A 71,048-nucleotide genomic window follows, 5' to 3' on the forward strand; every position below is an offset into this window, starting at 1 on the left:
CTGCTCTGTGGGGGGACAGCAGCCTCCTTGGCTGCTCCTCCTTCTTCCCCGGTCTCCCTGATCTGTCCCTCCCTTTTCCCTTGCAGCTTCTCCTCACTTTGGGGGTCAGGGCAGCTCAGCTTTCAGGGTCTGCTGGAGACCTGACCCTTGCATGGGCAGTTTTTAATCCTTGGCCTGGAGGGAATGAGTTAAAGTGTGACTTGGTATCAGAAGGATTAACCCTCCAAGGATTCCTTGTGTCAGTGGAATTTCTCCAAGTGGTTATAAAGGGCAGGAGAGGGTGGACTGAAGTAGGAGCGGGGAGAGGGGTGTACTGGGGGGGCATCTGGGGGCGGGGGGGCCAGAGTGGGATCTGTTGGATCTATTTGTCTTCCTTTTAGGAAGGAGACTGGGCTCTGGGAAGTGTGGTGGCCTCTTGAGGAGTTTCTGCCCTTTTTAGTGGATGAGATCCAAATAGTCTGCCTTTGGGAAGGGTTGCCAGGGAAATTACAGGGTGCCCAGTCAAATTTGCATTTTAGGTCAATGAAGAGTTTTTAAAAGTATGAGTATGTCTCTAATATTGCATGGGACATACTTACACTAAGCAATTCTTAATTGATTTGGAGTGCAAATTTGACTGGGCACCCTGTATCCTTATTTGCTAAATGTGACAACCCTAGTCTTTGTTCTTCTGGGGACAGCTCACATCTTATAGAACCATGGGTTTGTTCATTTGGAAGAAACAACAGAAGTCAGAGGCTGCCCTTGGAGTGGGACCTAAGACCGACATCATACACAATGTCGGGTGATTCTTCCAGTGATTCTTCTGACCCTTCCAAGGGTCAGATTTTTCCCTTAGTCATATTGTCTTCTGTCCATAGTGTCTTTTTTCTTTTCTTTTCTTCTTTTCTTGTTTTCTTCTCTTCTCCCCTTCCCTCCCCTCCTTCACCTCCCCTTCTTTCTTTTTTTTCTTTTCTTTTCTTCTTTTCTGCTTTTCTCCCCTCTCCTCCCCTCCCCTCCTTTGTCACCTCCCCTCCCATCCCCTCCCCTCCCCTCCGCTCTTCTCTTCTCTTTTCTTTCTTTTTGAGACACAGTCTCACTCTGTTGCCCAGGCTGGAGTGCAATGGTGCAATCTCAGCTCACTGCAACCTCTGCCTCCCAGGTTCAAGTGATTCTCATGCCTCAGCCTCCCGAGTAGCTGGGATTATGGGCATGTGCTACCACGCCTGGCTAATTTTTGTTATTTTTAGTAGAGATGGGGTTTCACCATGTTGGCCAGGCTGGTCTCGAACTCCTGACTTCAGGTGATCTGCCCGCCTCAGCCTCCCAAAGTGCTGGGATTATAGGCGTGAGGCACCATGCCTGGCCCCTTTAATTTATTTTTGAGATAGGGTCTCACTGTGTCATCCAGCCTGGAGTGTAGTGGCACAATCTTGGCACACTGCAGCCTTGACCTCCCTGGGCTCAGATGATCTTCCCAGTTCAGCCTCCTGAGTAGCTAGAACTACATGTGTGCACCAGCACACATGTATTTATTTATTTATTTTTAAGAGATGTGGTTTTGCCATGTTGCCCAGGCTGGTCTTGAACTCCTGGGCTCAAGCAATCCACCTGCCTCAGCCTTCCAAATGACTGAGATTACAGGAGTGACCCACCGCGCCCAGCCATAGTGTTATTTTTTAAAACAATGAGCACGAACTCACTGTTTTTTTAGCCACAACTCTAAGACAATCACGTGAATTCCTCCAACAGAGTTTTGGCTCCTGAGTTACATGTGATCAGGGAAGTGGAGCTCTGATTGGATGGGTTTCCATGGGATCCAGTTGGTTGGATCCCAGATTGAGGACACTGAGAGAAAGAGTAGATGGCAGCTTCTTGTTATTAACTTATGCAAGTCATATTATATAAAACATGGACTCTGGAGTCAGTCTACTTGGACCCCACGCCCTCACTCCACACTTACTGGCTGTGGAACCAGGGGCAAGTGACTAAACTCCTCTGTACCTCAGTGTCCTCATTTGCAAGATGGGGATAATAGCTATGTTGGCTGCCTTGAATTTTTGGAGCATTAAATGAACTAATATAGGTAAGAAGCTTAAAGTAGCTCAGATGCCCTGTAATTCAGTGGTTACTGGCTCTTCTTATTTGTTTCTGGTGAAAAGGTGAGACTATCACATTGATTTTAGAATGAAAATGTGCCTAAGTACATCTTATCCTAAGAACAGTGATTTTTGACTGGCAGTGATTTTGCCCCCCAGAGGACACTTGGCAATGTCTGGAGATATTTTTGGTTGTCATGACTCGGGATGGTGGTGGTGCTACTGGCTTTTAGAGGGTAGAGGTTAGGGATGCTGCTGAATATCCTGCAATGCACAAGACAGGCCCCCACAGTGAAGAATTATCTAGACCCCCAAATGTCAGTGGTGCTGAGATTGAGAAATACTACCTTAAAAGATGTTGCAGGCTGGGTGAGGTGGCTCATGCCTGTAATCCCAGCACTTTGGGAGGCTGAGACAGGCAGATCACAAGGTCAGGAGTTCGAGACCATCCTGACTACTATGGTGAAATCCCGTCTCTACTAAAAATACAAAAATTAGGTGGTGCGTGCCTGTAATCCCAGCTGCTCCAAGAGGCTGAGGCAGGAGAATTGCTCGAACCTGGGAGGTGGAGGTTGCAGTGAGCCACGATCATGCCACTACACTCCAGCCTGGGCGACAGAGCGAGACTTCATTAAAAAAGAAAAAAAAAAGATGTTGCAGAGTTTGTGTGTATAGTAATCAATCCTATACCTGCTTGGCCAAGGAAAGATGACTCTTATCAAAATATTTCAAAGAACCCCCAGGATCTCATTTGAATGAAGAAAATGTTTTGGAAGGCAAGGAAGAGACATTCTCCTCCTCCTTGTTCTGCTGGAGGACAGCTGGATAGCCTGGCCTCCAAGGACCTGCAGCTCTTTCCCAGCCTGGGCCCACCCAGCCACTTCCACCACTGGGGTGGCTGAATCAGGAAACTGATCTTCCTGTGTCTGCTCTAACACCCTTCTCCACTATGTCCTAACTTGACTGTTGAGCTTGGCTTACCATGCTGGACTCTTCCTTGCCCTTTATGGTATGTTTCCATTTTGGGTCTCTAACTATCCCTCTAGGTAACCTGGCTCCTGCTGACTGCCCCTCCACCTAGCTTCATCATTCTCTTGGCATGTGTCTAAACACGATGGATGATTAGGGTTCCATCATTTTACAGAAAGCACTCCAGGCCCTATACAAATGAGCTGATGCCAAGGGTCATGAGAAGAAAGGATGTTTCTCAATTCTTCTGGGCAGAAATCTCCAAGTCTTGCTGTTGAAGGGATGTAGTTTGATGTCCAACTTCTCTTGTTAGAAGTCGAGATGCCCTGTTAATGTTGTGCAGTTTATGCAAACTACAGCCTTGTGCATGAAGCTGGGAGGGTATTTATCATTCATCAGGACTCTGAGATCCATGAAATCTTTGATCGGTTCAAACCCATTCTGTCTAACTTCAAAGCTGTCTTCTGAACTGCTGCTGTTGAGGTGTAGACTGCCCAGCCCAAAGGGTTTTGGAAATTATCTGGGCTCATATGTACAAAAGAGAAAAGGGGAGGCCCAGAAAGGTATGTAACTCAGCCCAGCCTTCCCCCTCCCACCCGTTGTTGGTTCTGGGCTGGGACCCAGTGGGTGTCCAGATGCCTGACAACATTCTCCAGGCCAAGATACATAAGAGTCCTGTGGTCTGGGGATGCGAGGACAGCTGGACAAACAGCTTGGGGACTGCGGGGCCAGTCTCCTGCCAGGACCTGGTGCCCTCATGGGGGAGTGGGTGGAGTGCTGAGGGCAGCGGGGGATGGTGGGCCCCTACAAGCACCCTCTTCTCTAAGCCTGTGCCAACCTCACATTGGAGAAGAGCTCCCTCCTGACTGCCTGATGAGCTCCGAGCCTGGCTGAGTCTAGAAAAGACTCCATTGGAGACACTGGGCCTTGAATTGTGTTTGGGTCCTGGGATCATCTGAGTGGCAAGGGATTCCCCAGCAGCCTCCTGGCTCATGGAGAGTTCCTGGATGGGCAAACTCTCATAGCAAGTGATTTTCAGAGCCAGGAACTGTCCCTTAGGGGAACCTTCTGGGCCACTAAAACCTCACAATGGGACTTCCTTGTGCTGACTGGAATGTAGACTTAAATTCTGGTCATGCTCACTGAGAAAGGGTCAAATATGGGAATCTCTGATTGGCCCAGAGCCATAGAACCACATGCCATCTAAGTTGAATGCCATCACTCAGATAAAAACGTCTCATTGTACACATAAGGAGACCAAGGCCCAGAGCAGGCAAAGGATTTGTCCATGATCACACAGCAAACAATTCTGGAACTTAACTCTTTGGACTCCATTATTCTTCCTACCATGCCAGCAGCCATCACATATCCCAGATTTTCTGGGATAAGTCCTGATTTTGTATAACTTTATTCCATTTTATAATTGGGATTTAAAGTGTGGGACTACCTGTGATTTTTGTTTTTATTCTTTTGTGAGATTTTTCAACTACATAATTTACAGATCATATAAAACACTCTTACTTAGATCACATGTCCTAAGCATGGGTTTGAAATGATTGACTTGGGGAGGAGTCTAGCAGGTTCCAAGTGTCTGCCAGGCCCCTCGCAACATTCTGAGTAAGGAATTCTGAGATACACTGTGAGCTTTATGCCTTGTGGCCTGACTACCCTGGCTGATGGATGGTACAGAAATTAGAAATTCATCCAAAGACTTCCATATAAAGGCTGGACATGAGGCCAGTGACCTATGAGTTGATGCAGCATGAGGACTCTGCCCAAAAGTGGTGCTCCATGTTGGATCTCCATGCACCGAGACAGGTGGAGTCCCTGCTTAGAGACAGAAGGGAGGGAGTAGAAAAAGCAAGCGGAGCTGAGGTTGTAGAGGAATAAGCAGCAATGGAGAGAAGGAGGAATCCAGAATGGGGATTTGGGGATTGCAAGAAGAATGGGTCTTGTGAGCGGCCAGTTTGTCCTGACCAACATCTCAGTTCACCATGAGTCCTGACCACGTACCTGGAAAGCATTTTCCTAGGTGTCTTCCCTTCCCTTCATGCGTGTCCTTGCAATAAGCACCCTGAAGCAGCACAGGAATAATCATGGCCAGGACATCCTGGCAGCCATTCAGAATTCCAGACAACTGAAAGATGGGGGCATGGTGGGGTCAGTATTCCTCCCTGGAGGGAGAAGGACTTCTGGAGGACTTCTCCCTCCAGGTTGAGACCCAGTCAAACCAAGGGGAGGCATTGCTGGCTCTGTTGTCAGCTGATCCTAGGCTCCACAGTAGAAACCCTATAGGTAGAAACCAGGTTACAAGATAGAAACTAGGTGGCTTCTCCCCATCCAACCCCATAGCACTCTCAGCATAAGGGCCAGATCTCAGGGGGCAGTGTAGCACAAGGCTGGTCCTAGGCGCCAGCCCCAGGTTATCTACAGGTTGGCAAGGGGGGAGTCCTGTATCCAACATGATCATAAATGGCCAGTCCCAGCAGCTTCCCACATGGCTGGGTGACAGATGGGTTGGGATGGGAGACCCTTCTTCCCTTCTCATTGTCTTTCCTCTTGCCTCTTGATTCTGTTTCCTGACTTACCCCCTAACTCCCCTACTTAGGCTTTCTAGGATATCCTGCCAAATAATCTATGGTACTTGGACTCAAATTCTTGTCTTGGAGTCTGCTTCCAGGGAAACACCCACTAAGACACAACTGTGATCACAGTTCATTGTCTGATAAGCAGGGTGCCCAACCCAGGCTCTGGGGCAGTGGGGGAGCGGGTCACAGAAGGCTTTTCAGAGGAATCCATCCAAGCTAGGCCTTAAGGATGAGTTGGCGTGAGCCAAGTGCTGTTGAGTTGGATGGGGAGAAGCCAAGTGCTGGGCATGGTGAAGAGCAGGGGCAGTCTAGGATCTGAAAAAATCAGTTGAGGCTGGATTTCTGGGTACAAGGTAGAGAGTGTTAAAAACCAAATCCGTTGAGGGAGGTTGGGCCTGGTCATGGCAGGCCTTGTGAAAGACTTTAGATTTTATCCCAGTGGGAAGTCACCAGAAGGTTGACGCAGGGGTACAGTACCATCCCTTTCATATTTATTAAGCTGTCTCTCAAATATCCAAATACAGATTTGAGAGTAATTAGCTCTGTGGCTGATAATTAAAGCCCTGCAGTATGTCTGAGTTGTCCAAGGTGGTAGCCAGTAGCCACTACTGAGTGCTTGAATTGAGCTAGTCCAAACTGAAATATGCTGCTAGTGGAACATACACACCAGAATTTGAAGACTTAGTCTGAATTTAAGGTTTTAAAATATCTAATTAATAATGTTAATATTAATCCTGAAATGTAATATTTGAATATACTGGGTCAAATATTATTATATTATGTATATAATATATTCAAAATTAATTTCGCCTGTTTTCTTTTAGCTTTTTAAAAATGGCTACTAGACAATTTGGAATTACATACGTGGCTTACATTGTGTTTCCACTGGACAGTGCTGGGGAAGAATGTTACAGGAAGAGGTCCTAGGAAAGATTCCTGGGGCACATCAGTGTTTAAGAGATGATAGACCAAGAGGAGCTGCTTTTGGAGCAGTTTGGTTACAAGGAGCAGCCCATCAAGTTAGCTTAAACAGAAAGGGGAATTTATTTGGAGAATTCAGGGATATTTAATAGAACCCCAGGGTAAAAAGCGCATCCAGGGCTGATGAGGAACCGAGACCTGGAATTCATTAAGAACCAATGGAAGTCGCCTCACCAACTCTTTTTATCTGGGCCCATGTGGTCTCTTGTTCTCTTTTTCTCTGTACATCTGCCTTATTCTCTTGCTGCAACTGGCTTTCTCTGCTCTATCTGCATCTGGGCCAGCCTAGCCTCATGCTAACTTGCCTTCCCAGGGCAAGGACGAAGAGATGGATAAGAACCTCTAAGATCTCAAATCCTAGCCCAGGAGAGAGTATGTGATGAACGAGATTTGGATCTGGAGTGCCCTTGTGATAAATGAGATTTGGATCTGGAGTGCCCTCTGGTCTAGCTGGTCACCACCAGAGATGGCAGGTCATGGAACTGTTCAGTTGGCAGATTCTGGGGATGCAGATCTTTAGAAAAGGGGTGGGGGCAGGATAGGCAAAGTGAACACTGCAGCATTTATAGGATACCCCAGAGGGGCCTGAGAAGGAGTAGCCAGTGTGTGGGAGGGAGCTGCAAACACGTGGCCTCTCAGAAACTAAGGAAGAAGAGAGTGACCAGTAGGACCAAATCTGCCGAAAGGCCAGTAAGAGGAGAGCTGAAGAGTGACTTATGGATTCAGCACAGGGAGGGGATGAGTGTCCTTGGTGAAAGCAGTTCCAGGGAGGGAAGGGGTAGGAGCCGGAGTGCAGTGGAGGAGGTGTATGAGGCTAGAAGGTGAATACAGGGGAGGCAGCCAGCTCCTTTATGAAGTCTGGCTTCAAAGGGGAGAAAGAGCCAGTGTGGCCCTTGGAAAGAGATACAACATCCTGGCATGTGTTTGTTTTGATTTTTGTTAAGTTGGGAGAAGCCTAAGCTTGTTTAACTGGTGATGGGCAGCAGCCAAGACAGAGGGAATGGGCAGAGACCCCAGAGGGAAAGGGATGGCTGCTGGTGGAGGGATTGGCTGTTCTGCTGCGGCTGGAGGGAACCGGGAACATGGCAGCAGATATTGACAGCGGTCAGCTACCAATGCAGTTTTCTCAGTTAACACGAGAAAAACTATCTGCTGGGCATGGGGCTGAGACATAGATCAGAGATTTGGGGTGATCAGGGGAAGGGAATCAGGATTGGAGGGGCTCTGGCTTCTGTCTGCAGCCACCGGGCTGCAAGATGGGCTTGGTCAGTCATCTGCTCACATGCATGCTGGGACATGTAGACACACACATGTATTTTCATGCACAGGTGTGGTGTACACACCTCAGAGCACTCACATGTGCTTGCTCATGTTCACATCAGTCCAGCTTGCATGTACCTGTGGTGCCTGTACACAGGCCTGTCGTACATGAAGTGTGGATGGACAGATGTGCATGCTCATGTGTCCACACAGTGGCCAGCTCCCATCCCCACCCCCACCCCCATTCCTGAACATCATGGCTTGAGTTCTTATGGCTGTTTATTGAAACCTCCCATCAAAGAAAAGTGTGGGAGTCAAGAGGGGAGGACTTCTCATCTTGTTAAGACTCAGTCTTGTTAGGACTGAGCCAGGGGATATCAGGGGACCTCAGGGGAAGAGGACCAGGGCAGTGGCGGAAGGTGGCCAGTGGGGAAGGGCTACACAGAAGAATGGCAGGGCCTGGGTTGCAGGGAGAACAAGGGCAGGGATGGGTATGGAAAGGTCGATGGCTGAACCTTTGAACTGGCCAGGGCTGGGCAGGAGGCTCTGGTGGTGGTGATGGAGACACCTTCACCAAGCTCTCAGAAGGCTTCATCCTAGGAGGATGGACCTATCTGGGGCCTCCCTGTACTCCTAAGGTGCCTGGCTAGGATCACTCTCTGGAGGGCAGGGAAACGGGGTTCCGTTGTCCTCAGCTGGAGCCCAGGCCTGGTCCGTGAGGCTGCAGAGGGATCCTCTGGGAGGACTTTTCCACCTCTGGCTCCTGCTTTGGCTTCTTTGTCCGCAGGGACCTAGGGACAGAGAGCTCAGGAAAAGCCCTGGGCCCAGACCTGCTTCCCCAGGGAGGAGCACTGATGGGGCCAGAGGCAGTGACTGACCAGTTTTCCAGGTCTTCGATAGTCTCTGGCAAGGGCTGATTCAGGGTCTCAGGCAGGAAGAGGGCAGCACTGCCCCCGAGGAGGGCGGTGATCCCGTAGATGATATTGGGGATGAAGGGCTGTACCTCACCCGTGATTTTCACCAGCGGGGACACCATGCTTCCCACGCGGGTCCACAGGTTACTTACGCCCATACCTGTTTGCCTGCGAGGGTTCAGAGTAGGGATTGGCAGCCTGTGTGTGGGGTACATAAAGGATGGCTCCCCTGGGCAGAGGACAGGACAATGCCACAGTCCCACCTGACCTGTGTCCTCTGGCTGGGCCTGGCCCCAGGTCCAGCACCTACCTGATGACTGTGGGGTATAATTCACTTGTGTAGAGGAAGAGGCAGCTGAAGGAGCTGGATAGGCATCCCTTCCCAAACACAGCCAATACTGTCCTCACGGTCTGCAAGTCTGCAGAGGGAAGAAAATGTGGGCCTTGGAGTTCAGGAGCACCTAAGTGTTCTCACTCCTTAGCTGATCTTGTCTCCCTTTTTGCTTTGGCTTCCAGGAAGCTCAGATCCAAACTTAAAGCTGAGTAATGCTTTGCATGCCTGTGTCCTGCTATGTTTGTGTTTTCCCCTGCCTCTGATCCTCTATTTCCATTTATATTTTGTTGTATATGTTCTTGTTCTTGCCTCAAAATACCTCAAGTTCTTTTGGAAGGGTATAGGTGTATCAACCAACACCCATATAAAATAAACGTAGCTTTTCCAAGGTCATGATGGAGTAGGTTGTGGGGTCTTTCTTGAGCATGAGCTCTGTCATTTTACCATCTCAGCTTATCCTCTACAGTGATGTCACTCAGGACACTCTCAATACCTCAAAAATTTTCACACTATCCAGATACCACCATACTTTGCCCAGTTCAAGTCAGATCTGGAAAGGAGCTTTGATGTCATCTAGCCCAATTGCGTTATTTTCTAGATGAGAGACCCTGAGCCCCAGCGAGTGCAGGGACCCGCTCAAGGTAATACAGTGACTTAGAGGCAGAGCCAGCAGTGAAGTCCCTGGCACCCAACCTGGCAGCCTCTTCCAGAGGGTTCTGGGGTAGCCCCAGTCTCTCACCCAAAGGCACAAAGGTGAGAGCCAAGATGGCCCCTCCTGCCAGAAGCAGGGCAGCGGCCTGAGTGGTATGCCGGCCCAGATAGCTTAAGGAGAGGATGGTGATGAACTTGGCTGGGACATCGACCCCACCAAAGATGATCTGGAGGATATAGAGGTTGACTCCAAATTCTTCCACACCCATAGCCAAACTATAGTAGGCAAAACCGGTAGCAAACCTGAGAGGCAGAGAAGGATTGGTTAGCATCTGCAGCCAGGCAGAGGCCACTCCCCATGCTGGTCATGGGGTCACCAGAATGATGAATAGCTTCACTTCTTGTGCCAACTGTAACTGATGATAGGGGCTGCTTGAGTGTCCTTTTGAGGTTTCTGAGATCGTGTCTGGGCTCAGGGAGAAAGCGCTGTGATTGATTGGTCATGTCTGATGTGGGCATGGTCCAGGGTGTGGTGGCAAAGGCACCAATAACTGACTCTAGAGAAGATCAGGACTGGAGGGAATCTCGGAGACCAAAGGAGGCAGTAAATGATCTCTCCTGGTTGGGCAGAAGTTTAACATCCAGACTGGTGAGGTGAGCATTGAGCTGTATGCTTGGGTCAGATGTTTCCCTTCCTCTCTCTGAACTGTGGGATCCCTTTGAGGGGTTCCTGGACAAATTGAATCCTATTCACAAAGAAATGGCCAGGATGGGAAGCAGAAACCAGGTCACAGAAAGGGCCTTCAGGGAGCAGGAGAAAGTCAGACAGAGGAGAAAACTTGAGAGAAATATAATTTTTGTCTTCGAGTCTGAAACCCATTGGTCTAGCCTTGCTCTGTGGGGTTCCAGAGGGCAGAGCTGACCCAGAGGCAGGCAGTGACAGAGAGGGAGAGCATGGGGACACTGAGTGACAGGGATGTGAGCTGGGGAAGGGGTCTGGAGCATTTGTCCTGGGGGTGAGGGGTAGGGCATTGTGACCCCAGCGGGAAGCAGACCCTGATGGCTGGACCTGGGTGTGGGGCAGGAATGCAGCAGATTTCTGGGGTTGGGGCTGGGCTGTGGTGGCCCAGGAGAGGGGATTCCCTGACTTCTCTTTCAGATGCCCTAGGCCTTGCTGTTAGGTGAGCCTACTGGAGGCCTTGTCTATCACCCCTTCCTTGGCAGGGTGTGGGCAGGGAGAGGGTGGGTTACCAGGCCAGGGAAAGACAGAAGGTCATGCGGCGCAGCATGGGTATCCGGAACAGGTCACTTGCGGTGTACTTGGCCTTGGCCAAGGAGATCTCCTTCTGCAGGTTGAGTTTGAGCTCCTTGGGGCAGAGGAGGGGGAGGGGTGCCATTAATGACCAGCTGGTGGGCAGGAGGAAGAGAGGGAGATGCAGGCCTGGTGCCTCTAGAGGAGCTCAGGGAATCAGATGTGGTATAGGCTGTGAGCCGGGGAAACAGAGGCAAGGGGAGGGGCCAGCCCCGGAGTGGAGCACAGGGGTTCTGCTCCCAGACTGTAGTCCTCAGCCCCTACCTCCAAGCTGAGCCTGTCTCCCTCTTCCTTCTTGCCATTGAAGGCAGCCACCCGCCGGAGTATCTTCAGGGCCTTCGAGGACTTTCCAGACAAGACCAACCAGCGTATGGACTCTGGTGTCCACCTAGGGGCCAGAGACCAGTCACAGTGGCTCCTCCCACTCCAGAGCCCCTTTTGAGAGGCTGGAAGAACAATAGCCAGGGCCAAGGGGTAGGAGGACCAGAAACCTGAGCTATCTCACTGCAGATTTCATGGAATTTAAACTTGGCCAAACTCTGCACCTGGGCTGCCTGCAGCCAGCACAAATTCCAGTGTTCTCTTCTTCCCCTTCCAGAAGAGCCTTTCCTTTGCCCCCCACCTGGGCCACTTGTTATTGTTGGGTGTCTTCCCTAACTAGGAGCCCCAGGCTGTAGGCCAAGGCAGGTGGGGCCTGGGGAGGGGACGGCATGTTCAAGGCTGGACTGCTGGAGGGTCCTGCACATCCACCTCCCCAGCCTTCTTTGGGCTGCATTCCCAGTCTCTCTGGAGAAGAGAGGGCAGGGCCACAGCCACAGGGCAGCTTGGGAGGGGGATGGAGGCTAAGGTGAGGTCAGGGACTAGCCTTTGGGACCTTCAAATTCTCCCTGCAAAGGACTAACTCTGCTGGGGGAGTTGTGGGGAAGGAGTGAGCACAGCATGGCGTCTTGGGATTGGCAAATGGGCAGTCACCCCCACTCTCTCTTGCCCCCAGGCTATGCTTTTGAGGTTGGCTCATTCTGAGCGGTTCCTGAGGGTCACCAGGATAAGAGGAAAGGAAGAGGATGAGATGTGGGGAGAAAGGAGTGGTGTTTGGAGAAGTCTGGTCCAATGTGGGGTCAGCTTTAGCTGTAGCCCCTGTGGGTGACCTGGATTCAGTGAGGCCCTCAGGGAGTGGACATTGGTTGCCTGGCCTCAGGCCACTGCCCCAGTTGATGGTGGCAGCTTCCTGGGCCCATCACTCCTCCTGCCCTGACGGTCTTCTGAGCCTGCTGTTACCACGATTACCAGTGACTTCCTCCCAAAACCATGGCAAGGGCCTGCACTCTGTCCTCCTCTTCCCGAGAATTATGGCAGGAATGGCTTACAGTTAGTGAGCCTTCCTGTGTACCAGGCCCATGAAACTCTGGGTGACAGGCAACATTATCTTCATTTTACCTAGAAAAATATTTTTCTTTTTTTGAAATGGAGCCTCACACTATCGCCCGGGCTGGAGGGCAGTGGCGCGATCTCTGCTCACTGCAACCTCCACCTCCCAGGTTCAAGTGATTCTCCTGCCTCAGCCTCCCGAGTAGCTGGGATTACAGGCATGCGTCACCACACCTGGCTAATTTTTTGTGTTTTTAGTAGAGACGGGGTGTCACTGTGTTGGCCAGGCTGGTCTGAAACTCCTGACCCCGTGATCCACCTGCCTCAGCCTCCCAAAGTGCTGGGATTACAGCCGTGAGCCACTGCACCCAGCCACCTAGAAAAATCTTGATGCTCAGAGGGCATGAGACTTGCCCCAAGTCACACAGTGAACTGGCCCAAGCTCTGAACTGTGCTCTGCTGATCGCCCACCCTTATTTTGCCTCCTGACTCTGAATGCTGTCACCCCCAGGTTATCCATCCGCTCTGGGAGCTGCTCTTCTCATTTCTGAGCTAAGGTTCCATCCCAGCTTTGCATCTTTTTGTGTAACTTTGAGGAACTGCTTCACATCTCTGAGCCTCAGTTTCCTCATCTGTAAAATGGGGACAATAATGTCTCCCTCACACAGAGAAGCCATGAGGATCAGAGATGACGTAGGTCGATGCCCAAAATGGGCCGTGCACGTAGCAGATGCTCAATAAAAGGTCGCTCCAAGACTTCATTTCTTTTCCTGAGCTCCTGTGGGATTTCCTGCTCTTTGGCTCTGACTACCTTTTTTTTTTGAGATGAAGTTTTGCTTTTGTTGCCCAGGCTGGAGTGCAGTGGCGTGACCTTGGCTCCCTGCAACCTTCACCTCTCAGGTTCAAGCGATTCTCCTGCCTCGGCCTCCTGAGTAGCTGGGATTACAGGCATGCGCCACCATGCACGGCTAATTTTTGTATTTTTAATAGAGATGGGGTTTCACCATGTTGGCCAGGCTGGTCTCAAACTCCTGACCTCAAGTGATCTCCCTGCGTTGGCCTCCCAAAGTGCTAGGATTACAGGTGAGAGCCACTGTGCCTGGCCAGCTCTGACTACCTTCTAAAGACCCATTTCCTGTCTTTCTGTGTGGCCTCGGGTTCAACATGTTGGTAATGAGCTCTCTGCCCACTCTGGGTCTCTGACCCAGGCACCTCCATTTTCCCAGGTTCCCAGGCTTAGGCTCCTCTCTGAACTTTCCTTTTATTTCAACTCCAGCAGTCCTCAGTTCTCCAGATTCTTCCTTCAAGATATATCCCAGATTAGTCTCCCAGAATCCTCCTCCCAGCACCGTCTCCTCCCATCTGTCTGTTGTCCCCACTCAGTTGGGTCTGTCTGTCCTTCTGGACTATTATTTCACAAACAGAAACTTGATCAGGCCTGTAGCACCACAGACTCTTTCCATGGCTTTCTACCTCCCTCCACATGAAGTCCAGGCCCCCCTAGCTTTCCATGCTCTCCCAGCTGGTCTCCATCCCGTCCACCTCCACTTACCCTCTTCTTCAGCTGCAGGCAGGCCCTGCTTCCCCACGTGCCCCCATCCCTGCTCTCTCCTGCAGCATGCATTTGTTTATGTAGTTCCTCCTCCCTGGAGTGCCCTTCCCTGACTCTGGGACTGGGTGCCTGGGGACACAGAGTTGGCCAGCCTGGGCAGGTATGGGCTCCCCTGTTTGGCCCTGGGGCACCTAAGGAAACAGATGAAGAGGAGAGGGCCACATACCAGGATGATAGGAAGAAGACGAAGAAGGGAATGGACACAGTTAACTGCAGCCAACGCCACTGGGGGATGGCATAGGCCAGGCCGGGCAGAATGAACTGGCCAAAGGTGTAGCAGTACCCGAGTGCCGTCGACATGATGGCCCGCATCCGGGTAGGCACCCATTCCACATCTGTGGGAGGAGTTCAAGCACCAGATTAGTGTTCTGCTAGGTCCCAGGCACCTCCCTGTGAAGGGGCACCAGCTTCTGCATCCCCATGGCCACCGACATCCTCCCCACATACGCTGTTGATACCGCCCTCTGTTGGGGCTTCCTGCTGTTCAGATGCTGACCCTAAGTTCATCATCCCCATTTTACAGATGCCACAGCTGAGGCTCATGGGGATAGGACTCAAACCTAGGTGTGTCTGTTTCCATACTCATTCTCTTAACCACTGCTTCTCCAGTGGCAAGTGACTTTCCTTGTTCTGCCTCAGTTTCCTGATCTGTAAAATGGGGATAATAGTGTCACTTACTTGCAAGTGTTATTGAATGAGATTGTGCACCTAGCAGAGTCTCAGGCCCAGGGTAAGTCCTCAGTATTGACAGCTGCTACTACTATGCTTGTTGTCATTGTTAAGTTTAAGTGAGGCCTCTGAGGTCCTGAGAGGGGGTGGCACCTTGACCAAGGTCACTGGGAGCCTGTGGTTGAGCCAGACCCAGATCCCATTCTCTTTTGGCTTTTGGATGGTGCTCCCCAAAGCCCAGCTGCCTGCCCCACTGCAGCTCACTCAAGATGACGGTGCTCAGGGTAATGCCTGAGATGCCAAAGCCACACAGGAAGCGGAAGACCACGTAGATGGGGAAGGTGGGGCTGAAGGCTGCACCGGAGCCACTGGCTGCCAGCAGCAGGTAGCTGCAGGTCAGGATGGGCCTGCGGCCAAACCTGTAGCTCAAAGGAGAGGAGGGTCCAGGTTAGCCACAGTGTGCCTGCCAAGAGGAGTGACTCTGCATGCTGTGGGGCAAAGGGCTGAACCCGACCCCCAACCTTTCCCTGTGGGGCACATAAAGCTCCCTCCCCAGATACAGCTTTCTCGGTAATTGCTATTTTTGACAAGTTTGCAATTAGAGGTTTGAGTTAATGAGTGATCTCCTCTACATCCACCTCAGATTAGCTGACTGAGCAGGGGTCAAAGGACCGCCCATCTTTAAGCAGTCCATCTCCTCTGCCTCCACTGCTACACAGCCACTATGCTGTGTCCCAAAACGTGGAAGCCTTTTCCCCTGGAAGAAAGGAAGGCTGGAGGCCAGACACGGTGGCTCATGCCTGTAATCCCGGCACTTTGGGAGGCCGAGACAGGAGGATCACTTGAGGTCAGGAGTTTGAGACCAGCCTGACCAACATGGTGAAAACTTGTCTCTAATAAAAATACAACAATTAGCCAGGCGTGGTGACACACGCCTGTAATCCCAGCTACTTGGGAGGCTGAGGCAGGAGAATCATTTGAATCCAGGAGGTGGAGGTTGCAGTGAGCTGAGATTTTGCCATTGCATTCCAGCCTGGACAACAAGAGTGAGACTCCGTCTTAAGAAAAAAAAAAAAAAAAAAGAAAGGAAGGCTGGAAGATTCCACTTGTAAGGGCTTTGGGGTGGAGAGAAGGCTGTGGTCCAGAAAGGTAGTGAGGTTTGCCCAAGGCCACACAGCAAGAGCCATCCCACCCTCCCCAGCTCTTTGCCTCTTTGGGGGTGCATGGGTGGAGCAGAGTAGGGAAGGGTTGTCTCCATGGGTCATGCCTCCATGGGCTGTGCCCCCATGTCTCACCTGTCAGACAGGTCTCCAAGCACGATCCCTCCAATCAGTATGCCTGCCATGAAGATAGACTGGGCCATCTCCTTCAGTTTGTTGGAGTTGCACACCAAGTCCCACTGCACAAGAGAAAGGTAGGGCTAGCCCAGCTCAGTGTAGACAGCCTGCTCAGCCATGCTCAGCCTGTGCCCTCATACATGTGGGCTTCCTCTCCCAGTGCCCTGACTTGGCCCCTACCTCCCAAGGACCATTTCCTTTTTCAGCCCAGCTCAGAGCTCCTTGGGTTTGTCTGTGACTCTTCGGCCCCTTACCTGCATCCCTCAGGCATGTGTGGCCTGTCCTATGGCTCTCAAAGTCTACTCAGCTACCACATCCAGGTCTGGCCTCAACTTCTTCCTCCTCTCCAAGTTGCCTGCTTCCCTGTTTGCCTCCTCCCTGCCCCTCACATAGCCCAGGCCAGTCCCTCTGCCTAACCCCTTGACCTTGCCTTCTGTCCTCTACAGGGACGTTCCTCTATCCTTGCCACCTCTCTTCATCCTGCAGATCCAGTCTCTCTCTCTCTCTGCTCCTCCTCATCAGTATTTAGGTGTGTCCAAATCTCTCCATCTTAAAACCTCTTTCCTTTCCTCATTCACTCGATTTCTCTCTTCCCTTCAAAGCCAAATCCTTTGAACGAGGAGCTGTACTTGCTATCACTCCATCCTCATCTCCTTTTCATGTCTCGATTCTGCCCCCAACCCATCCACTGAATCTGTGCTTATCAAGGTCACCGAAGTTTCATTTTTATGGCACACAACGGAACGTCCCGAATCCTGGCCTGGCTTGCCCTCTGGCAGATGTGGATGCTGCTGATCTCGCCCTCCGTCAGGCTTCCTGCTGTTCTGCACTCCTCTTCTCCTTCACGGCTCCTTTCTCTCTGCCTAGCCCTTGAAGCTTCCCCAGGGCTCTTCCTGAATCCTCCTCTCTCTCCACTTTCCCCAGGCGATGCCATCTGTTCCTATGGCTTCAATTCCTATTTTATGCTGAAGATTCCAAATCTACACCTCCAGCCCAACCTCTCTTCTGACCCCCAGAGTAGATTCGGTGGTCCTACTTGAGAACTCCACCTGCATAAAGTCACAGGCACATCCCAGATTCAATGGGACTTATCACCCCACTTCTCATTAAAGTCCCAATCTCAGGGACTGGTACCCTTCTTTTTTAATTAATTAATTAATTTAATTAATGTTTTTTTGAGACAGGGCCTCACTCTGTCACCCAGGCTGAGTACAGTGGCATGATCATGGCTCACTGAAGCCTCAATCTCCTGGGCTAAATAAAGCCTTCCTCCTAAGTAGCTGGGACTACAGGTGTGCATGACCACACCTGGCTAATTTTGGATTTTTTGTATAGACAGGAGCTCACTATGTTGGCCAGGCTGGTCTCTAACTCCTGGCCTCAAGTGATCTGCCTGCCTTGGCCTCCCAAAGTACTGGGATTACAGATGTGAGTCACCACATCCAGCCTCTTTTTTATTTTTATTTAAAAAATTTTATATTATTTTTAATTGGCAAATCATAATTATATTACATGTATGAAAACAGTGTGATGTTTTGATATATGTATGCAATGTGAAGTGATTAAATCAAGCTAATTAACATCACTTCATTTACTTGACATTTTTTGTGGTGATACTTTTGAAAGTCACCCTTCTAGTTATGGTGAAATAAACAATGCATCATTATTCTTGACTGCAGCCATCATGCTGTGCAACAGATCTCAAAACGTATTCCACCCATCTAGCTGAAACTTTGTACCCTTTGATCAGTAACTCCCCATTCCTTTGCTCCAGCCCCTTCCCTCCGAGCTTTTGGTAACCATCATTCTACTCTCTACTTCTGCGAATTGGACATTTTTTTAAAAGATACCATATATAAATGAGATCATGCTGATAACCCTCTTGATTCCTTCCTCCCTCTCCTACTCCACAATCACTTGATCTTCAAGATTCTAGCTTTTTGATATTTCTTGAATCTGGATTCCTCTATTTCCACTACTATTGCCTTAGTGTAGGCCTCATCATCTTGCAGTTAGATTAATAATGACAACCAATATTTATTGAGGGCATTCTAGGTACTGGGCGCTGTTCTAAGCTCTTCCCATGTTTTAACTTTAGTCTTCACAATAACCTTATTATGTAGGTGCTAGTATCACCCTATTTTACAGATAAAGAAACTGAGGCCCAGATGAGGCTGCTGCAGCAACCTCTTGACAGGTCTACCGGCCTTCGGCCTCATCCCTTCCTAGCCATTCTTTCCCTGATAACCTGAAGGGCTAAAACGCCACTCAAATCAGGTGCCTGTCTTGCCTAATGTGCTCACTGGCTTCTCCTTGCCCTTTGGGTAAAGATAATGCCCCATTAACAAGGGTTTATGAGGCCCTCCATGCTCTGGCCCCTGCCTACCTGTCTGGTCTAATCTGCTAATCCCCAACATGCACCCTTTGCTCTAGCCATCTGAATTACTTGTGCAATGAAGTGGAGAATTTAATTCAATAGAAATGCCTCACAAGAATGTTTTGGAAGCAAAACATTCCAAAAGGTGAGGAACCACACATTCCAGGGAGCTCTTTCTCACTTTCCTCAGTTGGAAGTGAGGAAGAATGGTGGTGGATGGAGTCTCCAGGTCCTGCAGCTGTCTCAGAGTGGCCCAGCATGGCCAGCAAGCCTGGTGGTCCCTTTTAGTTGGGAAGGGGGCCTGCATGGTATGTGTGTTGGGAGGAGATGGAGGAGGGAAAAAGGTAAAGGAAGAAGCAAGGGGGTGTGAGGTGGAATATGCAAGGGGGCATCTAGAGAGACTTCTGGTACTTTGTGGCATGCTGTGTAACGTCCCTTTAGGAAAATCTAAAGGAGAGACCTACTGTTCACCTAAATTCATTCACCCCTTCTTCTGTACTAAATAGCACATTTCCCTGATGACCTTGTACTGGGTGGGGCCATGTAGTTCTTGACAATGGAATGTGAGTAGAAGAGATGTATGTTACTTCCACCTCATTTGCTTAAGAGGGATTCCCTAGTCTGGACTTGCATGCTTTCTCCCCTCCTGTTGGTGGGAATGGTGACAACTAGAACAACTCTGGAGAGTTGCTGTCAGTCTGGGTCCCTGAATGACCCTGTGGAGCAGAACCACCCATTGGCCTAAAATGCTACTCACCTTGGAACTGTCACATGAGAAAGAGAAACACTTCAATATTCTTCAAGCCATGAATTATTGTTGTTATAATAACCTAGCCTATCCTGATACATCCCATAAGAAGCTGCAAATGGAAATTAGATTTTTATCCCAACCTCCAGGATAATTAATGCCTTAAGAAATCAGTAATCTGTTTGGATCATGACAAGGTCAGTTGTCAGAACTGCTTGGAATAGTTTCAGGCTGCTGTCCTGCTCTACCATCTGAGACCAGATCTGCTGGATCTTGGTTTCTACCACGATGCTTGTGATCATGTAGGCTTTAGAATAACTGTCATGAGCTAGTTTCTACCAGAAAATTGAGCAATTTGCAGAAAATATCATTCCTGGAATAAACTTTCGAGTCCTGTTTAGAACATGCCTGAATCCTTACGATGGCTTACGAGGCCCTGGAAAATCGGCTAACATCTTTATCCCTGTCACCTGTCTGCTCTCACCTGCTACTGCCCTCTCCCTCACTTACTCCACTCTCGTTGAATTGTTCACCTGGCTGCTCCATAAACATTTCAAGCATGCTCCTACTTCAGAGTCTTGGCGTATGTTGGTCTCTTTTTCTAGAATGTTCTCCCAGATAGCTACTTGACTTGCATCTCCTGCAGATCTTTGCTCAAATGTTATCTTCTCAGTGAGACCTCCCTATTTACAATTATAACTTCCAGCAGCCTATACCTACTCTACTTAATTTTCTCAGTAGTACTTCTACCATCAGAATGCTGAATGACTTTCCATCTTTTTGGTTTATTGCATGTTTCTCTCCCAATAATATCAGCCTGATGAAGATAAGGCTTTTAGTCTGTTTTGTTTACCACTGTACTTTCATTATCAAGAACAGTATCCAACACATACTAGGCACTCAATACTTGTGGAATTGAATGTGTGAACATTCCACAGAAAGAACAGAGGGATTGAGAGCCTTAGAAGTTAGAGATCTGCCAATGTCTACATGAGAGGTCATAGGGCCCACACTCCAAATGCTATGTGGAGAACTGCCTCATTTCACCAGAATGAGTGCATGTCAAGATGGATAGTGTCTAGGCTGTATGTGCTGAGGATATAACCACACACCAGTGAGCAGGAGAGAAGTGTTTTTTCTTCACAGTCAGATTGGAAAACCTACTATGGAAAAATTGTCTACTGGAGGATTATCATCCTTCAATGACGTTTTGAAGCTTGGAAGGAAGAGCAATTTGTGGTTAAATATTTTTTAAAAATTGAACTTCAATTGCACTCTAAATTGCTCCTAGAGATTTCATGGTTAATGAAGCACATCAGAACTGGTGAGAAAAATATGGCCATAGCTTCCCTAAAGATCAACACAAATCTATTTTCTCTGAAGACCAACACAAATCTTCCCTGAAGATCAGGAGAAAGCTTTGCAAATAATGCCATAATAACCTTATAAAGTAGGTACTCGTGTTATTTCTTTTTATAGACAAAGAACCTGATCTCACAGGGCAAGTGGCTTGCCCAAGCATGGCTTAGTTCATTTCAAGACAGAGACTGAAACTCAGATCTGAGATCTGCAACTGTTATGGGTTGACTTGTGTCCCTCCAAAAAATACATTGAAGTTTTAACTCTTTGTGGATCAGCATATGACCTCATTTGGAAATAGAGTTGTAGATGTAATTAGCTACATTATAATATGATGAGATTATACTGAGGTAGAGTGGGTTCTTAATTCACTATGACTCGTGTTCTTATAAGAAGAGAAGAGAGAGACACATGGGGATGTTATGATCCACAGAGGCAGAGGTTGGAGTGATGCGTCTACAAGCTGGGGAATGCCAAGGGTTGCCAGCAACCACCAGAAGCTGGCAGAGGCAAGGAAGGATTCTTCCCTAGAGTCTTTGGAGAGGACACACCGACACCTTGAGTTTGGACTTCTAGCCTCTTATTGTCTGTGAGACAATAAAATCTGTTGTTCTGAGCCACCCAATTTGTTGTGCTTTGTTATGGTAGCCCTAGGAAACCAATATACGGCATGATTCCTGAATATTTGAAGGACCTGCTGGATTTATAAGGGGTGATCGGAAGAAGATTGGGACTAGACAAGCATGGCAATGAGGGAACCAGATGTGGAGCAAATGGGTGAGATTTTTAAAGGCATCCTGGAATTTCTGGGAGAGAGGAAGGTATTTAGAGAGAATTTTGGCATGCTTTCTGTGCAAAGACCCTAAGAAGGCCCTGTTAAGAAAACTTAGGCCAGATGTCTTGATTATTACTGAAGGTGTCAAGAGTGTGACTTGTGTTTCCCTTGACTGTGTCTCCATGATAGTCTGAGCCATGCAAGTCCTTGGATTCAATCAGGTTACACTACAGAAGCTCCATGCTGTTACATTTCTCTTTGCTTTGGTGCTGGTTATGATCCCCTTATTCTAGTAGTGTTGACGGTCCTTTGAAACTCATGTCAATATCATCTTTTTGGAGAGCCAGGAACTTCTTTTATGGTCGTCTGGCACAAACAGGTGGTCAATAAGTGTTTGTCAGTTCGATAAATGGATAAGAGTGTCTAGCCGCCCAGGGTAGGTAAGGTGCTCCTCATTTCCCTTTCTTGTTCTTACCTCCAGTAGGGCACCTATTACATGGCATTCTAGCTGCTTATTCACTTGTTTGCTGTCCTGTATTCTGTAATCTTGCTGAGGACAGAGAATGTCTCATTTGACTTTTTTTTTTTTTGAGACAGAGTCTTGCTCTGTCGCCCAGGCTGGAGTACAGTGGCGCAATCTCAGCTCACTGTAACCTCTACCTCCCAGGTTCAAGCAATTCTCCTGCATCAGCCTCCTGAGTAGCTGGGATTACAGGCATGCGCCACCATGCCTGGCTAATTTTTTGTATTTTTTTTTTTTTTCAGTAGAGACGAGATTTCACCGTGTTAGCTAGCATGGTTTTGACCTCCTGACCTCATGATCCTCCCGCCTAGGCCTCCCAAAGTGCTGGGATTACAGGAGTGAGCCACTGTGCCCAGCCTTGAGGTTTTATCTCTAATAGCTAGCAGAATAGTTGCTACATAGTATATGTTAATGTTTCCTCAACAAATAATTAATGAGTGAACAGGGCCGGGAGAATTTTGGCACGCTTTCTGTACAAAGCCCCTGAGGAGGCCCTGCTAAGAAAACCTATAGCAGATGTCTTGATTATTACTCAAAGAGTTGAGTGTGACTTGTGTTTCCCTGGACTGTGTCTCCATGCATAGGCTGTGCCACTTGGAGTCCTTGGATTTAATTATCTTTATTTTACTGAGGAAGCCCAGAGAGGGAAGAAAGGCAACTTGTTGGTTGAACAGAGCCAGTTACTCAACTTCCTGGTGGTTCTGTTTAGTCCTTGACATGACCTTGGCTGATCCGTCTCATCAACTTTTGGCAATTCCACATAATGTTCTTGCTCCCAGTATTTTAGTTCAGTGTTCTTTTTTTTCTCACTCTGTCACCCAGGCTGGAGTACAGTGGTGCGATCTCGGCTCACTGCAACCTCTGCCTCCCAGGTTCATGTGATTCTCCTCTCTCAGCCTCCGGAGTAGCTGGGACTACAGGCACGAACCACCATGCCTGGCTAATTTTTGTATTTTTAGTAGAGATGAGGTTTCACCATGTTGGACTAGGCTGGTCTCAAACTCCTGACCTCAGGTGATCCACCTGCCTCAGCCTCCCAAAATGCTGGGATTACAGGCATGAGCCACTGCACCTGGCCTAGTTCAGTGTTCTTGACCATCTTTTTCCTTTCTTGGAATGTAGCCGAGCCCCAAGGGAGCTGGGTTCTGGAAGGAAAGGGTAGGAAACTCACTGCCATGCCTTTCTGTGTGGGCTGATGCATCAGGAGGGTGGTGGGGAAGAAAGAGAAAAGCACTATGCTCAGGAGAAAGCTTTGCAATTAATGCCATAATAACCTTATAAAGTAGGTACTATTGTTATCTCTTTTTATAGACAACCTGAGGCTCAGAGGGTAAGTGGCTTGCTCAAGCATAGCTTAATTCATTTCAAGAAAGAGACTCAAACTCAGGTCTGCTGGACCCAAGATGCTACCCTTGGCCCTGAGCACAGCTCCTTGATGCTTCCCTGTGTGCCATGCTCTGAGGCCTGGGCTGCTGAAGGAAAGGCACCATACACGGGAGCTGTTACTGAAAGCCACTGTAAGACAGCATAGCCCAGCATAGGCTGGGATTGTGGTCAAGGAGGCAGTCAAGGTCAGAGCCAGATAAGCTGCTCTGACATCGTATCCAAAGTGTGAGCAGGAAGAAGTGAGGCTAGGTGGCCCCTGCAGAGCATGAGGCAGAAAGTGGGCTGTAGAGAGTCAGGAGGAGCCATTTGTGATCAGGACCATGATCAGCAGGATGGAGCCTTGCTGTGCGTGTGGGGAGCTGGCTCTGCCTGGAACCACATACGTGGTCCCTACCCCCTAGAGCAGGAACAAGGAAACAGCCTGCCTTAGTTCAGGGGCCTTTTGGAGCTAGGTCAGATCTAGCTTAGAGGAGAATTGCTGCTGCCCATGTGCATTCCTGGATCCCTGAAGGAACCTGTGCTGGGGCACAAGGACCAGAGAGGATGAGCCAGGTATCTTGGGGATAGTCAAAAAAGACATCAGTTTCCAGCTCTGCCACTTAGGAGCTATGTGTTCTGGGGCCAATTACTTAACCTCCGTGTGGCTCAGCCTCATCATCAGTACCCACAGGTACCTAGTACCTGCTTCTCAGGCTTGTGAATGACGTAGGAATGAAAAGCACCCAGCACTTATACCTGGAAAACAATAGGCACTCAATTCACAATAGCTGTCTTATTATTATTGTCACTATTAATGTCATTAAGTCATTGTAAGGCCTGTGCTCACAGGGACAGGTAATGCAGTAGAAAGGGCATGGATTCTGTAGTCAGGACCTCCCAACACCCTCATTCTTCTATAAAAGCTTGACCCACCATCATGTCTGGGAAGGCCACCTTCTGGATCTGAGCCCAGTGTATTCCTCTGTAAAATGGGGACAACAGTGCCTGATTTGCAGGGTCACGAGAGAAGGGATGCAAACACCAGCCCAGGGCCCTGTATACAGTGGGTGCTCACTGGTGAGTTCCTGATCCCGGAGAGCTCACAGGAAGGTCCCACCTCCTCCTGCGCACATAATCAGGGGCTTTCTAGGTCAGGGCTGTCAATAGGGATCAGGCTGGCTTGAAAAGTGGTTTGGGTGGGGCTCTCAGGCCTTTTCCCAGGAGTCAGATGGGAGGCGAGGAAAGAGATGGAGGAGGACGAGCCCCCGGCAGGGCCGAGGGTGGGCAAACGGGGGTGTGAAGCAGAAGTGCTGCTGGAGATGAGAGATGGGCAACTGGGGACTGGGGATTGGGATGAAGGAGGGTCAGAGGCGGCTGACCAGAGACCCGGCAGGGGACCCTCCCCTGGCTGGAAGTCTGCTCCCGGGAGGCCTCACTGGGCAGCCTCTCTGCTTCTCCAGCAGCTGACCTGTGGCCTCCTTGGAGCAGTCTTCCACCCTGGAGAGGGTGGGGGGAGGGCTTCTTGCAGCCCTGGAGACAAGACAGGGAGGCTCAAGGCCCAGAGACGAAGCCCAGGGCCCTTAGAGAGATGGATCTTGCTCATCCATGGCCGGGCCCACGCCCTGAGGCCCACAAGCAGAGGTTCAGTGGTGTGGACTATGGGTTACGTGCCTCTCCAGGGAGCCCAGAGTCCAGAATTCGTGTTCCCATGCTTTCTAGACTTAAAGGCCTTTGTTTCCTCTTAATGTCCTAGTAAAGCTCATTCTGAAAAATCCTGACCTTCTCTGCTGCACCAAGAGAAAGGAATTTGTGGTCACCCCTGCCAGGAAAGCTTAGGGGATCAGAAGGGGGAGGGAGACCGCCTCCACTCCTGTCCAGACCCAGTGCTGGGCTTGTGCACTCCACCAGCTCAGCCCTCCAGCCCTCTTGCCCCCTCCAAGAGGGAGGCTCCTTAAAGTCCCCATTCTACAGATGAGGGGACTGAAGCTGGAGTGGCGAGGTAACTCGCCAGGTTGCTGACTGTGGGGGAGGAGCTGGATCTGAGCAGGAGAGGAAGGCCAGGCTGAGGAGGGAGGCAAAGTCAGGGCCTGGGCGAGCTAGAAACAACTGTGAGAGCTGGCCCCCCTTTTTACTGGGGGATCCCCCTCTCTTCCGATGGGGACAAACCCTCTAGTTCTCAGACATCCCTATTAATAACAACAGCAAAAAAGCATGGCACCAGCAAGGGGGGAAGCTAACATGAAAATGGAATGCTGTGTGCCAGGCCCTGGGCTCAGTACTGTGCTTGCGTTATCCCCGTTAACCCTCACACTTGCTTTCTTAGCCCTTTTTAGGGATGAGGAATCCGAGACTTCTAGGGATCATGACATTCCTGATCATTGGCAGAGGCAGGTTGTGAGCTCTGGTTCACGATCCCACACTGTTTGCGAGATGGCCCCTTGCTTCTACCAACAGGTGTCACCTGGACTGATCTCGCTCTTCGCCAAATACCCTGCCTTCCTCATTACCACCCTCCTCACCTGGAGCCAACACGTCAGTTCCCCGCCTTTGCGTCAGAGACCTACTTGTAGGTAAGGTCCAGCCACTGCTTTGTCTCTAGCCGAGGGGTGCCAGAACCTGACCCAAGCACATGGAACTGGACTTGTTATGGCTGAACCATAAACAGAAAGATGAAAGGGCTCTGCCCTTGCTGTGCTGGTACCAGTGTGGCTGACTGGGTCCAGCCACTAATGCATTAATGGCTGGGCAGGGACGCTTCCTAAGGGCTCTCACAGCTGAGAGTCCTAGGGATCCGGCGCTTGATGAATACCTGGGCCAGACCTGACCCAGAGAAGGGTGCAGTGCCCCGAGGCCTGGCGACCCCTGGTGTCCTGCTGGGATGGTGGTTCACACTGTCTCAGCTGCTGAAATGGTGACTGGGAACTGGCTCAAGCGTGAACTGATGCTTGACTGGGTACAAGGCCTGCAACCTCTCTCTCCGCCTGGCCTTTCTAGAGGCTGCTCGAGGGGTTTTCTGGAAAGGAAGCCACTTCCCAGCAGTGAGCAGTGTCTGCATCCCTCCCGTCTGTCTCTCCCACCAGGCTCTGAGGGGGCAAGTCCTTCATTCGGTGTTGACTGAGCACTTGCCATGCATCTAGTCCTGTGATGACAGGGATGGGTGAGAGAGGCACAGTCTCTGCCCTGGAGAAGCTACTAAAGGCAGGGAAGGAGGATCTGTGATGCCCCTGGGCAGCAGGGTGCACGGTCAGCCTCACGGATTGTGGGTTGGGGGTTGTGCATTCCTGAGGAGCGTAGGCTCTGGAGCCTGTCCTGACTTTGACTTCCCACTCCATCCTGTATGAAACGTGAGGCCTTGGGCCAATGACCTGTCGCTCAGTTTCCTCATCTGTGAAATGGGATAATAAAGATGCTAACCTTAGAGGGTTATTGTGAAGACGAAATGAGTTTATGTGGCCAAAGTGCTTAGAACCATCTGGCACAGTGTGAGCATGCAGCAAATGTTATTGTGACGGTGATTGAATTGTTCCCTGTGAGATTTTTGTTTCTTTGGCTGGGTTCTGTGTTTTTGCAGGACATGGGCGGTGGGTTTTACTCCTTTTTGTCTTCCCAGGTCTCAGGTGCATGGCAAGTCACCTGTACATTTGGAAACTTACTTATGGCTATTGAGGCATCTTTGACTCCCTCCCTGTCCCTCACTCCCTACATCATTCAGTTGCATTCAATTACCAGGTCCCAGAGATTCCAACTTCCTGGCCTTCCTGGTATCTATTCTGACTGTCCCTTCTATCTGTCCTCTGTGTCCTGGATCCCTGTGTAGCTTGCTAACAGGTCTCCCTGCTGCTGGACTAAAAGACTCCACAAACTACCCTCTAAGGGGCAGTCAGAGTGACGAGCCTTTGAAGGTGACCTGTGGTGTCAGCCCTGCTTAACACCACCACAGTCACTGGCTCCCCAGTGCCCTTAGGACAGAGGCCACACCTTCACCTCTGTAGCATCTAAGCTGGGCCCTCTTGCTGTCCTCTCCAGCTCCATGTCTGGGGACCTCCATATCCTACTACTCACTCCTCCAGCCTTACCCTGGAACCTGCAATCTTGACTTTTTGCTCTCTTCTTCTTCTTTTTTTTTTTTTTTTGAGATGGGGTTGTCTCGCTCTGTGCCCAGGCTGCAGTGCAGTTGTGTGATCTTGGCTCACTGCAACCTCCGCCTCCTAGGTTCAAGCAATTCTCCTGTCTCAGCCACCTGAGTAGCTGGGACTACAGGTGTGCACCACCACATCTGGCTAATTTTTATGTTTTTAGTAGAGATATAGTTTCACCATATTGTCCAGGCTGGTCTCGAACTCCTGACCTCAGATGATCTGCCTGCCTTGGCCTCCCAAAGTAGCTGGGATTACAGGTGTGAGCCACTGCACCCAGCCTTTCTTCTTGCTTCTGTGCCTTTGCGTTTGACCCTCCTTCCCCGCCACTCTTCCTTTTGCCTGGGGTTCACTGCTCACTAACTCTCACGTCCCAAAGTGCTGGGATTACGGGCATGAGCTACTGCGCTGGGCCTTTCTTCTTGCCTCTGTGCCTTTGCGTTTGACCCTTCTTCCTCACCACCCTTCCTTTTGCCTGGGGTGCGCTGCTCACTAACTCCCACCTCTTCATGCCCAGTGTGGGCGTTACTGACTCCAGCAAGCCTGCCTCGATCCTCACTCCAGGCTGGTTAGATAACTCTCCCCGGGCCTCAGAGCACTCTGAGTGTACAAAGCACATATTCATTCATTCCACAGGATACCTCCTCTGTACCAGGCACTATTCTAGCTGCTACAGATAGAGTAGTAAACAAAGCAGCAGAAAATCCCTGCCTTGGGAAATGTGTGTATTCCACCAAACTGCCCATGATGCTTGAGAGCGGTTCTGCGTCTCACTAGTGGTGTGCTCCTGGAGGGAAGGCAGGGCTAGCGGCTCTTCGACTTTATGTCCTCAGTATTATGCACTGGGTGTCAACAAATGGAGACTTGATGGGTTTCAGGCATTATGCTTGGTGCTGGGGGGAGAAAGTAGCAATATGACAGGGAGGAGATACAATCTAGGGATATGAGAGCAGCAAATGTCATGGTGTGGAGTGCAGGTGTGTGTGTTTGGGTCCTGAGTCTGCCACTTATTAGCTGTGTGACCTCGAGCAAGCTACTTAACCTCTCTGTGCTTCAGTTTCCCCATCTGAGAGAGAGAATTACAATACGAACTATCTTATAGTGTTGTCAGGAAGGTTAAAAGTGTTAATATCTGTGAAGGTCTTAGAACAATGCCTGGCACATAGTAAGCACTTTATATAAAAATATTTGTTAAACAAATGAATAACAATCACACAGACTCTGAACATAGCCCTACATTCAAATCCTGCCTCTGCCAGGTTCTAGCCATGTATAACATGGGAAGGTCATGGAATCAAGCTGAGCCTCAGTTTCCTCATCTGTGAACTGGAGATAATACTTCTCTTAAAGAGATTACATCTCCTGGGCCTCCAGGAACCCACAGATGTATAGTGCTTGGCACCAGGTAAGGGCTTTGCAACGAACGCATCTCTTCTCATGAGGCAAAAACAGGCTCCCGCACTTGAGGGGTTCATGGTACCTGAGGGAGGGTGAAAACACTGGTCTCTGTTCACTGCTCAGATGCCACCTCCTCCATGAAGCCTCCCTTGAATCCAACGGTTTCTCCCTCTTTTGGACCCCCATAAACATTTGTCTCCCTGTACTTCTTATGGGCTTTAGCTCTAAATTCCAGTTCTGAAACTGACCAGCCATGTGGCACTGGACAATCATTTCCCTTCTCTGGGTCTTAGGTTTTTTATTTTTAAAAATTCTGTATGGGGAGATAGAAATCACCTTCAACAGAGCATCACGTTGGAATCAAACAAGACAGTGTCTACAAAGCCCCCAAATGCGCCTGGCAGTTAGTGATGCATGCCAGTCCTCGATTTCTCATCTTCATCCTATCATAGGCTCCTGACTGGCCTGTCAGTTCATTGAAGAGTCTTATTGAACTCTGGATTTCCCCGAGGTGGCAGGTGAGAGAGTCAGTGAATCAGTGAAGGGCTGTGGGAATGAGAGGTGAACCCACAAGTGACTGCATGTGTGTGGATGAGACATTTTCTGGGTCTGCTGTGGAGTGTTTCAAGCCTTCCCTCTGTGAGGTCCCTCCTCCACAGCCCTCCCACCTTGGGGCCTTTGCACAAGAGGGAATTTTCCTCCTTTCCCTCACTGCCTGTTCGGCCCTTGACTGATGTTTATATCTCAGTTCCAGGGGCATTTCTGTAGGGAGGATTCCTTCAACGCGCATTCCCCACGCCCTCACTCCCACACCCACCCCAGGGGTAGGTCATAGTGCAAGGTCACTTTGAAGTTGCAATTTTACACTTCTGTGTGTGATATTTTCCTTAATGGGTGCTATCCCCACCAGGCTGTAGATCCCCCAGGACCAGGCATGGTGCATTTTTGTATTCCCAGAGCTTAGCTCTGTGCCTGTCACAGAACGGGCCCTCAGTAGCAGTTTGTTGAAGCACTGCTTGGACTCTGAGTGGGAAGAAGCCAAGGGTCTTGGTACAGGAGCTTCTGTGCTCAGGTCCTTCCTCTTTGCCCGCCCAGTGGCCTGTCCTCAGTTCCTGGGAACACCAGACCCCCCAGCCTCCTCTGCCGCCCACCAGCGGTGCAGGGTGTGGGGGTATGCGGGTAAGTGGAGGGAGAGGGTTTGCCCAGGCATACCTCTGTCACAATGGAGTCCTTGGTGCTGTTGTAGACCCAGCCATCCAGGCATGGCTCCGTGGCCCTCTGGGTGTCATTGGGCAGGCTGGCATTGGGCGGATGTACAAAACGGAGGCACCTCTCAGGCTTCCCATCTGGGCCCATGGGGAGCACCCAAGGCCCTGTGGAGGCATTGGGGGGTGGGCGACAGTGGTGGACAGGGGTGGCGGCTGTGAAGATCTGCAGCAGGTTGTGGTTGGCCATGTTGAGGATCGGGAGGCCCAGTATGGCTACATGCAGGAACTGGAAACGGCCCATGCTTCCCACACGGTCCAGGATCTCCGAGAAGGTCATGGCACTGGGGCAAGATGAGCCAGAGCTGTGGGCAGGGCATAGGCCGGGGAGAGGTATATGTGTGCCTGGTGGTGCGTGGGTCTATGGAACCATATGTGGGAGGGTGAACCAGGTGGATATGCGAGCACAGGTGTGTGGAGCGGTGCATGTGTTAGTGTGTAAAGATGTGGAAGCTCCGGCATGTGGAGCTGCAGATTCTTGTGTGGATGCCTGAGGAAGAGCCCAGCTGCATGGAGGGCTGCGGGATCAAAGGTGGAAGTGTGTGTCCAGGTGTGTGGACACAAAGGTATCTACGGGTATGTGCTCATTTAGGCTGCAGCATAAGGACACAGCTGTGTGAGCTCGGGTGTGTGTTGTGCGCATGTGCACCTGCGGGTACAAGCATGTGCGTGCTCAGCTAGGCCGGTCGCACATGCTGCATGCATGAAGCAGTGCAGGACACATAGCAGGGACCAAGGGGCCCAGCCTTGGATGTTGGCTACAAAGGACAGATTAGGGGGTGGGTGGTGAATGTCCCCAGTTGCTCCAGGCAGATACACAGGGTTAGCAGAGTTCAGGTTGCCTGCTGGGAAAGGCTTCCCCAAACCCAGAGCCTCCTGGCTTCTGGCAGTTCCCTGGGGCTGGGCCCACCATGCTGGAGTATCTGTAAGAGCCCGAAGCGGGTCTCAGAGGGCACTAGGGGCTTGGCCAGTCGCAATTGGAGCCTGGCCTTGGGAGATTCCTGGGGATTCCTAGGTGCCTGGGCTGGGGGGCCCTCCATCCCTCCTCACCTGGTGGCTGGGTCTGGATCCGATGGGGCTGGTGATCAGTGTAGTTGAGGTCCCTGCTCTGTCCTAGGGGCCGGCAGCTGCTGTAGTTGGGCAGCTCAGCTCTAACAAGCTGTGTTTGTGCCTCCCCCAGGGGGGCTTATATAAGGCATAAGCTGTTTCCCGGGCTAATGTTTGACTTTCTTTTGCGGATTAACGTCACTGGCAGGGAGAGTGCTGTGGACCCACCAAGCCCAGCTCTCCTCAAAGGGCTGCCTCAGCGAAGGCCGGTGGGGGTGGGGCAGCATGGCTGAGCCTAGCAGGGCTGCTGGCTGGACACCATGGGCCCAAATGGGAAGTCTGAGACGTGCCTCCGTTTTGTACATCTGCCCAATGTGAGCAGCTTAGGCAGGCTCACTGAGGGGAGAGTCTGGGAAGGAATCTGGCCTGACCTCTGAGGGTTCAAGGTCCCTCTCAACTGATGTTCAGAGGACTTGGAGCTGAGGACAGCCAATGGGAAAGGCACTGGTGCCCATAAGCAGGCAGCATTCTCCTGTGTGCTACCTCCCCTGCCTGGCACCTCCTGAGTAGGGGAAGGGGATTTGCCTCTCAGGAAGTGTTAGGGCACACCCAGACAGAAAATGTCACTTTCATCTATCCCTGAGGATGCAGGGCTGCCATCTCCTGGGCCCCTGGGGCAGCCAGGACCTCCCTGTCTGTGTCTCTGACACAGGTGAACTGCCCCCTTCCATCCCACCCTCAATGGACAGGCTTCTCTCCTGATCAGCCACTTCCCCCGGGGACCAAATGCAGTGCCTGCTATTTTATTTTCACTCTGAATATTATTTTAATTATATAAGAATGTGTGTTTCCTGCATAAAACATGAGAAATACAGACAAGCCAAACAAAACAAAACAAAACAAAACAAAACAAAACAAAACAAAACAAAACAAAACAAAACGTCCAGTCTCACCTGAGAGCCTATCTGTTCTTCTGGTCTTTTCCTCAGCAGAGACTTCGGTCTAAGACCCCCAACTTCTAGCCACCAACGTTAGGGTCTTTTAACCCTCACGGCAGCCCTGTGACTAGTCTGGCATTAATAATTAGGAAACTGAGGCAAAGAGAGATTAAGTGACCTCCTCACCATCCCCCAGCCAGGAAGCACAGGGCAGGGGCAGGGTGGCCCTAAGCCCATTCCCTCCCTTAGAACCAACATTCTCTACGAAGCCTGTGGGGGCACTGTACCATTAATATATTGCCTCTCCCTTAAAGAGTCACCTAGAAGTCTGGGCGGGGTGGCTCAAGCCTGCAATCCCAGCACTCTGGGAGGCCAAGGCGGGTGGGTCACGAGGTCAGGAGTTCGAGACCAGCCTGGCCAATATGGTGAAACCCCGTCTCTACTAAAAATACAAAAATTAGCTGGGCATGGTGGCATGCGCCTATAGTCTCAGCTACTTGGGAAGCGGAGGCAGGAGAATCACTGGAACCCGGGAGGCAGAGGTTGCAGTGAGCCAAGATCGCGCCACTGCACTCCAGCCTCGGTGACAGAGCAAGACTACGTCTCAAAAAAAAAAAAAAAAAAAAAAAGCCATCTAGGCTGGTCTTCAACATCACTCCTGCCTGCCTTTACCTCTCTGTTCTTACCTCCAGAAACCCCTGGGAGCTGCCCCTTCCCACCTGCTCTGGGGGCTAGGGAGGGGCCCCCTTAGGGCTCCCCTTCTTGGTTGGGGAGGGCTTTCCATTCACCTCCTGGGCCGCCTCTCCACCAAGGCAGCATCCACCCCCAGGGTCCAGACTGAGTTTCCCTCCTACCGCGGGGCAGGGTCAGCAGGTCAACCTGGGTCCAGCCCCGCCCCTCGGCTTCCCACCTGGGCCCAGCAGTTATTGATGTTCTCGGAGTGGCCTGAGGCAGGGCGAGATCTGGAGTCATCAAAGGAAGATTAAATTATGCTCCAAGGCAGCCAAGGGGTTGTTTTAGGAAGGTTTTCGACTGTGAGGCTTGCAGTGAGCTGGGCTGCCGCCTCGAGCTCCCCCTGTTTTGGGCATTTGCCCTCTTGGAGATTTTCTGGTTCCTAATTGGCTTGGGTTATCCATCTGTTCCTGTCCTAGTGGAATGTTGTTTAAAGGAGCCTGGTGACTCCCCACTGAGGCTGCTGGAGTTAAGCCAGAGTATACATATCTAAACTGCCCAGTCAGGGGCAGCTGCATCCGGGCAGCGCCCCCCAACCCCTAATGGATGTGATTGGATTAGTGATATCAGGAATTGTGTGATGCACTTGTTATATGACCTTGGACAAATCACTCTCTCTGTGCCTCTTGTTTCTCTTCATTAGTTAAGTGGCTTTTTTAAAAAAAGCACCAGAAACCTTTTATTCAAACAATATATTGGGTTCTTAAGATCAATGTATAAAGCAGACAATAGAGGTGCTTTGGCTAAAGTGGGGACTGTGGGTGTGGGGGATGCTCCGGAAAGTGGGAGAGAAAGTGACCAGAAGAGCCCTGCCTCCGTCACCCTACCTCTCCCTCCATCACCCTACCTCTCCCTCCGTCACCCTACCTCTCCCTCCGTCACCCTACCTCTCCCTCCATCACCCTACCTCTCCCTCTGTAACCCTACCGCTCCCTCTGTCACCCTTCCTCTCCCACCCCACACCCTTCATCCTTCCCTTTGGGATTGTCTGCCCCAGGCAGTCCTTCCCCAAGTCAAATCCACCTTATCGGGGGATCTATCACTTTTTACATGCTGTGATCCTAAATTCAATATGTTCAAATTAACTTTTTTTTTTTTTTTAAAGACACTATACATTTGGGAAATCTTACATGCTAGATGCATTTTAAATTTGGGATATGGAAATAGATTTTCTTTCTCTTTTTCTCCTTCCCTCTCTCCCCGCTCCCTCCCTTCCTCCTCCCACCTTCTCTCTTTTCATCTTTTGTCCGAACTCTTCCAGGGGCTCCTTTAAGCTGACCTGGGTTCAGTCAGTCTCCCCTGTTCTCTGCTGGGTCCTGGCATGGACCTGTGTTTTGAGCTGGAAGGGCCCATGAAATCATCTAGTTCAACGTTCTCATCTTATCTATGGGAAACTGAGGGGCAGAGAGGGGAGCAGCACTGGTCTGATTCCCCGATTCCCTGGCAGCTCCACACAGTGGACACTCTTTGAAGTCTTAAATTCACTCAGGCAGGGGAGGAGCTATGACAAGTCTTATCTTCAGGAGCAGTAGGTGAGTCTAGGCATTCTGGACAATTCCAGGTGGCCTCATGGAACTTTCTGTGGGCCATCAACCCTCCTAGCTGCTCACTCCTTTGTCTGTCCATCTGCCCATTCATCTGTCCATCCATTCATTCATCCATCCATCCCTCCCTCCATCCAGTGTGTGTCATGGGCTTGTACATCTGAGGCCCCATTCTAGGAGCTATGGCGCCTGCCCTACCCTCCAGCCTCAGAGGAGGCAGCAGCCCAGAAACAATCATAGCATGAAGGAGATGACCTCAATGTCATGGGAGAAGTCCACACATTCCAGGGGTCAAAGGAGAGGGTGATAATGACCAGGTTTGGGGAATGGGATCAGGGTGGGCTGCCTGGAGAAGGTGGCTTTTACACTGAACTTGGATGTTGAGGGTGGGGATCAAAAGATAAAACCGGAGAGGGACCTGCCAACCCAGGGATGTGAGTGTAAGGTGTGTTGGGGGGAAATGGGAGGTAAAATGGATGAAGCAGCTTGGGCAGAATTTCTCTTCCATCCAGGGTGGTGGCCTTGGTCTCAGGGGCTGGGACATCTCTGTGATAGTCTCAGAGGGGCCGACAATCCCCTGGGCTTCTCTGTCCTCCTGGGGGTGGGAGTGGGGAAGCTCCCAAGGCTTGTGGCCCATGAGGCTCCAGGAGCTCACTGAGTCACACTCAGGGGTGCCTAGACTTACTTTGTGCAGATTCTGGGTCTCTCACCCCTCATGAAACTTCCATGGGGCCATTTGTGCCCCTGCTCCTGCTCTGGCTGCTGCCTGCTGGCTGCCCACTCACCACCCTCTCCAGGGTGGTTCCAGGCAGTTCTGCAGCATGTGTGGGCCCCTGTCCTGCTCCCCAGACTGCAGCCCCTGGCAGGGATGGCAAGACATTCCGTAAATTCCCAAGGGCCAGGAGCTATTCCTCTCTGGTGGCTGATTGGGAGCCTCTCAGCCTGTGGCTTCATCAATGACTTATTAGGGACCCCAGATTCAGCCCCTGTGCTTGGGTGGTTCTAACAGATTTGGTGGCCACTGTATGGTGGTTTCAGGCTTGACCTGCCAAGGGATGTCCTCTGCCCTCAAGCCCCAATCTCTCTTTCCTTTCGCAGGCTGATTCTAAAGTTTCCTTTATGGGAGTGAGGCAGTTCAGGGAATGGGGATTCCGCAGGCCTGAATTTTTTTTTTTTTTTTGAGGTGGTTTTGCTCTTGTTGCCCAGGCTGGAGTGCAATGGCTCAATCTCGGCTCACTGCAACCTCCGTCTCCCAGGTTCCAGTGATTCTCCTGCCTCAGCCTCCCAAGTAGCTACGATTACAGGCATGCGCCACCATGCCCAGCTAATTTAGTATTTTTAGTAGAGACGGGGGTTTCTCCATGTTGGTCAGGCTGGTCTCGAACTCCTGACCTCAGGTGATCTGCCTGCCTCGGCCTCCCAAAGTGCTGGGATTACAGGCATGAGCCACCGTGCGCAGCCCCGCAGGCCTGAATTTGAATCTCGACTCTATGTCTTGTTAGCTGCGTGGACTTGGCCTGGTGATACCCACCTAAGCCTCAGTTTCCTCACTCGTAACTGCAAAATGGGGAATAAAACCTACCTATGGGATTGTTGGGGTTTTAAATAAAAATGTATAAAGCCTGAGCACAGTGCCAAGCACACAGTATTTAGTTACAGGGTTAGCCCTGAGGGCACAGGCCTCAGCAAGGCCCGACACTCCCAGAAGAGGAGGAGGAAGAGAGGCCAGAACAGGAGGAGTGCTCTCCAGCTCCTGGGGCACAGGCTGAAAGCCCTTCCAGGTGGGTGGGCTTCTTGAGGCCCTCCCTGGGCCCCTGGAGGCGGCCCTGGCCCAACTAATTCTGGTCGAGCCCATCATGTTGCCAGGCAACCTGGGTCTCAGCTGCCACCCTAAGTGGCACAGTGCAGGGACACAGCACGCTCCGAGATCTGTGCTCCAGCTGCCAGGGCAAGGCTAGGAAAGGCCCTCATGGGCAGCTCTGAAGGCATGGCCAGGAGAGTCGCCCCCTTCTGGTGTGCAGCGGAACAGCACCTCTTTCCTCAAGAGGGCGTGGCTGCATTTTGGAGCCCTTGTGCCACCTGGCAAAGAACCCAGCGCAGGGAACGGATTGTGTGGATCCCGGAGCTCCCTCACACCGGACATCTGCCTAAGAACTCGAGGGCGGGACCCCAGGCTGATGCTCCTTAGCAGCAGGCGGAGGGGACACATGCCACTGTCCCCATGTCCCAGCACGGCTTTCTGTTCATCCGATGTCTTAAGCCAGGGTTGGCCGACTCAACTCAGGGGTCCAGGTGATGTGGCCGAGTGAGGTGGGCCAAGTGCCAGCGAAAGGGAGCGCGGGGCCGTGGGGAGTTGCAGAGCGCATGTCCAGTCTGAAGGGGGCAGCGGCCCGCTCAGCACCAGCTGGTGTTGCCATGGGGATATGCAGGCTTCGGTTGCCAGATCTTCAGATATTTTAAAAATAGCTTGAAATCTGGACTTTTGTGTGAAATTTTCCAATTGTGTAGGCGACCCCTCCTCCCACCTTCTGGAATCCCTTTGTCTTTTCTGCTTGAACCACCTAAAGGGGTCATCAACTCCATCAAGTGATTCCTTGCAGAGGAAGGTAGGATCTCCTCTGATTCGTCCTCACAGTTCCTCCTTGCTGGCCTTCAGGAGTTTATTCACCGAGCAAACATTTATCCAGCACCTGCTCTGGGCTAGGCCTTGTGCAGAAATGGATTTTGAAGATGGGAGGAAATGGAGAAGACACAGAGCATTGCTTTGGAGAATGAAGGAAGAATGGAGGGCACAGGTGTCAGGCTCCCTGGGACACCTTCCCACCGCTTCCCAGTTGGGATCTCCTATCTGAGCTAGGAGGTCTCCTCCCTGTTACGCCATCCATGCTTTGGGTGGAGAGCCTCGTTCCCACTCAGCATCTCTTTTCTCATTGTTTCCAAGGCTGGGTCTTTCTTGGCTCCTCAAATCACACCTCCTCCGAGAGGCTTTCCTGGACCATGCTAGCTAAAGTAGCTTTCTCTATACTGCCGTACACTCTTTATAGCACTCATCACTGTCTGAAATGACACACTTGCTTATTATCTGCCCTCTCCCCACCCAACTATAAGGCCACAAAGGCAGGGCCTTCCTGAAGGATGTATTTGCTGCTCTCTGAACCCTTGGCAGGAGTTTGTGAGTTTATATTCCCCAGATGCTCTTCAGGCACAAAAAGCTAGACTAGAGGTTTTCAACAATGTCCTAAGGGTCTTTAAAACTCTGGAGTCACCTCCATCATCTGTAGTCCTTTTATCTCCACTGGTGTGTCCATGGCAGGGCCCTGCTTTCTGCTGTCCTTTGGGGCCCTGGAAATCCCAGATCTGTTTTCAGGAAACATCCTTAGCAGAGGTAGTGCTCTGCCCCAGACCACACTTGCTGGGACTCAGTTTTCTCGCCTGCAAAAATGGGCAGAATCGTAATTGTTGCAAGCTCATAGGGGTGTGAGGAGGGGAGTGCATGTTGTCCTGTGAGGTGGTAACCCCAAATTCTGTCATGAAGTATGGTGTCCCCTGGGTCCTGGCTGGAAGCTTGGAGCTCATTTTATACCTACCCCCACTAAGCAGCGCATGTATTCTGCCTGCCTTATTTCCTGCCCACAGCCCTTGCACAGGCCTGCTCTGCAGTTGGTCTCCCTCAGCATGGCAGAAGAGCTTAATGATAAAGATGGGCTGAGCCTCCAGGAGCAGACAGCATGGGAGAGAAGTCACAGATGCAAGGGAAAATACTCGGAGCCTATGAAATCCCCTCAACTGTTCCCCTCCCCCACCAACCTTGTCCTTGGACTTGCAGTGTCCCTCCTGGGGAGGGGGATTGGCAGATGAAAGTTTATCATGTTGAAGGCAAGGGCCAGTCACAGCTGAGCTCCTGCATATAGAGGACTCGGCAGCAGGGACTAGTTTGATGATAAAAACGACAGCAACCATATACATAGCTGCTTGTCAGGGGAGGGAACCTGGTGCTGGGGGTGAGGGCAGGAGTTCACTGTTGGGTGCATTTGTATCTGCTGAACCCACAGCGTTCAGAATCATAGATGGCTATTTATCTTAGGCAGGGGGGCACTGGTGGCCCACCCCAGAGCTCTGATCTCATCTTAGCTTCATCGGTGCTGTTGATGAAATTCAGAAAAGTAAAGTTTATCAGGTTTGCAGAGAACCCAAGGCTGGGATACAAGGTGTCTAAGTAGGAGAACAGAATCAAGATCCAAAGCTATTGAAAGGTTGAATACTGGGCCTGCTTCCTTCTGGCAATGTAATTTCAGATAAGTCTCATAAAGTTTTTGAGCCCTGATTTTCCCATCTGCAAAATGGGGACAATGCCACCGACACTGCAGTGCTGTAAGGGTTAAGAAGACAGCCTACATAGAGCACCGAGCAGAAGCTGTATGCCTGGCACACAGTAGCCCCTCACTCACTGGTGGCTACTGCCGTGATGAATACCAATGTGAGCTCCTTAGGCCAGGAGCCTTGTTTTTCGTTCCTGTATTCTTGGTGCCTGGTATGGCGTGGGCACTGAACAAATGTTTGTCAGATGAATGAACAAGATGAATTTGACAGGGATAAATGTCAGTTCCTGGACTCGGATCCAAAGACCCAGCTGCACAAGGATGCAGTGGGGGAGAAATGGCTTAGCAACAGCACATGTGAGAAAAGCCGAGGGATTGAAACTGACAGAAATTCAGTCAACATGAGGTGGCTGCCAAAACCAGCCAGGGCAAACTTGGGTAGCATTATCAGAGGCTGGATGCTCAGAGGAGGGAGGCCACGGTGGTCAGACCAGCCTCACGAGCCACAGACCCTTGTACATTTCCCCTGTAGGGAGGCTGGCCAACCAGATGAGGTGGGGAAGAGTCCTAAAGACCACATATCATGAGATACGGCTGAAGAAACCAGGGCGCTGAGCTTGGAGAAGAGAATCCCAAGGCACGTGGCGGCATTCAGATCTTGCCTCTTCCACTTGCTCTGGACGATCAACAGCTCCAAGTCCCAGTTTCCTCATCCGTAAAATGTGCAAGCCACAGGTTGGAGGTCACGCCGCTGCTGGAGAAGGGCAGAAATGGGAACCCGAGCCTTACTGGACCCAGCCCCCCTCCGCCTCCCTCCTGAGCTCTTCAGCACGGAGGTTGTTCACGCTGAGGACAGCTGGCAGGGAAACTGTGGGTGGCCAGAGGCGTCTGTTTCCATTTTAGGGGTTGGACCAGGATCACAGGGGCAGCTCCTTCCAGCCCTAACCCTTCCTTCTCCTTTTCTCCACTGGTGGCCGATTCTGTAGTCTGGGTGCTTTCCTGGCGGCCAGCTTCCCTCTATTTGCATGGTTTCTGCGTGTAAGATTTTGTGTGCAAAAGGCTGGATCTGTTCCTCTTCTTCCCAGAAACCGCCCGGTGCCTGCAGTGCGCCCGCCTGGTGTTCCCTCTGCTCCCTCTGGTGGCTACGGCGGGTACTGCACAGGGCTCAACAGAGCCAACCAGAATAGCGTTGGAATCAGACACCTTGGTAAAAGTCCCGGCCCTCCATCAACAGGTGAATGGATAAGCACAGTGTGGTATAACATACAATGGAATATTGCTCAGCCTTAAAATGGAAGAAAATGATGACAACTGGATGAGTCTCAAAAACATTAAGTGAAAATAAGTTGGCACAGAAGGACAAATATTTTATGATTCCATTTATAGGAGGTATACAGAACAGGTAGATTCAGAGACAGAAAGTAGAACAGAAGTTACCAAGGGCTCACAGAGGGGGAAAAGGGGAATTATGGTTTAATGGGCACTGAGTTTCTATTTGAGATGATGAAAAATTTCTGGAAATGGATAATAGTCATGGTCACACAACATCGTGAATATACTTAATGCCACTTATTGTACCCTTAAAAATGGTTAAAATGGTAAATTTTGTGTTATGTATATTTCATTACAATAAAAAGTAATAAAATATACATAACACAAAATTTACCATTTTAACCATCTTGCTACCTAAGGGCTGCATGAGCTTCATCAAGTCACTTAGCTTCTCTGGGCCTCTGCTTCCTCATCTTTAAAGTGGGGAGAGCAATAATGCTTACCTCACTGCCACCACCCTGGTCCAAGCCACCATACTTTCTCACCTGGAGGATTGCAAACTGCCTCCTTGATGGTCTCCCGGCTTTACTTTGGCCCTCCCCAACAAGTCTTTTTCTACTAAGCAGCCATAACATCTAGAAACCTAGGTCAGATCAGTCACGCTCCTGCTTAAAATTCTCCCCACACTCCTCTTTTTGACCAACAGGATCTGGTCTGTGATCACCTCTCCTCCCTCAGTACTTTCTGCCACCTCTCCCTCACCAAGATATTACTCCATGCTCCTTTTGCCTCCAGGCCTTTGGCCTCATTGGTTACCCTGACTTGAATGCTGTTCTCCTGATTGTCTTACGTTGCCGGGTCGTCCTTGTCATCAAGGTCTCATCTCAAATGTCACCTTCTTTTTCTAGGGATTTCATTTCTTACCAGTCACTCCAATGTTGCCTTACCTTCTAGCCTTACTCTTATCACCTCTGTCTTGTTTGATTTTCTTCATCGCACCTGTCATGATCTGAAATTGTCTTCTCTGTGAAACTGGGTCATTTTATGGGCTGGATTTTGTAGAGTGCAAAGTAGGATATAGTTTTTATTTTTCTTCTGCCTCCATCCTTGCACTTGCTGTGTTGCTTCTCTCTCCCCACATTGTCTTAGTCCATTTTCTGTTGCCTCTAACAGAATAGCACAGACTGGGTAATTTAAAAAAATAAAAAAAGAGATTCATGTGGCTCATGGTTCTGGAGGGTGGGAAGTCCAAGAGCATGGTACCACATCTAGTGATGGCCTTAGTGCTGCATCATAACATGGTGGCAGGCATCACATGGTGAGAGAGGGTGAGAGAGTGTGAGACACAGAGAGAACTTGGGGTTGAACTTATCCTTTTACCAGGAGCCTGCTTCCAGGATAACTAACCCACTCCTCTGATAACAGCATTAACCCACTGATGAGGGCAGAGCCCTCATGACCTAATCATATCTTAAAGTTCCCACCTGTTTTTTTTTTTTTTTCCAGACGGAGTTTCACTGTTGTCTCCCAGGCTAGAGTGCAGTGGCACGATCTTGGCTCACTGCAACCTCCACCTCCCGGGTTCAAGCGATTCTCCTGCCTCAGCCTCTCAAGTAGCTGGGATTACAGGCGCATGCCACCAGACTCAGCTAATTGTTGTATTTTTAGTAGAGATGGGGTTTCACCATGTTGGCCAGGCTGGTCTTGAACTCCTGACCTCAGGTGATCCACCCGCCTTGGCCTCCCAAAGTGTTGGGATTACAGGTGTGAGCCACTGCGCTGGACCCCCAGCTATTAATACCATCACAATAGCAATTAAATTTCAACATGAGTTTCGAAGGGGACATTCAAACCATAGCACCCCTCCTTGAAAATGTTTCAGCTAAGTATAGTTTACCCATTTTTTTCATGTATTAGATCAATTTCAATTTTAGACATTAAAAGTCTGATTCTTTTAGGAGATGTACATTGAAGGATTTAAGAACGAAGAGTCATGATGTCTGAAGCTTGCTTTCAAGTGGTTTAGCAAGACCATCTATACACACATACACACGATGTTAACAAGTTTTAAATCTAGGTGGTGAATATATAGGTATTTATTATACTATTCTTTCAACTTTTCTGTATGTTTGAAAATTCTTATACAATGTTGGGCAAAAAGGAAACTGCTTTTATCAAGTTAAGAAAATAAACCCAGTCCTATCTAAATAAAAATATTTATCTCCCATCCAATATAAAGCTTCTCCTTTCAAGCTGACCAGGCCTGGCTTTCTGCAGTGGGGAAGGTTGGGGGGATGGGCAGCGGGTGTATGGCCAATGTCCTTACTCTCTCGGATTCACCTCCCCTCCCACTCCTGGCAGCTGCTTCAGCTCCTTCAGGGTCTGGGAAGGGAGGAGGGAGGAAAGGAAGAGGAGAGGGCTCCTCAATTGTGCTCTTGTCATCCATCGGGGGTGTACTGCTGGGCTTCCCCCTCCAGGAACTCTGCCCATACCATTGTTTTTTTTTTTGTTGTTTTTTTGTTTTTTTTTTGAGATGGAGTCTCACTCTGTTACCTAGGCTGGAGTGCAGTGGCGCAGTTTTGGCTCACTGCAACTTCTGCCTTCTGGGTTCAAGCAATTCTCCTGCCTAGGCCTCCCTAGAAGCTGGGATTACGGGTGTGCACCACCACACGTGGCTAATTTTTGCAATTTAGTAGAGACAGGGTTTCACCATGTTGGCCAGGCTGGTCTTGAACTCCCGACTTCAGGTGATCCGCCTGCCTCAGGCTCCCAAAGTGCTGGGATTACAGGTGTGAGCCACCGCGCCCGGCCCCCACACCATTCTTGATGTGAGTGATGCCCAGCTGATCTCTCACACTCTGCCCAGTACTACCAAAAAAGCCTCTTTCTGCTGGGGTCGCCTTCTGCTCGCAGGTAGCCTCTTGGGTGAGGTCCCATTGAGGGGAGAATGTATTAGTCTGTTCTCATGCTGACAATACAGATACCCAAGACTGAGTACTTTATAAAGGAAAGTAGGTTTAATGGACTCGCAGTTCCACGTGGCTGGGGAGGCCTCACAATCATGGTGGAAGATGAAGGAGAAACAAAGTCACATCTTACATGGTAGCAGGCAAGAGAGAGTGTGTGCATGGGAACTCCCCTTTATAAAACCATCAGATCTTGTGAGACTTATTCACTATCATGAAATCACTATCATGGGAAATGCCCACCCCCATGATTCAATTACCCCCTACTGGGTCTCTCCCATGACACGTGGGAGTTATTGGAGCTACAATTCAAGATTTGGGTGGGGATACAGCAAAACCATATCATTCCACCCCGGCCCCTCCCAAATTTCATGTCCTCACATTTCAAAACCAATCATCCCTTCCCAACAGTCCCCCAAAGTCTTAACTCATTCCAACATTAACTCAAAAGTCCATAGTCCAAAGTCTCATCTGAGACAAGGCAAGTCCCTTCTGCCTATGAGCCTGTAAAATCAAAAGCAAGTTAGTTATTTCCTAGATAACAGTGGGGGTACAGGAATTGGGTATATACACCCATTCCAAATGGTGGCAACTGGCCATAACAAAGGGGCTACAGGCCCCATGCAAGTCCAAAATCCAGCGGGGAAGTCAAATCTTAAAGCTCCAAAATGATGTCCTTTGACTCCATGTCTCACATTCAGGCCACACTGATGTGAGAGGTGGGTTCCCATGACCTTGGGTAGCTCTGCCCTCGTGGCTAGGAAAAAAAGAGCGATCAGGTAACATTCCTGAACACCAAGGTATAGTACGGTGGACATTCCTGAGCCCTGCTTTGTCCCTGATAAAGGGATAGGGTTAATGTTAGGGTTAGGATTAGGGTTAGGATTAGGTTAGGATTAGGGTTACAACGGGCTGGGATGGGGGTGGGGGTCGGCAGGGCTGCACTTCTTTTGGAGGTTTTCTCGGGCAGAGTCAGTTCTGTTTTTCTCCTAGCTTCTGGTGGCTCTGGGTTTTCCTTGACCTCTGGACGCACTCTCTGCACTCTCCAATCAGTGCCTCTGTGGTCACACTGCCTACTCTGCTGTGGGTGGAATCTCCCACTGCCTCATGGTCATAGGACATTTTCCACTGGACTTAGAGCCCTCTCAGGTAACCAGGATGAGCTCCTCCCTTCAAAACCCTTAACGCTTTTTAAAAAATTAATTAATTAATTTTATTTTTAAAATTTTTATTTCCATAGGTTTTTGGGGAACAGGTGGTATTTCATGACACAAATAAGTTCTTTTGTGGTGATTTGGGAGATTTTGGTGCACTCATCCTCCGAGCAGTGTATACTGACCTCTATGGTCTTTTATCCCTCACCTCCTTCCCACTTTTTCCCCCTGAGTCCCCAAACTCCACTGTGTCATTCTTATGCCTTTGCATTCTCATCGCTTAGCTCCCACTTATGAGTGAGAACATATGATTTTGGTTTTCCATTCCTGAGTTACCTCACTTAGAATAATAGTCTCCAGTTCCATCCTGGTTGCTGTGAATGCCATTAATTCATTCCTTTTTATGGCAGAGTAGTATTCCATTGTATGTATATACCACAGTTTCTTTATCCACTCGTTGATTGATGGGCATTTAGGTTGGTTCCACATTTTTGCAATTGTGAATTGTGCTGCTGTGAACATGGGTGTGCAGGTATCTTTTTTGTGTAATGACTTCTTTTCCTCTGGGTACCCAGTAGCGGGATTGCTGGATCAAATGGTAGTTCTACTTTTAGTTCTTTAAGGATTTTCCACACTGTTTTCCGTAGCGGCTGTACTAGTTTATGTTCCCACCAGCAATGTAGAAGTGTTCCCTGTTCACTGCATCCACACCAACGTCTATTATTTTTTGATTTTTTGGATTATGACCTTATTCTTGCAGGAAAAAGGTGGTATTGCTTTGTGGTTTTGATTTGCAGTTCCCTGATCATTACAATGCCATCTCCATCAAGCTACCAATGACTTTCTTCACACAATTGGAAAAAACTACTTTAAAGTTCATATGGAACCGAAAAAGAGCCCGCATCGCCAAGTCAATCCTAAGCCAAAAGAACAAAGCTGGAGGCATCACGCTACCTGACTTCAAACTATACTACAAGGCCACAGTAACCAAAACAGCATGGTACTGGTACCACAACAGAGACATAGATCAATGGAACAGAACAGAGCCCTCAGAAATGATGCCGCGTATCTACAACTATCTGATCTTTGACAAACCTGACGAAAACAAGAAATGGGGAAAGGATTCCCTATTTAATAAATGGTGCTGGGAAAACTGGCTAGCCATATGTAGAAAGCTGAAACTGGATCCCTTCCTTACACCTTATACAAAAATTAATTCAAGATGGATTAAAGACTTAAATGTTAGACCTAAAACCATTAAAATCCTATAAGAAAACCTAGGCAATACCATTCAGGACATAGGCGTGGGCAAGGACTTCATGTCTAAAACAGCAAAAGCAATGGCAACAAAAGCCAAAATTGACAAATGGGATCTAATTAAACTAAAGAGCTTCTGCACAGCAAAAGAAACTACCATCAGAGTGAACAGGCAACGTACAGAATGGGAGAAAATTTTTGCAACCTACTCATCTGACAAAGGGCTAATATCCAGAATCTACAATGAACTCAAACAAATTTACAAGAAAAAACCAAACAACCCCATCAAAAAGTGGATGAAGGACATGAACAGACACTTCTCTAAAGAAGACATTTATGCAGCCAAGAAACACATGAAAAAATGCTCATCATCACTGGCCGTCAGAGAAATGCAAATGAAAACCACAGTGAGATACTATCTCACACCAGTTAGAATGGCCATCATTAAAAAGTCAGGAAACAACAGGTGTTGGAGAGGATGTGGAGAAATAGGAACACTTTTACACTGTTGGTGGGACTGCAAACTAGTTCAACCATTGTGGAAGTCAGTGTGGCGATTCCTCAGGGATCTAGAACTAGAAATACCTTTTGACCTAGCCATCCCATTACTGGGTATATATCCAAGGGACTATAAGTCATGCTGCTATAAAGACACATGCACACGTATGTTTATTGCAGCACTATTCACAATAGCAAAGAGTTGGAACCAACCCAAATGTCCACCAATGATAGACTGGATTAAGAAAATGTGGCACATATACACCATGGAATACTATGCAGCCATAAAAAATGATGAGTTCATGTCCTTTGTAGGGACATGGATGAAACTGGAAAACATCATTCTCAGTAAACTATCGCAAGGACAAAAAACCAAACACCGCATGTTCTCACTCATAGGTGGGAATTGAACAATGAGAACTCATGGACATAGGAAGGGGAACATCACACTCTGGGGACTGTTGTGGGGTTGGGGGAGGGGGGACGGACAGCATTAGGAGATATACCTAATGCTAAATGACGAGTTAATGGGTGCAGCAAACCAACATGGCACATGGATACATATGTAACAAACCCGCACGTTGTGCACATGTACCCTAAAACCTAAAGTATAATAATAATAAAAAAATGATGTTGAGGATTTTTTCATATATTTCAAAACCCTTAACTTAATCACATCTTTTATCATTTACAATTATATTCCCAGGTGTTGGAGTTTAGGATGAAGATGTATCTTTTTGGGAACTGCCTTTCAGTCCACTACAAGTGGATTTGGAAAGCTAGATTGACTTCACTCAATTTTGTAAAGGTGGAAAGAGAGAAAGAATGTGGATGAGGATTGTTTTCTCATTTGACCCAGCAATCTCATTACTGGACAAATACCCAGAGGAACAGAAATTATTCTACCATAAAGACACATGCACATGTGTGTTCACTGCAGCACTATTCACAATAGCAAAGACATGGAGTCAACGTAAATGCCCATTAGTGATGGACTGGGTAAAGAAAAAGTGGTACATATACACCATGGAATATTGTGCAGCCATAAAAGAAGAATGAGAGCATGTCCTTTGTAGGAACATGGATGGAGCTGGAGGCCATTATCTTTAGCAAAGTAACACAGGAACAGGAAGCCAAATATACATGTTCTCATTTGTAAGTGGGAGCTAAATGATGAGAACACATGGACACATGGGGGGAACAACATACACTGGGGTCTATTGGAGGGTGGAGGATGGTAGGAGGGAGAAGAGCAGAAAAAAATAGCTATTGGGCACTAGGCTTAGTACCTGGGTGATGAAATAATCTGTACAACACACCCTCATGACACAATTTTACCTATATAACAAACCTGCATTTGTTCAGTTAAAAAAGAAAAAAAAAGAGTGTGGGTATGGGAGGAAGCAGGCACCGGGAGAGCCTGGGGGTGGAGGTTTGCCATGAAGCACACAGACCCAAACTGTGTGCGTCATCCCTTGTGCTGAAATTGACCCTGACCCTCAGTCTGTTCTCTTAATTTCCATGTCATTAGAGGAAAATCCAAACTCCAGTCTTCAGAATACCCATTTCAGACCCTGCCACAAAAACTCAGATTCCCATATGACGTCTGTCTATTCATTAGTACTGTGTGGCAAATGACTCCCTCCACCAACCCCGGCTTAGTGATTTAAAACAGCACCTTTGTACTAGCTCACAGTTTCTGTGTGTCAGGATTCTGAACCTGGCTTAGCTGGAAGTCTCTGGCCCAGGGTCATTTGTGAGCTGGCAGTCAAGCTGGTGGCTAGACCCAGGGTTTTATCTAAAGGCTCTTTTGGGGTAGATGATCCAACTTCATGTGGTCATTGTCAGGTTTCAGTCCCCCACCGTGTGGGCCTCTCTGCATGGCTACCTCGCAGCATGGCAGCTGGCTTCCTCTGGAGTGAGCCATGAGAAAGAGGGACTCTGACTCTCAAGATGGAAGCCACAGTCCTTTTATAATGGAATCTTGGGAGTGACAGCTTGTCACTTTTGCTGTTTTCTATTTGTTAGAAGCAAGGCAGTAAATGCAATCCACACTTAAGAGGGAGGGATTACATAAGGGTTCCAATACCAGGAGGTGGGGATCATTGGGGCACCTTAGAAGCTGCCTACCACAGCCCCCAAAGTCTAATATACATAAGACATAAAATGAATTATCTTTAAGGTTAATCATAGATTTATTTCCTAATTTATGATAATAAACCCAAACACTAGGGGGCTGTGGGGGAGATGGGTGTTATGGTTTGGCCATGTCCCCACCCAAATCTCATCTTGAATTGTACTCTCATAATTTCTATGTGTTGTGGGAGGGATCTGGTGAGAGATAATTGAATCACGGGGGCAGTTTCTCCCATCTGTTCTCCTGGTAGACGGTAAGTCTCATGATATCTGATGGTTTGATAAGGGGAGACCCGTTTTGCTTGGCTCTCATTCTGCCTTGTTGCCGCCATGTAAGAAGTGCCTTTTGCCTTCTGCCATGATTGTGAGGCCTCCTTAGCCACATGGAACTGTAAGTCCATTAAACCCCTTTCTTTTGTAAATTGCCCAGTCTTGGATATGTCTTTATCAGTGGTGTGAAAACAACTAATACAACGGGGATGGTTAATGGGTACAAAAAAATTAGAACGAATGAATAAGACCTACTATTTTATGGCACAATAGAGTGACTATAGTCAATAATAACTTGATTGTATGTTTAAAAATAACTAAAATAATGTAATTGGATTGTTTGTAACACAAAGGATAAATGCTTGAAGGGATGGAGACCCCGTTCTCCATGATGTGATTATTTCACATTGCATGTCTATATCAAAACATCTCATGTATCTCATAAATATATACACCTGCTGTATACCCACAAAAATTAAAAATAAAAAAATAGGTAGGGTGCGGTGGCTCATGCTTGTAATTCCAGCACTTTGGGAGGCCAAGGTAGGTGGATTGCTTTAGCTCAGGAGTTTGAGACGAGCCTGGGCATCATAGTGAAACCCCGTCTCTATCACAAGAAATACAAAAAATTAGCCAGGCATGGTGGTGCACGTTTGTGGTTCCAGCTACTCGGGAGGCTGAGGTAGGAGGATTGCTTGAACCTGGGAGGCAGATGTGGCAGTGAGCTGTGATCACACCTCTACCCTCCAGCCTGGGCAACAGAATGAGACCCTGTCCCCAAAACAAAATAAAACAAAACAAAAAAACAAAACAAAACAACAACAAACACACACACACACAAAACCAAAAAACAAAACAAAACCCCCAAAAACAAAAACACGAAAAACAAAAAAGTCCCATATAAATTAGTTAAAAAACCCCTAAACACCTTAAAACTAATGTTTATGTTCCCAAATCATCAATGAAACTGACATAAATGTCTCAGTAGGATTTTGAGTTAGATGGCTTGATCCCCTTCTCCTTTTGTTTTCCTAGAAGGGCCTAGAGAAGTTAATAACATTTCTGGAATAAACACAAGAGTATGCTAGCATTGAACCCTAGGTCTCCCCAGTTTTTCATCCTAGATCCGCCCAGGTTCCTGACAGGAGAGCAGATTTTACGAGGGACCTGCCACTGTGTGTCAGTCCTCAGCTTCTCCCCTCAGTTGACTTTATATTAGTTTCTTAGGGCTGCTGTAACATGGTCCACCAAACTGTGTGATTTAAAAACAACAGAAATTTATTGTCTCACAGTTCTGGAGGCTGGAAGTTCAAAATTAAGGTGGTAGCAGGGTGAGTTTTTTTTTTTCCTGTAAACAAAGAATGCTTTATTAATACGAATACACACAAACCCTAAAGCATGAAGAAATTTAAATATTTATGTCATAGTAAACAGGTGGCAATTCAACATTCAGGGTCAACAGAAGGGTTGAAGGAGACTGCAACAGATTGGGTTCCAATGGTGGAGAGGGCATCTTCACAGGCGAAGGCGGGCCCAGCTGAAACAGCTTTTCAAGCTCTCTCTCCTTATCAAGGATCATAAGAGGCACTCCACTCAAGGGGAGGCCTGCAATCTGGTGCACTTCAGGTTGGTTAAAACTCTCAAAATCTAGAAGATTGAAGTGAAAGAATTTTTCTATTTCTGGATAGGCATTATCTGAGGCAGGAACAGAGCTTTTTGCTTTAACAGTCTTCCTGGTATCTTTTTGGCAGAGAAATTTGGGTGTTTTAGTTTGAGGAGTCTGTTGGTCTTTACTCGCATTTCTGTAGCCCTATTGACAGTTCCAAAAGCCTTTCTGGTAGCTTTAGGTAAGGCTGGTAAAGCACTGGACATTTTGCCAACACATGGTGTTGAAACTTGAGATCTCCCCTCTAAAGCTTTGATTGAAGGTCCAGATCCCAGCTTCAGCCTGTCTTTAGGAGCTGCATGGATACCTGGTTCTCCATTCTCCTTATCAACATAGATCAGAGCAGGGTGGGTTCCTTCTAAGGGTTCTAGGGGAGACTCCGTTCCATGCCTCTCTCTTTGCTTCTGGTAGCCCCAGGCATTCCTTGGCTTATGGATGCATCTGTGCTGTGTTCCATCGCCACATGGTGTTCTCCCTGTGTGTCTGTGTCTTGTATGGACACCAGTCATATTGGGTTAGGGGCCCACTCTGCTCCAGTAGGACCCTGTCCTGACTAATCACATCTGTAACAAGCCTATTTCCAAACATGGTCACGTTCTAAGGACTTCACTATATATTTTTGGGGCCACAATTTAGCCCATGACATACCCCTGAATGATGAAAAGAGTAGAATTTGGGACATTACATTTCTAAGTAGTTAGAAAAACTACTTTTGTTTATCTAATAAAGGAGGTATTTGAAGTTGCCCCTTCAGCTTTAATGTTTCTAAAAACTTTTGACTCTAGGGCTTGCCTGATGGGTTAAAGGCTGTCCCAGTTTTAGCCGCAGGTCAGTCATTTCACCTGCACCCTTCTTTGCCCTCAGGTATGGATTAAGGACCTGGAGGCTGGAGGGGTTTTTCCTTTAGCAAGTGTTCCTATGACAAAATACTGAGCTGTTGACTGGGGCTGGGAAGAGGGGATATCCTTAGGACTCCTGTGGAGAGTTTATTCCAAGGTGTCTCTAAAGCCTCTTGGGCTTTATCTCTATGTTAAAACTCTCTTTTGGGCTTTTGGGATGCGGACTGACAGACCCTGCATGCCTGGAGGATGCTGGGCCACTGGGAGCTGGCTCATCTTACTCTGCTCCAGGCTAGGCATTGAAGAAGCTCCATGAGCCGTTTGCACAGCTGCAATGAGTCCTAGAAGAGGGCTTCTTACCTGGTTCCTGAATCAAGAATCATTTCAGCGTTAGGTGGGATCCATCCAGACCAGTCACCTAGACAGTTCCTTAAATTGGGATTTTATTTTATTTTTATTTTTTTTTGAGACGGAGTCTCACACTGTCGCCCAGGCTGAAGTGCAGTGGTGTGATCACCTCTCACTGCAAGCTCCGCCTCCCGGGTTCAGGCCATTCTCCTGCCTCAGCCTCCTGAGTAGCTGGGACTACAGGCACCCGCCACCATGCCCGGCTAATTTTTTGTATTTTTAGTAGAGACAGGGTTTCACCGTGTTAGCCAGGATGGTCTCGATCTCCTGACCTCATGATCCGCCTGCCTCGGCCTCCCAAAGTGCTGGGATTACAGGTGTGAGCCACTGCACCCAGCCAATTGAGATTTTTTTTAAGCAAAGAAAGAGGATATATTGAGAATGATGGAACTCCTGGTCTGAAATGAGAACTATATATAACTCCTGGATTTTTTTCCTTTCCCTCAACTCCCCGGCAATGGATTGAATGTTTGCGTGACCCCACAAATTCTTATGTTGAAATCCTAACCCTCAATAGGACAGTATTAGAAGGTGGGGCTTTTGGAAGATAATTAGATCTTGAGAGTATAGCCCTCAAGAATAGCATTCCTGCCCTTGAATGAGAGCCACAGAGAGCTCTCCAGCCTTCTGTCTGCCATGTGAGGAGACAATGCGAAGACAGTAGTCTTCAACCTGGAAAAAGGTTGAAGGCTCTTGTACCAGAGCCTGACCAAGCTGGCACCTATCTCAGATTTCCAGCTTCCAGAACTGCGAGAAATCCATTTCTGATTTTTATAGGCCACCGGTATATTGTATTTTTATGGTAGCAGCCTGAACAGACTCAGGCCTGTTGGCTTTACTTTCACAATGGAAACCAGTCTTTTCACTCGTCATTCTCTGCTGCTTCCTTTCTAATTCAAGCTACCATCCTCCGGACCCCTACACTCATCTTCCAGCTAGTCTCCCTCCTCCATCCCTGTCTTGTACAATCCATCTTCCACCTAGAAGCCAGAATGGTGTTTTAGAAACCTGAATCCAAGCATGTTATCTCTATGTTAAAACTCTCATGCATTTAAAAATCTCCACAATCTGGCCCCCGTTTACCTTTATCTGACACCACTTGTGTTGATTTTTTTTCTTTTTTGAGATAGAGTCTCACTCTGTCACTCAGGCTGGAATGCAGTGGCTCAATCTCGGCTCACTGCAGCCTCCACCTCCTGGGTTCAAGTGATTCTCCTGCCTCAGCCTCTTGCTGTAGCCATGATTACAGGCGCATGCCACCAAGCCTGGATGATTTTTGTATTTTTAATAGAGATGGGGTTTTGTCATGTTGGCCAGGCGCCAATTCCTGGCCTCAAGTGATCCGCCTCTGCCTGCCAAAGTGCTGGGATTAGAGGTGTGAGCCACCGTGCCCAACCTCGTGTTGATTCATTTCTTCTTATTGTCTTTTCCTTTGCCCACACTTACCCTCCTCTCCCCTTAGAATGTACACTTTGGAGAGAAGGGACCTTGTTTGTCCCAATCATAGAGACAGAGCTGTGCCTGGCACTTGGTGGATGCTCAGTCAATATGTTTACAATGCAAATGGCAGAGACAGAAATTTAGGCAAGCAACCATGGGTTTTCTGTATTCAGTTCTGATACCGACTTTCAGTCCTTTTCACCAAAGAATTGGCAAGAGTCCTGAGCCAGGTGCTGGAGGGGATGATTGGGACTTCTAGGCTCTGCAGATACCCTTTTGCGTGTCCCAATATTGTTCTTTCACACACCGATCCATGCCTTGGTGGCCCTTTTCAGATACAGCTTTCATTCTCACCAATGTAGTTATGCAATGATTGTGTCAAGTACCGGAACATTCCACGAGAGGGCAGTAGAATATAGTGTTCAGAGTTAGGGATCTGAAGCCATTGACTGCCTTGCCATCTATTCCCTTCCAGGAATCATTTTGGAGAGAGGGCAGCGATCATTTTGAACCATGATGATATGAGGGCAACCACCTAGGGATGGCAGAAGAGCAAGCTGGATCAAATGGCCATATAACACATAAATCACTATGGTTAAGAACTTAGTACTGCCTGCCATTCCTTCCTGCCCCCTAAAGGCAGGCTGCCTGGGTTAAAAAGAGGAGCAGGAGGGAGGTGATATACATTACTTCTGCTTACATCCCATTGTCCAGAAAATACTGCTTGCTGAGGGGTCATATGGCTACACTTTCCTATAAGAAAGACTGTGAAATGTAGCCTTTTTTCTTGGTGGCCAAAAATCTATTATGGAAGAATGGGAAAATGAATATTGGAAGTTAACTGGCAATTTCCGCCACAAATTCTTTTTGTTTTTAAATTATACTTTAAGTTCTAGGGTACATGTGCACAACATTCAGGTTTGTTACATATGTATACATGTGCCATGTTGGTGTGCTGCACCCAATAACTTGTCATTTACATTAGGTTTATCTCCTAATGCTATCCCTCCCCCCTCCTCCCACCCCACAACAGTCCCTGGAGTGTGATGTTCCCCTTCCTCTGTCCAAGTGTTCTCATTGTTCAGTTGCCACCTATGAGTGAGAACACGTGGTGTTTGGTTTTTTGTCCTTGCGATGGTTTGCTGAGAATGATGGTTTCCAGCTTCATCCATGTCCCTACAAAGGACATGAACTCATCCTTTTTTATGGCTGCATAGTATTCCATGGTGTATATGTGCCACGTTTTCTTAATCCAGTCTATCGTTGTTGGACATTTGGGTTGGTTCCAAGTCTTTGCTATTGTGAATAGTGCTGCAATAAACATACGTGTGCATGTGTCTTTATAGCAGCATGATTTATAATCCTTTGGGTATATACCCAGTAATGGGGTGGCTGGGTCGAATGGTATTTCTAGTTCTAGATCCTTGAGGAATTGCCACACTATCTTCCACAATGGTTGAACTAGTTTACAGTCCCACCAACAGTGTAAAAGTGTTCCTATTTCTCCACATCCTCTCCAGCACCTGTTGTTTCCTGACTTTTTAATGATCACCATTCTAACTGGTGTGAGATGGTATCTCATTGTGGTTTTGATTTACATTTCTCTGATGGCCAGTGATGATAAGCATTTTTTCATGTGTCTGTTGGCTGCATAAATGTCTTCTTTTGAGAAGTGTCTGTTCATATCCTTTGCCCACTTTTTGATGGGGTTTTTTGTTTTTTTCTTGTAAATTTCTTTAAGTTCTTTGTAGATTCTGGATACTAGTCCTTTGTCAGATGAGTAGATTGCAAAAATTTTCTCCCATTCTGTAGGTTGCCTATTCACTCTGATGGTAGTTTCTTTTGCTGTGCAGAAGCTCTTTAGTTTAATTAGATCCCATTTGTCAATTTTGGCTTTTGTTGCTGCTGCTTTTGGTGTTTTAGACATGAATTCCTTGCCATGCCTATGTCCTGAATGGTATTGCCTAGGTTTTCTTTTAGGGTATTTATGATTTTAGGTCTAACATTTAAGTCTTTAATCCATCTTGAATTAATTTTTGTACAAGGTATAAGGAAGGGATCCAGTTTCAGCTTTCTACATATGACTAGCCAGTTTTCCCAGCACCATTTATTAAGTGGGGAATCCTTTCCCCGTTTCTTGTTTTTGTCAGGTTTGTCAAAGATCAGATGGTTGTAGATGTGTGGTATTATTTCTGAGGGCTCTGTTCTGTTCCATTGGTCTATATCTGTGTTTTGCTACCAGTACCATGCTGTTTTGATGACTGTAGTCTTGTAGTATAGTTTGAAGTCAGGTAGCATGATGCCTCCAGCTTTGTTCTTTTGGCTTAGGATTGACTTGGCAATGTGGGCTCTTTTTTGGTTCCATATGAACTTTAAAGTAGTTTTTTCCAATTCTGTGAAGAAAGTCATTGGTAGCTTGATGGGGATGTCACTGAATCTATACCTTGGGCAGTATGGCCATTTTCACGATATTGATTTTTCCTACCCATGAGTGTGGAATGTTCTTCCATTTGTTTGTATCCTCTTTTATTTCAATGAGCAGTGGTTTGTAGTTCTCCTTGAAGAGGTCCTTCACATCCCTTGTAAGTTGGATTCCTAGGTATTTTATTCTCTTTGAAGCAATTGTGAATGGGAGTTCACTCATGATTTGGCTCTCTGTTTGTCTGTTATTGGTGTATAAGAATGCTTGTGATTTTTGCACATTGATTTTGTATCCTGAGACTTTGCTGAAGTTGCTTATCAGCTTAAGGAGATTTTAGGCTGAGACAATGGGGTTTTTTAAATATACAATCATGTAATCTGCAAACAGGGACAATTTGACTTCCTCTTTTCCTAATTGAATACTCTTTATTTCTTTCTCCTGCCTGATAGCCCTGGCCTCCAACACTATGTTGAATAGGAGTGGTGAGAGAGGGCATCCCTGTCTTGTGCCAGTTTTCAAAGGGAATGCTTCCAGTTTTTGCCCATTCAGTATGATATTGGCTGTGGGTTTGTCATAAATAGCTCTTATTATTTTGAGATACGTCCCATCAATACCTAATTCATTGAGAATTTTTAGCATGAAGTGTTGTTGAATTTTGTCGCAGGCCTTTTCTGCATCTATTGAGATAATCATGTGGTTTTTGTCTTTGGTTCTGTTTATATGCTGGATTACGTTTATTGATTTGTGAATGTTGAACCAGCCTTGCATTTCAGGGATGAAGCCCACTTGAACATGGTGGATATGCTTTTTGATGTGCTGCTGGATTCGGTTTGCCAGTATTTTATTGAGGATTTTTGCATCAATATTCATCAGGGATATGGGTCTAAAATTCTTTTTTTTGTTGTGTCTCTGCCAGGCTTTGGTATCAGGATCATGTTGGCCTCATAAAATGAGTTAGGGAGGATTCCCTCTTTTTCTATTGATTGGAATAGTTTCAGAAGGAATGGTACCAGCTCCTCCTTGTACCTCTGGTAGAATTTGGCTGTGAATCTGTCTGGTCCTGGACTTTTATTGGTTGGTAGGCTATTAATTATTGCCTCAATTTCAGAGCCTGTTATTTGTCTATTCAGGGATTCAACTTCTTCCTGGTTTAGTCTTGGGAGGGTGTATGTGTCCAGGAATTTATCCATTTCTTCTAGATTTTCTAGTTTATTCGTATAGAGGTGTTTATAGTATTCTCTGATGGTAGTTTGTATTTCTGTGGGATTGGTGGTGATATCTGCTTTATCATTTTTTATTGCATCTATTTGATTCTTCTCTCTTTTCTTCTTTGTTAGTCTTGCTAGTGGTCTATCAGTTTTGTTGATCTTTTCAAGACACCAGCTCCTGGATTCATTGATTTTTTGAAGGGTTTTTTGTGTCTCTAGCTCCTTCAGTTCTGCTCTGATCTTAGTTATTTCTTGCCTTCTGCTAGCCTTTGAATGCGTTTGCTCTTGCTTCTCTAGTTCTTTTAATTGTGATGTTAGGGTGTCAATTTTAGATCTTTCCTCCTTTCTCTTGTGGGCATTTAGTGCTATAAATTTCCCTCTACACACTGCTTTGAATGTGTCCCAGAGATTCTGGTATGTTGTGTCTTTGTTCTCGGTGGTTTCAAAGAACATCTTTATTTCTGCCTTCATTTCGTTATGTACCCAGTAGTCATTCAGTTTCCATGTAGTTGAGCAGTTTTGAGTGAGTTTCTTAATCCTGAGTTCTAGTTTGATTGCACTCTGGTCTGAGACTTTGTTATAATTTCTGTTTTTTTACATTTGCTGAGGAATGCTTTACTTGCAATTATGTGGTCAGTTTTGGAATAAGTGTGATGTGGTGCTGAGAAGAATGTATATTCTGTTGAATTGGGATGGAGAGCTCTGTAGATGTCTATTAGGTCTGGTTGGTGCAGAGCTGAGTTCAATTCCTGAATATCCTTGTTAACTTTCTGTCTTGTTGATCTGTCTAATGTTGACAGTGGGGTGTTAAAGTCTCCCATTATTATAGTGTGGGAGCTTAAGTCTCTTTGTAGGTCTCTAAGGACTTGCTTTATGAATCTGGGTGCTCCTGTATTGGGTGCATATATTTTTAGGATAGTTAGCTCTTCTTGTTGAATTATCTCTTTACCATTATGTAATGGCCTTCTTTGTCTCTTTTGATCTTTGTTGGTTGAAAGTCTGTTTTATCAGAGACTAGGATTGCAACCCCTGCCTTTTTTTGTTTTCCATTTGCTTGGTAGATCTTCCTCCATCCTTTTATTTTGAGCCTATGTGTGTCTCTGTATGTGAGATGAGTCTCCTGAATACAGCACACTGATGGGTCTTGACTCTTTATCCAATTTGCCAGTCTGTGTCTTTTAATTGGAGCATTTAGTTCATTTATGTTTAAGGTTAATGTTGTTATATGTGAATTTGATCCTGTCACTATGATGTTAGCTGGTTATTTTGCTCATTAGTTGATGCAGTTTCTTCCTAGCCTTGATGGTCTTTACAGTTTGGCATGTTTTTGCAGTGGCTGGTACTGGTTGTTCCTTTCCATGTTTAGTGCTTCCTTCAGGAGCTCTTTTAGGGCAGGCCTGGTGGTGACAACATCTCTCAGTTTTGCTTGTGTGTAAAGGATTTTATTTCTCCTTCACTTATGAAGCTTAGTTTGGCTGGATATGAAATTCTGGGTTGAAAATTCTTTTCTTTAAGAATGTTGAATATTGGCCCCCACTCTCTTCTGGCTTGTAGAGTTTCTGCCAAGAGATCTGCTGTTAGTCTGATGGGCTTCCCTTTGTGGGTAACTCAAGCTTTCTCTCTGGCTGCCCTTAATGTTTTTTCCTTCATTTCAACTTTGGTGAATCTGACAATTATGTGTCCTGGAGTTGCTCTTTTTAAGGAGTATCTTTGTGGCATTCTCTGTATTTCCTGAATTTGAATGTTGGCCTGCCTTGCTAGGTTGGAGAAGTTCTCCTGGATAATATCCTGCAGAGTGTTTTCCAACTTGGTTCCATTCTCCCTGTCACTTTCAGGTATGCCAAACAGATTTAGATTTGGTCTTTTCATATAGTCCCATATTTCTTGGAGGCTTTGTTCGTTTCTTTTTACTCTTTTTTCCCTAAACTTCTCTTCTTGCTTCATTTCATTCATTTGATCTTCAATCATTGATACCCTTTCTTCCAGTTGATCGAATCAGCTACTGAAGCTTGTGCATTCATCACGTAGTTCTTGTGCCATGGTTTTCAGCTCCATCAGGTCATTTAAAGACTTCTCTACACTGGTTATTCTAGTTAGCCATTCGTCTAATCTTTTTTCAAGGGTTTTAGCTTCTTTGCGATGAGTTCGAACTTCCTCCTGTAGCTTGGAGTAGTTTGATCGTCTGAAACCTTCTTCTCTCAACTCGTCAAAGTCATTCTCCATCCAGCTTTGTTCCATTGTTGGTGAGGAGCTGCATTCCTTTGGAGGGGGAGAGGTGCTCTGATTTTTAGAATTTTCAGCTTTTCTGCTCTGTTTTATCCCCATCTTTGTGGTTTTATCTACCTTTGGTCTTTGATGATGGTGATGTACAGATGGGGTTTTGTTGTGGATGTCCTTTCTGTTTGTTAGTTTTCCTTCTAACAGTCAAGACCCTCAGCTGCAGGTCTGTTGGAGTTTGCAGGAGGTCCACTCCAGACCCTGTTTGCCTGGGAATCAGCAGCAGAGGCTGCAGAACAGCGAATATTGCTGAACAGCAAATGTTGCTGCCTGATCATTGCTCTGGAAGCTTCATCTCAGAGGGGTACCTGGCTGTGTGAGGTGTCAGCCTGCCCCTACTGGGGGTGCCTCCCAGTTAGGCTACTCGCGGGTCAGAGACCCACTTGAGGAGGCATTCTGTCCATTCTCAGATCTCAAAGTCCATGCTGGGAGAACCACTACTCTCTTCAAAGCTGTCAGACAGGGACATTTAAGTCTGCAGAGGTTTCTGCTGCCTTTTGTTTGGCTATGCCCCACCCTCAGAGGTGGAATCTACAGAGGCAGGCAGGCCTCCTTGAGCTGCAGTGGGCTCCACCCAGTTCGAGCTTCCCGGCTACTTTGTTTACCTACTCAAACCTCAGCAATGGCGGGCACCTCTCCCCCAGCCTTGCTGCCACCTTGCAGTTTGATCTCAGACTGCTGTGCTAGCAATGAGCAAGGCTCCTTGGGCATAGGACCCTCTAAGCCAGGCGCGGGATATAATCTTCTGTTGTGCCATTTGCTAAGACCACTGGAAAAGTGCAGTATTAGGGTGGGAGTGACCCAATTTTCCAGGTGCTATCTGTCACAGCTTCCGTTGGCTAGGAAAGGGAATTCCCCAACCCCTTGCGCTTCCTGGGTGAGACAATGCCTTGCCCTGCTTCGGCTCATGCTCGGTGGGCTGCACCCACTGTCCTGCAGCTGCTATCTGACAAGCCCCAGTGAGAAGAACCCAGTACCTCAGTTGGAAATGCAGAAATCACCCATCTTCTGCGTCCCTCATGCTAGCAGCTGTAGACTGGAGCTGTTCCTATTTGGCCATCTTGGAACTGCCCCTCTGCCACAAATTCTTAAACCAGCTGAGGTTAAATAATCTCAGTTAAGGCTGGGCATGGTGGCTCATGCCTGTAATCCCAGCACTTTGGGAGGCCGAGGTGGGGGATCACAAGGTCAGGAGTTTGAGGTCAGCCTGGCCAATATGGTGAAACCCTGTCTCTACTAAAAATGTGAAAATGTGGTGGGTGCCTGTAATCCCAGCTACTTAGGAGGCTGAGTCAGAAGAATCGCTTGAAACTGGAAGGCAGAGGTTGCAGTGAGCCAAGATCATACCAGCCTGGGCAACAAGAGCAAAACTCCGTCTTAAAAAAAAATCTGAGCTAAATAATCTGGGCTTTTGTCAGAGCAGGGGATTTCCAAGGTGATTCACACCCAAGCCACTGGTCATCAGGCTTTGCTTCCTTCTTTGTAGTTAAACTTAACTTGTTATATCAACTAGATTTTTGGATTTTATAGCCTGGAACCTCCCCCAGGGATGCACTTTTAGAATCCCCTGTAGTGGTGTCCTATCACTATGATTATGCAAAACTGATCTGTTAGTATTAGTAAAAACTTTTGTTTGCCTTATTAGGATCTTTTTATATTTAGTAGTGCCATGTGGAAGTTTCATCTCCTAGGAGATGCATGATGAAGTTTGGGTAGTTAGTTCTATTCTTTTTTTTAACATAACTGATGAATCACTTTGCAATACACTGTTGACACCTACTGCTCGCACTTGGCCATTTTGTTTGACCACCTATGCTGGTTCACTGTTGAATAAATTACTTGATTTATAATTGATGCTGATTAGTCCCTCCTGTTCTTCATATGCCTCCTACTCTTTCCAGGCTATTTGGCTTATACCCTTCTTTACATACACAAATGGAATTCAATGCATATTAATTACTTATAGACAGACATATATTTACTAGAAGAAACAAAAAGTCCAGGCATATAAATATTCTTCTACTTAAGAAAATAATAACCAAAATCAGAGTGGAATTGGATGAAATGGAGCTGAGAAAAACCATACATAAGATAATTGAAATCAAAAGTTGGTTTTTTGAAAAAATAAGATTGATAGACTAGCCAGACTAATAAAAAAGAGAGAAGATCCCCAAAAACAGAATCATAAATGACAAAGGGAGCATTACCACTGGCCCCACAGAAATGCAAAAACCCTCAGAGACTATTGTAAATACCTCAATGCATACAATTAGAAAACCTAGAAGAAACGGATAAATTCCTGAAAACATACAACTGCTCTAAATTGAACCTGGAAGAAATGAAAACCTTGAGGAAACCAATAACAAGTTCTGAAACGGAGTCAATAATAAAAGAAACCTACCAACAAGACAAAAGCCCTGAACCAGACGAATTCACAGCCGAATTCTACCAGATGTATAAAGAAGAGCTGGAACCATTCCTACTGAAACTATTCCAAAAAATCAAGGAGAAGGGACTTGTCTTTAACTCCTTCTGTGAAGCCAGCATCATTCTGATACCAAAATCTGGCAGAGACACAATGGAAAAAGAAAACTTCAGGCCAATATCCCTGATGGACATAGATGCAAAAATTATCAGCAAAACATTAGCAAACCAAATCCAGCAACATATCAAAAAGCTAATCCACCATGATTAAGTAGACTTTATTCCTGGAATGCAAGGTTGCTTCAACATATGCAAATCAATAAATGTGACTCATCATATAAACAGAACTAAAAACAAAAACCACATGATTATCTCAATAGCTGCAGAAGAGGCCTTTGATATAATTCAACATTACTTCATATTAAAAACCCTCAACAAACTAAGCATCAAAGGAACATACCCCAAAATAATAAGAGCCACCACTGAAAAGCCCACAGCCAATATCATACAGAATGGGCAAAAGCTGGAAGCATTCCTCTTGAGAACCAGAGTAAGACAAGGATGCCCATTCTCACCACTCCTATTAAACATAGTAGAGACATCTCGGCCAGGGCAATCAGGCAAGAGAAAATCGGGCATCCGCACAGGAAGAGAAGAAGTCAAATGACCTCTCTTCACAGATGATATGATTATACACCTAGAAGTCTCCATAGTCTCTGCCCAAAGGCTCCTAGATCTGATAAACAGCTTCAGCAAAAATCAATCAATGAAAATCAGTAGCATTTCTGTCTTTTTTTTTTTTTTGAGACAGAGTCTCGCTCTGTCACCCAGGCTGCTGGAGTGCAGTGGCGCAATCTCAGCTCGCTGCAACCTCTGCCTCTGGGATTCTAAGCAATTATCCTGCCTCAGCCTCCTGAGTAGCTGGGACTACGGATGCGTTCCACCATGCCCAGCTAATTTTTTGTATTTTTAGTAGAGACGGGGTTTCACTGTGTTGGCCAGGATGGTTTCGATCCCCTGACCTCGTGAACCACCCGTCTTGGCCTCCCAAATTGCTGGGATCATAGGCGTGAGCCACCGCACTGGGCCTGAAAATCAGTTGCATTTCTATATACCAGTAACAGCCAAACTGAGAGCCAAATCAAGAACACAATCTCATTTATAGTAGCCACAAAAAGAATAAAATACTAGGAATACAGCTAACCAGGGAGGTGGAAGATCTCTACAACCAGAATTACAAAATGCTGCTCAAAGAAATCAGAGATGACACAAACAAAAATGGGAAAACTATTCCATGCTTATGGCTAGGAAGAATCATTATTGTTAAAATGGCCATCCTGTTGAAAGCAATTTACAGACCCAATGCTGTTACTATCAAATTACCAAAGACATTTTTTTCGCAGAATTAGAACAAAGTGTTCTAAAATGCATTTGGAATTAAAAAAGAGCTTGAATAGCCAAAGAAATCCTAAGCAAAAAGAACAAAGCTGGAGGCATCACACTACTCAACTTCAAGTTATACTACAAGGCTACAGTAGCCAAAAACATAGTACTGGTACAAAAACAGATACAAAGGCCAATGGAACAGGGCAAGAACTCAGAAATAAAGCCATACACCTGCAACCACCTGATCTTTGACAAAGTCAAGAAAAACAAGCAAAGGGGAAAGGGCTCCCTGTTCAATAAATGGTGCTGGGATAACTGGCTAGCCATAGGCAGAAGATTGAAACTGGACCCCTACCTTTCATCATATACAAAAATCAACTCAGGTTGGATTAAAACTTAAGCATAAAACCTAAAACTATAAAAACTGTAGAAGAGAACCTAGGAAATACAATTCTGGACATTGGCTCTGGCAAAGACTTCATAATGAAGACTCCAAAAGCAATTGCCACAAAACCAACAATTGACAAGAGGGATCTAATTAAACGAAAGAACTTCTGCACAGAAGACATTATCAAGAGAGCAAATAGACAACCTACAGAATGGGAGAAAATGTTTATAAACCATACATCTGACAGAGGCCTAACATCCAGAATCTATAGGGAACTTAAGCAAATCAACAACAAAAAACAAACAACCCCCCATTTAAAAATGGGCAAAGGACATGAATAGATACTTCTCAAAAGAAGACATATAGATGGCCAACAAGCATATGAAAAAATGCTCAGTATCACTAATCATCAGGGAAATGTAGGTCAAAACCACAATGGGATGCCATTTCACACCAGTCAGAATGGTTATTATTAAAAAGTCAGAAAATAACAGATGTTGGTGAGGTTGTAGAGAAAAGGGAAAACCTATACATGGTGGAAATGTAAATTAGTTCAGCCACTGTAGAAAGCAGTCTGGAGATTTCTCAAATAACTTAAAAGATGCTACCACTTGACCCTGCAATCCCATTACTGGATATATACCCAAAGGAATATAAATCTTTCTATCATAAAGACACATGCATGTGCATGTTTATCACAGCACTGTTCACAGTAGCAAAGACATGGAATCAACCTAGATGCCCATCAGTGGTGGACTGGATAAAGAAAATGTGGTACATATACACCATGGAATACTATGCAGCCATAAAAAAGAATGAAATCATGTTTTTTGTAGCAACATGGTTGGAGCTGAAGGCCGTTGTCCTAAGCAAATTAACACAGGAACAGAAAACCAAATACTGCATATTCTCACTTATAAGCGGGAGCTACACCCTGAGTACATATGGACACAAAGAAGGGAATAATAGATTCTGGGGCCTACTTGAAGGTGGAGAGTGGGAGGAAGGTGAGGATTAAAAAACTGTGGGGTATTATGCTGATTACCTGGGTGACAAAATTATCTGTACACCAAACCCCTGCAACATGCAATTTATTCATGTAACAAACCTGCACATATACTCCTTGAACTTAAAAATTCAGTTCTCACTGACACCTGTCACCATGACTCTATGTTAGATACACTGCCCGGACTCACCATGTGTGAATGCATCTTAGTCCCCACGTGGCAGGCAGGTGTCTAGATGGGCAATGCCTGCTGGGAGCTCTACTGCCTGAAACATGGGACTCAGCTTGGTGGACAGATGCCCAGTGACAAGGTCATTGGTGGAGAGGATGACTTCTTCACCACCTTCTTCTGTGAAACCGGTGCTGGAAAACATGTGCCCCAGCCAGATTTTGTGGATCTGGATCCTGTGGTCATTGATGAGATCTGATGCCCCAAACTGACAGCTCTTCCACCCAGAGCAACTCATTACTGGGAAAGAGGATGCTGCCAACAACTATGCCTGTAGTCACTATACCATTGGCCAGGGGATCACTGACCCGGGGATGGACCAGATCTGCAAGCTTCTGACCACTGCACAGAACCTCAGGACTTCCTGGTGTTCCACAGCTTTGTTGGGGGCACTGGCTCTGGCTTCACCTCACTCCGCATGGAGCGGCTGTCTGTTGACTATGGCAGGAAATCCAAGCTGGAATTCTTTATCTACTCAGTCCCCATAGCTGTCTATAATTGTGGTCCAGCTCTAAAATTTCATCCTGATCACTCACACTACCCTGGAGCACTCAGACTGTGCCTTCATGGTGGACAATGAAGCCATCTCTGACACTTGCCGCTGCAACCTGGACATCGAGCACCCAACCTCAACCAACCTCAACTGCCTCATTACCAAATCATCTCCTCTATCACATCTTCTCTGCACTTTGATGGGCCCCTCAATGTGGACCTGATGAAGTTCCAGACCAACCTCACACCTTACCCTCACATCCACTTCCCCCTGGCCACCTATTCACTCATCATCTCTGTGGAGAAGGTATACCATGAACAGCTGTCAGTGGCCAAGATCCCCAATGCCTGCTTCGAGCTTACCAACCAGATGGTGAAGTGTGACCCCCGGCATGGCAAGTACATGGGCTGCTGCCTGCTGTACCACGGAGATGTGATGTTCAAGGATGTTTATACTGCCATTGCTACCATCAAGACCAAATGTAGCATTCAGTTTGTGGGCTGGTTCCCCAAGGGCTTCAAGGTTGGTATCAACTACCAGCAGCCCACTGTGGTTCCTGGTGGTGACCTGGCCAAGGTGCAGCATGCCGTGTGCATGCTGAGCAACACAATCACTATTGCTGAGGCCTGGGCCTGCCTGGGCCACAAGTTCAACCTGATGTATGCCAAGAGGGCGTTTGTGCACTGGGATGTGGACAAGGGCATGGAGGAGGGAGAGTTCCCTGAGGCCCCAGAGGATATGGGTGCCCTGGAGAAGGATTATGAGAAAGTAGGTATCAATTTATATGAGGACAAGGGTAAGGGAGACTAGAACAACTGCCTGGAGCCTATTTACTATGTTTATTGCAAAACTTTAGGAATAAGCAGTCTCCTTGCATGATTAAGAAAATAAAATAAAAGTTCAAAGAAAAAAATCTTCTGCTTGTTTTAAATCAATAAAAATTAATCATTCACCTATAATTTTGGTATTTGTAACTCCCCTTTTTGCATACTTTGTATTAACTTTTCTCTTTTGAATGTTATTATGAATTATTGGAATTTCACTTACTCAACTATTTCAATTAACCATTCTTCCCCTCTATTCTTTCCATCCCTTCCATCTTTATGTTTCTCCTTGAAACGAAGTCCTTTCTTTTTTAATTTACTCTTTTTAATTAATTAATTAATGTATTTTTTAACTTTTAGGTTTGGGGGTACATGTGAAGGTTTGTTACATAGGTAAACATGTGTCATGGGGGTTTGTTGTACATATTATTTCATCACTCTGGTATTAAGCCTAGTACCCAATAACTAGTTGTCTTTTCTGCTCCTCCCCTTCCTTCTACTCCCGCCCTCAAGTAGACCCTGGTGTCTGTTGTTTTCTTCTTTGTGTTCATAAGTTGTTGTCATTTAGCTCCCACTTATAAGTGAGAATATGTGGTATTTGGTTTTCTGTTCCTGCATTAGCTTGCTAACGATAATAGCTTCTGGCTCCATTCATGTTGCTGCAAAAGACTTCATCTCATTCTTTTTTATGGCTGCATAGTATTCCATGGTGTATATGTACCACATTTTCTTTATCTAATCTGTCATTGGTGGGCATTTAGGCTGATTCCTTTTCTTTGCTATTGTGAATAGTGCTGCAATGAACATTTGTGTACATGTGAAATGTGGAATATTGCACAGGGGTATGTGAAATTCCAATAATTCATGGTCTTTATGGTATAATGATTGTTATTCCTCTGGGTATATACTCAATAATGGGATTGATAGGTTGAATGGTAGTTCTGCTTTTAGCTTTTTGAGGAATCACCATACTGCTTTCCACAATGTTTGAACTAATTTACACTCCCACCAACAGTATATAAGTGTTCCATTTTCTCCCGAATCTTGCCAGCATCTGTTATTTTTTGACTTTTTAGTAATAGCCATTCTGACTAGTGTGAGATGGTATCTCATTGTGGTTTTGATTTGCATTTCTCTAATGATCAGGGATACTGAGCATTTTTCATATGCTTCTTGGCTGTACTTCTTTTGGGAAGTGTCTGTTCATGTCCTTTGCCCACTTTTTAATGGGGTTGTTTGTTTTTCTCTTGTAAATTTTTTTAAGTTCCTTATAGATGATGGATATTAGACATTTGTCAGATGCATAGTTTGCAAAATTTTTCTCCCATCCTGTAGGCTGTCTGTTTACTCTGTCGAGAGTTTCTTTTGCTGTGCAGGAGCTCTTTGGTTTAATTAGATCCCACTTGTCAATTTTTGCTTTTGTTGTGATTGATTTTGTTGTCTGTGTCATGAAATATTTGCCAGTTCCTATGTCCAGGTTGGTATTGCCTAGGTTGTCTTCCAGAGTTTTTATAGTTTTAGGTTTTACATTTAAGTCTTTAATCCATTTTGAGTTGATTTTTGTGTATAGTGAAAGGAAGGGGTCCAGCTTCAGTCTTCTGCATATGGCTAGACAGTTATCCCAGCATCATTTACTGAATAGGGAGTCTTTCCCACATTGCTTGTTTTTGTCAGCTTTGTTGAAGATCATATGCTCATAGATGTGTGGCCTTATTTGTGGGCTCTCTATTTTGTTCCATTGGTCTATGTGCCTATTTTTTACCAGTACCATGCTGTTTTGGTTACTGTAGTCTTGTAGTATAGTTTGAATTTGGGTAACATGATGCCTCCAGCTTTGTTCTTTTTGCTTAGGATTACCTTGGCTATTCAGGCTCTTTTTTTGGTTCCATATGAATTTGAAAATAGTTTCTTCTAGTTCTGTGGAGAATGTCATTGGTAGTTTGATAGGAATAGCATTTAATCTGTAAATTGCTTTGGGCAGTATAGCCATTTTAATAGTATTGATTCTTCCTATGAGCAGGGGATTTTTTTTAAGGGCCAAATGTCCCACGTTTATTTACACATGAAATGTGTTTCATACAGTTTATGATGGACGGAGTGCATAACACCTGACAGCAGCAAGACCTTTCGAGGAACCGAATGTTGACTACGGTATATCATGCAAGTATCTATATATACACAAAATAATTCCTTTCCTTAAAAAAAAGTACAAAACATCTTCAGGGATAAATACACGTTATAAAATGCAAAAGAAAACACAAAACAAAACCGAAAAATAGAACTCTCTCAGAGAACTATAAATGGAAGGGACAGAAGAGTACCTCTGCTGCATTTTAATAAAGCAGAACTACCAATGTTAAATATACTTCTTGAAATGGCTGAACTAAACCCGGGTGGTTCAGTGCTTAAGGTAATGGCCAATTGCAATACACAGGTGGATGCATTGATAAGTCGGTGGTTTAAGTTGTGCATCCCGACTCTAAGTACCAGAACGTTTGGCAGTAGCACCCAGAACAGGAAACGCCAACTCTTTTGACAGCAAAGGGTTAAGTTAACTGATTTTTTTATCTGTCAAGAGCCAGAGAAATACTTGATATTCTTAGTTGTGTTTTTGTAATAGTTAATAAATTACATGACAAAAACCTGACTGCATAAATCTATTGGTCTAACTACGTATTTGTAACTTTTATAGTAGTCCAGCCCTTTCGTTACTTTCCCTCCTTGTGCTCTTAAAGCCAGCCTTGCAGATCTGCCCAGAAAACAAGTCCCATTTTTTTCTTTAGAATAGCCTTCCCCATTCTTCAAAATCGAACTGAGGAAATCAGCATTCCTTATTAGATTCCTGGCTTCAGTTTTTATCCATGGCTGGGAAAGGAGCGACCTGCAAGGTGAGCAGGGGATGTTTTGCCATTTGTTTGTGTCTTCTTTGATTTCTTCAAGCAGTGTTTTGTAATTCTCATTGTAGAGATCTTTACCTCCCTGGTTAGCTGTATTCCTAGGTATTTTATTCTTTTTGTGGCAATTGTGAATGGGATTGCCTTTCTGATTTGGCTTTCAGTTTGGCTGTTGTTGGTGTATAGGAAAGCTAGTGATTTTTGTACATTGATTTTGTAGCCTGCAACTTTGCTGAGGTCGTTTATCAGGTGAAGGAGCTTTTTGTCCAAGACTACGGTTTTCTAGATATAGAATCATGTTGTCTGCAAACAGAGATAGTTTGACTCCCTCTCTTCTTATTTGGATGGACTTTATTGCTTTCTCTTGCTTGATTGCTCTGGCTGGGACTTCTAATACTATGTAGAATAGAAATGGTGAAAGAGGGCTTCCTTGTCTTGTGCTGGTTTTCAAGGGGAATGTGAAGCTAAATTATTTCAACACTGCACAAAAGAGCCTCTTTAAACTGGTTTCTTGGTCCTTTAAGAATCATTCAATTTTAATGCAGTCTATCGTTGTTGGACATTTGGGTTGGTTCCAAGTCTTTGCTATTGTGAATAGTGCCGCAATAAACATACATGTGCATGTGTCTTTATAGCAGCATGATTTATAGTCCTTTGGGTATATACCCAGTAATGGGATGGCTGGGTCAAATGGTATTTCTAGTTCTAGATCCCTAAGGAATCACCACACTGACTTCCACAATGGTTGTCTCAGTAAACTATCACAAGGACAAAAAACCAAACACCACATGTTCTCACTCATAGGTGGGAATTGAACAATGAGAACTCATGGACACAGGAAGGGGAACATCACACTCCGGGGACTGTTGTGGGGTCGGGGGACGGGGGAGGGACAGCATTAGGAGGTATACCTAATGCTAAATGACGAGCTAATGGGTGCAGCAAACCAACACGACACATGGATACATATGTAACAAACCTGCACATTGTGCACATGTACCCTAAAACCTAAAGTATAATAATTAAAAAAAAGAAGTATTACTATAACTTACAGAAAAAAAAAGAATCATTCAATTTTAACAGCATCATTGCTTTCTGGAAATATTAAGTTTATGTTGGATCTTTTTCTGTTTCCAAAGTTTAGGTGAACTTCCTCCAATAAGCCCTGGTTCCTTCTGTGGTGAGCAGTATTCATGATTAAAATCTGGGCTTAGGGAGTAGCAAAAATGTTTGTGGTAGAGAAAAGTTCTGCTGCTATTGGGCTACTTTTAGTGATCAAACTGGAAAAGATATTTCTTTTTTTAAGGCTAGGAACTCACATAGTGTTTATCTTTTGTAACATGCTCTCAAAGAGGTCAATTGTTCAAAATATTAGAGGGCTTCTTCAATTTTCCAAAAGACATCTCTTAATCCTTCCTATTGAAAATATTGTCTGGAAAGTCCTAATGGTTCCTCATGCAGGCTGCATAAAGGAACCAGGGCTTTATTTCTTTCTCTTGCTTGATTGCTCTGGCTAGGACTTCTAATACTACGTAGAATAGAAATGGTGAAAGAGAGCTTGCTTGTCTTGTGCCAGTTTTCAAGGGGAATGTGGAGCTAAATTATTTCAACATTGCACAAAAGAGCCACTGCTTCATAAGGCTCAAGCCATAAACCTTGGCAGTGTTCATGTGGTGGTAAGTCTGCAGATGTACAGAATGCAAGAGTGGTGGAGGCTTGGCAGCGTCCACCTGGACTTCAGAGGATGTATGGCAAAGCCTGGGTGCCCAGGCAGAAGCCTGCTACAGGGGTAGAGTCCCCACAGAAAGCCTCTATTAGGGCAGTGCCAAGGGAGAATGAGGGATTGGAGTCCTCACAGAGTCACTACTGGGGCACTGCTTACTGGACCTGTGGGAAAGGTGCTGCTCCCCTCCAGACCCCAGAATTGTAGAGCCACTGACAGTGTGTACTCTTGAAGCGGCACGCATTTTACTCCAACTGGTGAGAGCAGACACAGGGGATGTGCCCAGCAAAACCACAGGGGTGGAGCTGCCCAAGGCCTTGGGAGCTTACCATTTGCACCTGTGTGCCCAGGATGAGGGACATGGAGTCAAAAATTATTTGGGAGTTTTAAGACTTAATGTCTTCTCTTCTTGGTTTTGGACTTGGGTGGGGCCTGTTAACCCTTTCTTTTGGCCAACTTTTCCCTTTTGAAATGGGAGTGTTTATCCAATGCCTGTACCACCATTGTATTGTGGAATAACTTATTTTTTGATTTTACAGGCTCACGGCTATAAGGAGCTTGACTTGAGTCTCAGATGAGACTTTGAACTTTGGAATTTTGAGTTGCTGTTGGAATGAGTTAAGATTTTGGGGGACTATTGGAAAAGAATAATTGTACTTTGCAATGTCAGAAGGACATGAGATTTGGGGAGCCAGCAGCAGAATGACATAGTTTGGATGATTGTCCCTTCCAAATCTCACGTTGAAATATGATCCTCATTGTTGAAGGTGGGGCCTAGTAGGAAGTGTTTGGGTCATGGAGGTGGATCCTCCATGAATGTCTTGGTGCCATCTTCATGGGTAATGAGTAAGTTCTCACTGTACTGGTTCACGTGAGAGCTGAGTGCTAAAATGATCCTGGCACCTTCTCCCCTCTCTCTTGCCATGTGACATGCCTCTCCCCCTTCATCTTCCACTATGATTGTAGACCTCTTGAGGCCCTCACCAGCGGAAGGTGATGGCAGTATGATTCTTGTACAGTTGGCAAAACTGTGAGCCAAAATAAACCTCTTTTCTTTATAAATTACCCAACCTCAGATATTCCTTTATAGAAAGGCAAAATGAACTAATATATCTGATAATTAGTGATGTTGAGCATTTTTAATATGTTTGTTGGTCACTTGTATGCCTTCTTTTGAAAAGTATCTGTTTTTGCCCTTTGTCTACTTTTTAATGGGGGCTATTTATTAGATTGTGGATATTAACCCTTTGTCAGGTGCATAATTTGCAA

General features: G+C 46.9%; 2 protein-coding genes and 2 pseudogenes across 2 annotated transcripts in view; 1 reads left to right on the forward strand and 3 right to left on the reverse strand.

The window, feature by feature from the left end:
- SLC22A6 (solute carrier family 22 member 6) overlaps window positions 1-134 on the reverse strand; it is an 8,253-nt gene extending 8,119 nt beyond the window's left edge. Inside the window, exon 1 of the mRNA XM_032153148.2 lies at window positions 1-134. This exon is cut by the window's left edge and continues 512 nt beyond it. The gene's annotated coding sequence lies outside the window, so the exon portion shown is untranslated.
- An 8,025-nt stretch (window positions 135-8,159) lies between these two features.
- On the reverse strand, window positions 8,160-31,157 carry SLC22A8 (solute carrier family 22 member 8). Its single transcript, XM_032153152.2, has 11 exons — window positions 31,070-31,157; window positions 29,967-30,303; window positions 16,032-16,135; window positions 15,001-15,155; window positions 14,234-14,402; window positions 11,352-11,475; window positions 11,027-11,142; window positions 9,864-10,078; window positions 9,101-9,209; window positions 8,755-8,958; window positions 8,160-8,667 (listed from the first exon to the last, which is right to left on the reverse strand). The coding sequence occupies exons 2-11, from the start codon at window positions 30,297-30,299 to the stop codon at window positions 8,568-8,570; spliced, it is 1,629 nt and encodes a 542-aa protein (XP_032009043.1). The 5' UTR covers window positions 30,300-30,303; window positions 31,070-31,157; the 3' UTR covers window positions 8,160-8,567.
- Window positions 31,158-49,594: 18,437 nt separating this feature from the next.
- Window positions 49,595-51,040, reverse strand: LOC116467883 (securin-like; annotated as a pseudogene).
- Window positions 51,041-63,807: 12,767 nt separating this feature from the next.
- LOC116810604 (tubulin alpha-4A chain-like) lies at window positions 63,808-65,148 on the forward strand (annotated as a pseudogene).
- Window positions 65,149-71,048: the final 5,900 nt, after the last annotated feature.

The sequence above is a fragment of the Hylobates moloch genome, unplaced genomic scaffold (assembly GCF_009828535.3).
Source record: "Hylobates moloch isolate HMO894 unplaced genomic scaffold, HMol_V3 SCAFFOLD_5, whole genome shotgun sequence".
Taxonomy (NCBI): domain Eukaryota; kingdom Metazoa; phylum Chordata; class Mammalia; order Primates; family Hylobatidae; genus Hylobates; species Hylobates moloch.

Excerpts from the sequence above, each read along its gene's own strand:
- SLC22A8 (XM_032153152.2), bottom strand. The coding sequence starts at position 30,299 with ATGACCTTCTCGGAGATCCTGGACCGTGTGGGAAGCATGGGCCGTTTC. Across the intron at positions 9,210-9,863 it reads TCTCACCTTTGTGCCTTTGG|ACTTGCAGACCGTGAGGACA; the intron begins GTGAGAGACTGG and ends TTCCCTCTGCAG. Across the intron at positions 8,959-9,100 it reads TTATACCCCACAGTCATCAG|GCAAACAGGTATGGGCGTAA; the intron begins GTAGGTGCTGGA and ends GAACCCTCGCAG.